This window comes from Puccinia triticina, chromosome 4A (assembly GCF_026914185.1).
Source record: "Puccinia triticina chromosome 4A, complete sequence".
Classification (NCBI taxonomy): Eukaryota; Fungi; Basidiomycota; class Pucciniomycetes; order Pucciniales; family Pucciniaceae; genus Puccinia; species Puccinia triticina.
This window is the reverse complement of record NC_070561.1, coordinates 658,181-710,444: the sequence shown is the minus strand read 5'-3', so window position 1 is coordinate 710,444 and position 52,264 is coordinate 658,181. Positions and strand designations below refer to the sequence as shown.

Here is a 52,264-nt window from a genome sequence, read left to right as displayed (position 1 = left end):
AGATTACAGGCTTTTCAACCAAGCTCTTTCAGTAGTCCCATCAATTCTCTAAACACTCATTTCCCTGGTGGACCCGTCCCACATCCAGATCTCACAACTGGGCCGAGCACTAGAGCTGGCTCGCGGGCTGATCGGACCGTTAGGCCCCCTGGGCAGTGCTAGCAGTGGCCGCCTCCCTCAAACCTCAGCGAGGCTGCTGTCTCGGACAGCTCCAAACAGTATCCTGACATAGGATCGGGTCCAAACGCAATAGACATATTTGCCTCGGATCGCAGGGACAAAGTCTCCAGGCGTGGCACACAGACTTCCATCGGTTCATTTGGCAGAAGGAAGGAAAATACAGCTCGTCAGCCAGTCATGACCTTTGCCAATCGTGATGTTCAATTGTCGGGGAGGGGCGCGCGGCGTGCTGTGATCGGTGCGGAGAATTGAAAGCCATGAGGAGAAGTGAGCTGGTGCTAGGAACGTATATACTGCATATCTGCTAGTCGTACCATCGCGAGGCTCGCGTCTATCGGCGACAACAGGTGTTGGTGGACGGTTGGGCTATTCCCAGGAGACGACTCCGAGTGCTTTGGAGGTCGCGACGTAGTGTCCGTCGACTTTGACGAGCCACTCGTCTGCGTGGACGCCGTCGATCGCGCAGGTCATCAGGGACTTGTCGCGCAGTCTGATAACGTAGCACGTTTCTCCACAGAAGCTGCTTTCCTCGTCGATGTCCTCGACGACGCCGACGATCCGGCCGTCGAGCGGCTTCGGAGGCTTCTTGCCGGACACGTCGGGCCTGCGAATCTCGCTCCCAACCCGCAGCCGGCCGGGCCCGAGATGGTCGCCGTCCTGATGCTTCTTGGCGGCCTGCGACAAGTGGGCCTCGGCCGTCGCTAGCTGGTTCACGTATGTGAAGTCCATGCAGCAATGATGACAGGTCTGCTGGTGGTGGGCCTTGCAGACCGTAAGTTCTAAGCCGCTCCTGGTCTTGATTTGTTCTACTTGGGGCAGCATTTCGTCTGTACCAGTTGGCGAACAAGAACTCGAAATAGTTAGCAGATCTTGCTCCGCCGCGGCGGAATCAATCAGGAATCCGATCGAAGCGGTAGTGGCCAGGCAGAAGCAACCGAACAATTGGCACATACCTACGTTGGCTCGGGGGCGTGAGGAGGGGATGAGGATCGATGTGACTTTGTTTGGCGGGGTGGCACCGAATGAGTTTGGGATTGGTTGCTCGTGGAAAGCTCCGAGTGGATCTAGTAAATATTTGTGTGCATATTTAAATACATATTTTTAGAGCGTGCTGACTACGACAGCACCCAGTCCGCCGGACGCAGAACTTGTTGACAAGATAAAGCTGTCCTTATGGCCGCGCTACCGTGGCACTCTGCAGCGAAGTGGTGCTTTCCTCCATATGCTCTCACCTTATTCCCGAATTATTCACTCACGCCAACACCATCGAAAAACGCAAACGGCCAAGGAATATGATGATTAGAGCCGGCCTAATACAACACAACTTCTATGGATACATGGGGGTGTCTTCGAATAGCACAAGCAGTGAAAGGCTGAGACAAAATCCGGAGTTTTGGAGAGACGCAGCCTCGGGGAAATATTCTATGTATATTTTGTGGGTGTGGTTTACAAGCCAGTTGCAGCCCTCTAGGGTACGAAAAACGGGCATGGATAAGAAAGGAGAATGTTTGAATGAGCGGAATGTCGATTTACTCGAACTGCCACGAGATCTGCGGCGTCGTTTCCAGCGCAGACGGCCGGAGTTCCAAAGTGCATGTTGCTGGTCAGCACCGCGAGCCTGTGGGCGAGTTCGCCAGAGAGAGAGAGAGAGTGCGAGAGAAAACGCTTACCGGTAAGACGCCCTGGTCCATGTTGCCGATGGCCTGGAAGGCTGAGGGCGAAAGATCGAGAGAGCCGAAGGCACAGCCAGGACACTGGGGAGCGGAAAGACGGGCGCGCAGTCGGTTGGGTCTTCGGGGGCATCATCATGAGCATGGCTGTGAGGCACGTACCTTGTCGGTCACCTGTGCTTGCACAGTTTTCCCAGTGGCATCGTTCTTGATGGAGACCGTCTTGTGGCACGGCGAGCCGCCCTCGTACTGTTCCGAGAAAGAGAGCGAGAGGAAAGGTCAGTATGCTTGCCAAGCCAGATGCACACACAAGAGGGGCACAAGCGAAGCGGCGACAGACCTGGGCTTGATTCATAGCCACGATGAAGTCGCTCTGCGAGTTCGTGTCGCCGCAGGCGCCGGTGCCGGGCGCGAAGTAGGTAGCCTTGCCGCTGAACCGGCGCTCGAGGTGGGATTTGCGGGTGGAGAGGGGCGTGGCCAGGGAGCTGGCGACGGAGACGAGGAGGACGACGAAGAGGCTGCAGATCATCGGGCTCATCATCTTGGCACACGGGGTTCAAGTTAAATGTATGTATTTATGTGGAGCTTGCAAGTTGGCTTGGTGGAGAGTTCTCGCGTGGTTAGGTGGTGATGGGGGTTGCTGAGGATGAGGGATGGGATGGGGAGTGTGTTCTTTCGCCGGGGAGGCTCGGCCTATTTATGTCTCTTCTCCTGCCACTCTCTTGGGAGGAGGGCCTGCTTGCATGACTTCGCCGGCATGTTTCTGGGGCGCTCGCCTTGATTGTTTTTTTCAAGCGCGAACGAACGGACTGCTACAGCTCGATGCTCTCCAAGACCCCAAGATGATGCAATATGTGTGCGTGTTTTTTCCGGCCATCGACTTTCGCCGTTATTACAAAGTGTGTTGGAGGGGGAGGGATGGACCCGCGATCACTACACGCATTACTGCTCGAGCCATCAATGGCGTGCCTACGCTCGAACGCCCTCCTCCCGAGTCCAATCTTTACCAACTTGGGGGGACCCACGCCAACCGACAGCCGGCATGAGAGGAGGCCATCGATTCGGAGCCAAGCGACCCGTTTCGACTAATGCGCGGTATCCATCACAGTCTCCCGCCCCATACACCGCTAATTAAGGCCTTAATGTGACACCGATTCCCTCGCCGCATTGCACGTCCATGATCTATCGGGCATAACAGTCCAGAGGGCCATCGCCAAGCAGCCATCATGCCGGGCTTCGTGAGTACCCCAGTCGAGCCCCCCTCCTCGGAATCAGCGGCCCATGCGCGCTCAGCAGCGCCCTCTGCACTGCCATGGCGACGATGAACGACGGCATGATCCTCCACGGAGCACGGCTGCGGGACGCGCGAAGGCAGGAAGCCGCCCGGCCCCGGCCGATCCGGGCATGCCCGGCCGGACAGCCGGCCCGCTCGGGATCCCGGCTCGGGGCACATACACATCCGGCACCCGGCCGGGTACAGATGAGCTCATGGGGCCTCCAAGAGCTAGTGCTTGTGCTCTCGGCCTCGACCCGAGTTCCGATCGCAGCCCGGTGCCAGGCAGCGGGCACGCGTGCCTTTTGGCGCTTCCCGAGCCCCGCCCGCCGGGCACGGGTATCCTCGCGTGGACCGAAGGCGGTGCCCGGCTGCACCCGGTATTCCCACCGCCGAGGAGGCTTCCCGTGACCCGTACCCGCCGGGACGGGACCGGGTGTACCCGTTGGGCCCGGGTACGGGGTTCAGTGCTAGTGCCAGGGCCGGATGACCCAGGCAAACTCATCATACGCCCCAGCCCGACGACACATCCCTAGCGCGAAGCGTGTGTCTTGAGCGAGGCGCAAGCGAGCGTGTGCCCGGCGCCCGAAACGGCCGTGGAACTACACCCAGGCCCCGGGGCTACAACACTGCCGAGGACGAGCGGCGCGGCGACGCAGCGCGGGCGTCTGGCCGAGGCCGGGGGGGGGGGGGGGGGGGCACAGCCGCCGGGGAACATGAGACTGTGGGTGCGGAATGGGAGGACGAAGGCTTGCGAATACACACACACATCTAGGTGGGATGGAGAACACGGGGTCGCGAGAGGACGACGACGACGGGGGAAGACGAGGAAGAGAGCGTGGACAACAACAGATACATAAAGAGAGAGCGAGTTGGACGGGGAATCGTACATATGTATATACGAGCTATAGACAAAGGAAGGAGGGGGGCGTTATCTGCAGATGAGGGCGAAGAAGCGCGCGGAGGGTCGTCTATGAGGGAGTGGTGGCTGGCGAGCGCGCCGAGGCTGCTCCTACGGCTTGGCGGGCCTCTTCGCGGGGGCGGGGCCGGCCTTATCCGTCCTGGCCGTCGCCATCCCGCGCTTCTCGTCGGGGGCCCGGGCGCCCCGCTTGCTCTCCCCAGTAGCGGAGGAGTCGGCGGCGGCGGGGTCGGCGGTGGAGCGGGTGCGCTCGTGGCGCGAGAGGGCCTTGAAGCCGACGCCGATCTCCTTGAACGAGCGCACCAGCTCGTCGCTGTTGGCCATGTACTTCTCCAGGATCCCCGTCTTCTTCATCTTCCTCGTGCTTCTCTCTGCAGGAGGGGAAGTGAGAAGATGGTCGGGATGCTTGGCGACCGAGCGGCGCCGTTTGGCGGCCGAGGCGCCGAGCGTGGGCTTCTTGTGGGAGAAGAGGGCGGGGTTGGGGCGGACGTCGGAGTCGGTAGCATTGACGATCGACTCGAGGTCGGACTGGTAGATCCGGGCATGCACGGGGGAGAGGGGCTTGTTGATGAACCGCTTGTTGGGCGAGAGACAGGCCGAGGAGGGGTTGATCTTGCCGGCGACGATCAGGTTGTTGTGGCTCGAACTGGTGGGGGTGATCGGGGTGATCAAGGTCTTGGAGGTCGTCGTCGCCAGCGGGGTGGGTGTGGTGGCGGACAGCATGAGCGGCGTCGGCTGTGGCCTGCGCTGGGGCGTGTGCTCTTTCCCCTCCTCGTCGTCCTGGTCCGGACGGCCGTCGGAGGAGGATGAGCAGGATCTGACGGGCGAGGGGGCCCGGGGATGGTGCTTGGGCTGCCTTGCGGGCGTCTTGGCGGCCGGGCGGGCGGCGCGGGGGGTGTCGCAGGAGAGCCGCTTGCGCTCGGAGGGAGTGTGGAGGCCGAGTTTCGAGCTGGGCCGACGGGGGGTGTCTGAGGGGGGCTCTCTGTGGGCGCGGGGCTCGGGCTCGGAGCCCGACGGGCCCTCGTCCTCGCTCGACTGGCGCGACAGGGCGGTCGACGAGGTGGGCAGTTGGAGCGAGCCGAGGGAGGCGGACTGCTTGTGGCGGATGAGCCGCTGGGGCGTGTTGTTGGTGAAGGGCTTGAGAGCCGTGCGGCGCTGGCGGGGGGCGAAGAGCTTGTGTGGGGAGAGGTCGAGCCGGTCGGAGTCCTCGCTCGACTCGCTCGGTCGTCCTTCTCCTCTTCCTCCGACTGCCTGCTGGGGGGCGTCCTCCGAGTCCGAGCGGTTCTTGAGCAGCGAGACCGGGTGGGACTTGTGGAGCGAGTATGGGGTGGGTTTGCTGGGCGAGGATGGCCGATCGACGGGGGTGGCAGTGGTGGTGGGTCGGATACGGTGGGGGTGGTGGGGGGTGGCGGGGATGAACTGGCCGGCGGTGTTGACGAGCATGCTTCGGAGGCGGGAGGCGGGGTCGGAGGAGGAGGCCTTGATGGGGGTGGGCTTGATGTTTCCCTCGGAGGAGGACTTGAGCATGGGGCTGGAGGTGCTCGTTGGTGGGGGCTGGAGACTGCTGGACTGGGAGCGGGAGATCGGCTTGCTCGTCGAGGAGGGCTGGATGGTCAGCCGGGGGGCAGGCTTGTGCGGCTTGGGAGTCTCGTGGCCGTCGGATAGGTTCCCGGAGGTGTTCGCCAGCTCGTCCTCTTCGGGCAGAGTGGGTGGGGGGAGTGAGATGGGTCGGATTCGAGAGTTTGGGCGGGATCTGCTTGAGGCTGGATATTGTGTGTTAGTGTGTGTGTGTGTGTGTGTATCTGTTTAGGGAGAGATGGATGCTCACGGTGGTGGGTGGTGATGGGGGGCAGGATGGGGTGGTTTTCTGGGCCGGGCTCCTCGTCGTCGATCCACCATGCCCAGAGTGTTTCGAGCACTTTGACGCGCAGCTCGGTCTTGAGTGCCTTCTGCTTCATGGCCTGGACGAGGATCTCGAGGCCGCCGGCGGCTTCGAAGAGCTGTGCATTGGCGGGGGCGTCGACGAAGGTGATGAGGAGCAGGTCGAGCAGTGGTATTCCGAGGGGTGCGTATGGGTGTGCGTGGAGTGCGAGTGGCAGGAAGTTGAGCAGGATCTGTGTGTGTGTGATTGGTTGTGGTTAGTTTTTCTGTTAGTTTTTTTGTGGCGGTGCTGCTTACTCTGAGGTTGTATTCGCTCCTGAACAGTTGCTGGGATGGGGGGTGGAGGTGGAGCAGTCCCTGGAGCAGGATGAATTCGGTGGCTAGTTGGCTGATGAGGTGGGGGGGTGGGGTGGTGGTGGTGGTGGTTGTGTTGCTGGTGATGGCTCGTTCGATGGCTGGGTTTTTGGCGATGAGTGCGATCGAGCTGAGCAGGATGAGCGAGGCTGTTTTTCGTTTGTTTGTTTGTGGTCAGTTCTGTGTTCTGTTGCTTGTGTTCTTCTTCTTCTTCTGCTTACTGTTGAGGTGGCTGTGGTCCTGGAGGCGGATGAACTCTCGGCCGGCCTGCTGCTGGTCTCCGCCGAGGGCTGCGCCGATGAGCAGCTGTCGGAGGCTGGCGAGTGCGGGGGCGGTGTTGGTGGTGAGCAGGAGGGTGTCGTGGGTGGTGAGCAGTTGCTGCTCCATGGTTGCTGCTGAGTTTTCTCTTCTCTTCTCTGGAAATTTAAATATTTAATATTTTATTTATTTTCCACTTGATCAACAATTTTCCATTTTATTTATGTACACAGCATCCCCCGGACCCCCTCCTTGGACAGCGGCAGCCGACTGACGCGCACCCAGATGGTCCCACCCTCACCCCCCGGGTAGATCCCCCCGAGCACCCCCGCCATCGCCTCCAGCTCCGCCTCCCCCGAAACATCAAACAGCTCCCACCAGCCCCCCGGAAGGCACAGGCCATGCTCCCGGGCAGCCACATACACCGCCAGCGTGCCCAGGTGGCTCGGCGGATAGAGCCCCGGAAGAGCCGTCAACAGCCTGCCACCCCACCCAAAACAACAACACCATCAGCCATCCATCCACACACTACAGTAAAAACACACACACACCCGTCATTCAACGCCCCCCACGCCCGCTGCGACACATCCCGGTTCTCCGTCAGATTGAGCACCTGCAGGTAGTTCACCATCGCCGAGTAGGGGTGCTGCACCTGCACATGGAACCCCAGCCTAACAACAGAAAAGAAGTCAGAGGGCGGTGGAAACAACAACAACAGCTACTGCGGAACTCACCGCTTCAGGATCTGCATCTCCGCCACCACGATCTCCGCCTTCCGATCATAGAACTTCTGCGCAAAGTAGTCCATCGGGAGATAACTGAACTGGGCCATGTCCAGAGGAGGAGCAGCCTGGGCGCCAGAAGAGAGCGCTCGCGGCTGGGCCCGTTTCTGCTGGAGGTGTCGGAGCATGCTCTGCTTGATCTCCAGCGGGAGCAACGGGTTCTGCTCCACCTTCAGCTCGGCCTCCCGGTTCGCCTCCTGCTCCGAACAGCCCCCACCACCCCCACCCGTCTGCCGGCCCGTCCACTCGACCATCGAGATCAGATAGTCGTACACATTGATGATGTCCCGGATCCGCGCCGGCTTCTCCTCCAGCTTCGAGGCGAGGAACAGCGCGCCTGCCGACACATCCTGTATAGACAAAAAACATCCTGTCAACGAACTAACAATCATAGCCACTCTCATCCATAAGCTTGCTTACCCGGATCCCGAAATGGACGAACGAGGTGACAAAAAAGAAGCGCTGGAAGAGCGTCGCGGCCGTCGCCATCACGATCTGCGGTCTACATACACAGAGAGATCAGATCAGAGAGAGGCGAGGGAATCGAGCCAGGGGAGGCGAACAGCTTGAGCAGCACCCCGGCCTGCTGGATCAACAGTCCTCCATCTAAGAAAAAAAGAACACTGGTTCAACATCGGCCCGAGAGAAGAGAACAGAGGAAACATACACAGGCGGAGCTCGCGTTCGAGCTCGGCGGGCACCCCATCGAGCGCCGACGGCGTCGGCTCATCCACACTCGCCAACGGGTTCCTGAGCGTCGACGTCATCCGATTCATCGCATCTATATGTAGATGGTTGCTGGCCGGCCGACTCCCGCGCCCGGGCGGTCTGCGGGGGGCCGGCCGGAGGAGCCCCCGCTGGGGGGGGCTCCAGCACCTGCTGCTGCTGCGGCGGCGGCGGCGGCGTACACACAAAACATCACAGCTGGAGCAGGAGCTTGAAGCCACTGAAGATGAGCTGAGCTCGGTGGCCGGACCGGAAGAAATCGGGGTATGTACTGGATTGGCCGAGTCCGCCATGCCCTCACAAAATCACCAGCAGGAGCCCCTGAAATTGCTCGCAAGCCTGTCAGTATTATTTCCGAACTGGCCATTTTACCACTTCAATTCGAAACATGGACAATCTGAGAATCAGATCCCGCGACAACTGTTTCACGTTTATCGTGGTTTTCTGTCGAACCCACTTCCTGTGGGAGCATGTTCGATAGCGGAGGAAATTCGAGGTCCACAGTTGGTACAGATGGGCAACTGGATCCATCCTCGTTCGATTGCTCAACCCCAGCAATCATCACACTTTTTACCACAAGATGCTATTCAACGCATCCAGAAACCGGTGTCTGTCTTTCTTCTTCATTCAACTGGTTGATGCCCTACAAGGAGCAGTTCCCAGCAACATCAAGGATCTAGAGGCGGCGGGCAAGTCCTTGCACTCCGCAACCGCCTCCGCCACAGCCGCCGCAACAGAGGAACATCAATATTGGATGCCACCCGCGGAGCTTCCCTTTTTGGTCCGCCATTTCTCATCAGTCCAGCTTCCTCTTGATACCGGTGCGTAAAATAACTCTAGCATTCCAAAAAATCTGCCCCAGCTCCTCCTTCCAAACAGGAACTGACACATGATGTATATGTTTTTTTTTATATCTCCAGGACATCTTATTCCAGGTAGGCCTCGAAATTGTTCACCATTCCAACATCATGGAGTACCAAGAACTTGTCTGGCTGATTTTCATGGTTTCCCGCGACGTCTCTCTGTCCAGCATTAAGCTTCCCACAAGACGCAGATACAAAAACTCGTCAGTATATCTTCGACTGTGCATATGCCGGAATACTTCACAATACCTGATCTTTTTGTTGGCCTCTTTCCGCTACTACTTTTCTCTCTTCGGCTCCCGTTTGGCTAATGTTCCCCAACAGTTGCTAATTTTTATGCCACATGTAAGCGAACTCTTTCCAGTGTACAACTCAGAGCTAGTGAATGTGATACTAGCCCCCCATTTAACTGCTTTGAGCTAATCCTTTTACAGTCGAGGTCCACTATAACAGCTTGACAGAAGACAACCCATACTACGAGATCATCAGATATACCCATCAGAGCAACATTCCAGTCCAACATCAAAATTTATTCATAGATTTTTGCTTCAAAAACATTATGGAGAGGCACAGTCACGAAATTGTGGATATGCACTTCCAGAAATGGCTTGCAGTTCTCTCGAGTGCTCTGAACGTAGCTGAAAAGAAGAAAGATTCCAAAGCACCACGCATGGCCACATCTATGTTGTGGGGCCTCTATAGCCTCAAGTTGAGGTGTAGGTTTCCAATCAGAAATGGGGCACTTCTTAGGCATGTTGATGCAGTGATTTCAAATGTGGAAAATATTAGCAAGAGCAGAAAAATTGATTCAAAATCCTATGTTCTTGAGGAAATAACGATTTCCTCCCCGAGAAGTGGGGGTGATAGGGCCGCACAGATCCATATGGATACAGTCCAGAGGGGCGGAAAAGGTGGGGAACGTGCCCCCAAACGGTTGTCAATGCATTTTGGCTCGGTCGCAAACGTTGCAATCCAGGGCCTTGAGATGAAGGTTTGGGTACGCTTTATTTAAATACGCCAAACTTGGATGTCCGAGCGATCGATGGAGATCGAGCGGGGTTGGCGATGAGATAGATAATGCTTTCAAGGGATTCATGTCGATTAATAGGACATTCTCCCCGGTGGAGCCCGTAAAAATAACCTCAGAACCCTTACGACACTTGAATCGAGTGCCCCGAGAAACCGGAACCAGGGAGTATCCGAGTCGAACATAGTGGGTGAGTGAGATGAGGGAGTTGGAGAGTTTGGGCGCGAAATACGCCAGAGGAAGATTGAGAGGACCGAGCGCAGTTTGGATGATTGCTGGCCCGAACCCAACGATAGGAATTGCTGCACCGTTGGCCCCAAAAACGGAGGTAGCGGTGCTGGAGAGGTTTGAGAAGTAGGAGCGGTCTTTGAGATAGTGTCCGGATGCCCCGCTGTCGAGTACAAGGGCGTCCTGGAAACCAGACTTTGTCCCTAGATTGGCCTTTGGGAGTAGCTTGGTCATCCGGTCAATTGCCGCTTGGTGATAGGCAATGGCCTTGTCCTTGTGCAGATGGAAACACTCGGACTCGGGATGGGCGGCGTCGGGATTGTGCTTTCCCCCAGTGCACTGGACTTTCTTCTTCTTCTTGGAGGCCTCACTCGATTGCTGTTGTTGAGTGACAGCCAGAGCGGTAGCTGCCGAGATGAGTTCAAGTTCTGAGTCCTTATTTCGGCGAACCTCCATTTCCAGAGCGCTAAGGAAAGGTTCCATCTCAATGACCTCGTCTTCCTTAAACTCCTTAAACTGGAGCGTTCGAAAGGTGCTGAAGGACGGCGGAAGCTTTCGTAACACAAAAACTACGGCCATTGCGGTGAGACCATCCTTTCCAAACTTCTTGGCCCCGATTTCACAGAGATGTCGATAAGCGTGTCTGATCTCGGATATTGACTTGTCCATGTCCGATTCATCGAAGTGTATATCGAAATACTTGTCCATGGCGCTGGCGGCGTTTTCCATAGTCTTGGCCATGAAATGAGCTTCAATGGCGTCCCACAGCTTCTTAGCATCATAGTCAGTGAAGCTGGTGACGAAACGTTCCAGGTTGGCAGTCGTCATATGCATCCAAATGAAGTTAGTTGTCATTTTGTTGTGGAGCTGATAGTCGGTCTTCTTCTTCATCTCATCGGTTTGTTCGAGCAGAATATAGTCATCTAGACCCTTATAACCGAGAGTGGTGATGATCGCCCAACGCCAACTTGTGAAGTTGTCTTTATCAAGCTTGTCAGTGACAAGCTTGATGTTCGAGGTGTCAATAGAGCTCATGATTGGGAGAGATGGCTGAGAGAGTGGTTTGAGGGAGGATGACGAAGACGGGATTAGGAGATTGCTGATTTTGGATTCGGATTCAGAATCGGCGGATTTAAACGATTGGCGACTGGATGCAAGAGGAGTTTTCTCTTCCGACTCAGAGGAAGAGTCCGCCAGACGGGTGTTGAACGGATCCTGAACAACGGGATTGAAGTCTTTGTTGTCGGAGTCCGCCACGGTGCAAAGTGAGATAGTTCTCTATTCGTTATCGTTTGGATTTCCTACGGACCTAAGAGCTCTTTATGCTGGGCTCATAACCTGTGAAACTCCATAAAATATTATGTGTCCTATGGGAGTTGAACCCATGTCTCTTATATCCATGTTAAGTGTACTAACCACTGTACTAAGGACGCTTGGATATGAATAGCTGCAGGTGGGTCAATGAACATCCACTGGTGTCACATGAAGATCCCTAATTGAGGGGAAGACCCGTAAATGACAGGTCATGAATGAGTGACACCAGCAGGTATGATAAAGCTAAGAGTAGCAGAACCACAACCTGACAATATCAGCACACTCACGGCACTTTTTTTTTTCACAAACCCACTCTTTCGCACATTAGCAATCCTTGATCCAAAAAACGGATTCGGAGACGAGATAGGTTTGTAGAATGAGTTCTCGTTGATACCAATCCTCACCCGAACACATTGATATTGAATTCTGGCCATCATTGGACCATTACTCCCCAGGCACCTTGGACACCTTCAAGAAAATTTTCGAAAACGATTCCCAAATTATCAGAGCAATTGCCCCAATCCTGAAAGATACTCTCGACCCCCTGTCCCCGATCATGCAAGATAGTATTGAAGCCCTCACAGCCCTTTTGGACAATTTCTGCTTTTCATCGGCTCACAAGCGGGTGACAAGTCTGGCTGTCTTTTGGTACATTTCAGACCAAATTAAGGAGAACGAATTTCTCGCAAAAAAGCTGAATGCTATCTGTAATCGCATTTTTCTCCTACCTCATGAGATAAGTCTATTTTTTTACATGCATGGAACACCATTTGTGCCTGCCAAGAATAAAGCGGTAGCTGCACAACACGCCAAACGGCGCCGAGGACAAACAGACTATGTTGCACAGCAGCGTAAGTTGCACCCCTCCAAACACTCCAAGCCACAGAAGCAGTCGCTAAATCCGACGTGTCTCATCTCCCTAGCAGCAGGTAATGCGAGCAGCAAGATCTCGAGGGCACAATCCCCAAGAATATCCAGCAGCCCTGACAGCCTATCATCTCGTATTGGTCCCAAGACCGACGAGTAAGCTTTCAGTCAAACTCACTCATCAAGTGTTCAGGCAACAGTTTGCTGACTCAAGCGTTGCTCATCCCCAGTTCCCACGTCACCGTGGACAAATCTCCAATCCAATAGACCCAACACCGTGAGCACGAGTGTGCTGAACCCAAGAGGTAATCTACCTCCACTAGTCGTACAGTGGATCAATCTTCAGTATGCTGACGCAGGCCACCAATCTCTTATCAGAAGAAACAGCCTTATCTGTTCTCTCATTCATAGCCGATCCCTTTTTGTTCTTTTTTCTCACGTTTAGGCTTCCCCCGACTTTCAATCCCTGTATAAAGCTCAGAAGCGTAGCAAATTTGCCTGCTCTTGGGTAATTGCCATTTCATTTTAAACAGAATCAAGATCATCACAGATTATAGTTTTCAGTTTCACATCTAACATGAAATATATTTATCAGTTGTCTAAAATTTTACACCACCGCACTCCTGTCGTAGAGAAAATTAGACTTTCAGCCAGTCTATCTCTCTCCCCACAACCAATTTAGCTCAATTTCTTTATCCAGCAACTTATGGGTTGCACTTTTTCACTTTTGGAGCAACTGCTGTTGAATCCAAATGTCAGATCTCAGCCAAAAATAAAGGTACATGGTTGCCGTACAAAAAAACTAATGGTTTATTTTGTATTGAAATTGGTTGCATTTATGTTTATGCTGGGATCACAAGCCAGCAACCAATCTATTTCTGAAGCTGGGAATGATGTGAACAATTAGACCTGGCCAGCAATACCCATTGGAGTGAGCGGCGGGCGCAGGTGTCCAGATTGAGGGGAAATTCAGACATGCTACCCAAAGGCATCATGCAGTTTTTGACAGATGTGTTGGTTTTATTGATGGTACAATCTTTCTGTTCCTGGCAGCACCCTCAAAACAAACAAATAATAGGGTGATTCAAATTTGACCATGCATGACTTGCATGCAATTTTGCAAGTTGGTGCTCAAGGTTTTCTTGAAAACCAAAATTCAAAAATCATTCAAGCAGGTTTGGGGGGTGTGGTAAAATGTGACTTGCATGCACTTTTGAAACTCAGTGTTCAAGAATGAACTTGAACACCAACTTGAAAAAGTGAATGCAAGTTACCTCTGGCCAACTTTGAAACCCCCTAATCTTCATGGTCCATGGCTGGTGTGGAATTTCACATGATCAACATGTATACAAAAACTCAAAGGTGAAAAATAGGGAATTCACTAATACCAACTCATCAGGAAGCAGTGGATGTAATTCTATGTGTTCTTGGTCAGCTGTATACTCATCCAGTGAGTGTCAACATCATCTGTCCAGCATTCATGGCTGCTTTGCCATCTGATTGTCAGGCCTGCCTCCCAAGTGGCGTTGATGTGGCAAGGCAGGTAGAGCCCCCTCTGGAACAATTTGGTGAGGTCTCCAGCACTTGCGCTGCTGCTGTGGCGGCGAATTCCCGCATCCCGCTTCTCTGGCTGAAAAGCACAACATCATGGCCACCGGTACAGTCAGCTCTGTGTTAACTGTTGAGTTTCAGGAAGCACCAATGAGATACAAAAGAGGAGCAATGATTGAGCTCAAGGAAGGGGCAGCAAGGGTGGCAATCTCACCAGATGTGGCTCAGGTGGGCGCGGAGAAAAAAGGAGATTGATTTCTTGTACAGGGCTAACTATAAGTAGAATGTACAAGCATCAATATGTGGTTGAGAATAATAATGAATAAAATGATAATGAATTGGAAACCTCTTGAACTCATTGTGACATGTCAAAATTTACATTGACATCCCCATCAGAGAAGCGCACAATCTAGAGGATAAGCAGTAAACTGAAAAGCTCATACTCTATTCTAATCAGGGATCAATGACTACAACATAGTAAGAGAGAGAGGAGCATGACCATGAATAAAATACAGGCCACATAGAGAGGTGGCAGCATAAGTGTTGGATAACTTTGATCTGAAAACAAACCCATAGAGGAGGATAAAAAGGGTGGAATGGTGGGAGGAGAAAATGTAACAGAAATTCAACATTAACCCATAGCTCCTGGTGGACATGAATTTCTACGGGTTATTGGAGAGCATGGGTTAAGTTAGAGGCTCTCTAATAACCCATGAATCACAGGTTAAGGAAATTCACTCTGTTAACCCATGTTTTCATTGGTTTAAAGAGGGGCTGGTGCTGTGGAAAAAACTCTTTTCTAAACCATAATTCCACGGGCTGTATTAAGAGATGAATCAAACTGTAGGCTGTTTCTATTGCCATTAATCAAATGAATGAACAAATAAAAAGTGGTAAATCAAGAAAATTCTTAAAGAAAGCTGTTATTTTGGTTTGATGTGATTTGTGTAACACATGATCTAGAAATCTGCTGGAATAAGATTTAAGGCATCAATAGAGGTTGGGATCAAAAACATTGGTATCTTCAGATTCAAAGTGAGTAGAGATGAGAGAGATCACATGGAACACTTGTGACAAGGTCAGCTTTGGTGCTCCAGTTTCTGGTGGTTATTCATTGACATTGGATGATTGGTCTGCTTCTTTGACTGATTTTTGATGGTAGATCAAGTTGAATGTTTTCAATTGAGCTGGAGCATGTAAGATCATCTGGTCTAGAGTAGATTTGTTGAAAGACACCATATTGTGATTCCAGAAATGCTTGGACAGATTTTTGAGCTGTGAACTCAAAATCATGGAATCCTGACATTTGAGTTCAGGCTTTCAGCCTTCCTGCTGGGCAACAATACGGGTCTGACATGCCAAGTTTGCAGCTGTGTTGGTCAGAAAACCAAAAATTTACCGGTGCTGTGGCTAAAAGGCCATAACTTTAGCCCCCTGAAAATCTTGAATCGTTCAAGCTTAAGCAGAATCACAATATTGCCCTGCCAGAAAAGGTGTTTTGGGCTGGTTGGCTCTTCCATTATGGAAAGGTCGGGAGGAACAGTGTTTGTAAGGAAGACCAAATGCCCACCACCCTTCAGTGAGGTTACAGAAAAACCCATGATTTCCCAGGTTTTCCCACCAAAATGGTATGGGCTAAGGTGCAATGGAGAGTTATGGGTTTTGGCACTTTTTTTGTCCACCGACTCGGTCTTTTGCCATGGGTTACGAGAGTATGGGTTAATAGAGGTATGGTAGTCAGATCCCAAGATTTTCGAAACCACTACAGGAAGTAACCCTTCGACTGTCTCCACTGGAGAACATACCAAAAAGCCGTCTAAACCCACCCAAGATTCCTGCGCCGACCGGTTCCACGAATCCGTCGAGGCTTCAAGGACCAGACAGATTGCGCGGAGAGATGGCGGTGAAGCAGAAGCATTATGCGGTCCGGGTCGGCAGAGAAGGCGCCAAGATCTACGACAACTGGAAAGACACCGAGCGCGCCGTCAGGAACTTCCCCTATGCCCAACACAAGAGCTTCCCCTCGCGCGAGCAGGCGCAGAAATATCTCGACGACCATGTCCCGCTGAAGCTCTCGGAAACGCAGATCCTCAAGCGGGTCTATGACCGTGGTTGAGTAACACACCTTTTGTTCTTGGCACCCGTCTGCAGAGAAAAATTAACTTTTTTTGGGGGGGTATTTTTGTTGGAATAATGCACGGGGCAGCGATGGATGGCGACACGAGTGACGCCCTGCCGCCGAAGAAGAAGATCATGCTATCGCCCTCAGAGCCGCCGTCTGTCGGCTCCGAGCCGCCGCCGTCCTTCGACGACCCGCGCTTCACGCCCGGCGGCAACTTCTTCTCGCCCTCGCCGGCCCCCGAGCCGTCGTCGGTTGTCGACAACAAACCACGCATCTCCACTCGACCCGCCCGGCCCCACCAGCATCCCGTCGACCCGGACTTCTCGGGATTGTCTGTTGACCAGGCCCGGGTCTTCCGGACGGTGATCGCTGGCGGATCCGTCTTCTTCACCGGCTCTGCGGGTCAGTTCTCCCCCCCACAACCCCATATTTTTTTGGTGATGCTGAAGGGGGGATAATGAGTCAGGAACGGGAAAGTCCCATCTCCTAAAACAGATGATCCGCCACATCCGGAACAACACGATGAGAGACGTCCATGTGACCGCCTCGACCGGCATCGCGGCCTCGTTGATCAAAGGCACCACCCTGCATTCTTTCGCCGGCCTCGGCCTCGCTAACGAGAAGGTGGAAAACTTGTACTATAAGATCATGAAGAATGAGTACGCTCGCAAACGGTGGAACGCGGTGGATGTGTTGATTATCGATGAAGGTCTGTCTCTCATCAAAACCTAGCTTACCAGGCTGCTCATTCTTTTTCCTGCCAGTTTCGATGATCGACGGGGACTATTTCGACGTGAGTAGTGCTACCCGCGGGGCTGATCATTCCAAGCACAAAAGAAACTGACGAGCAGAAATGGATTTTTTTACTCAGAAACTGAACCAGCTCGCCAAGCGGGTGCGCGACACGACGGAGCCGTTCGGCGGCATCCAGCTCATCCTCACCGGCGACTTCTTCCAACTGCCCCCAATCACCAGGCCGGGTCGAGATGCAAAGCGGGTGCCGTACCTCTTCGAATCCGAGTCCTGGGACGAATGTGTGACCCAGACCATCGTCCTCAAACACGTCTTTCGTCAATCCGACCAAGGTCTGCCTCCTCCTCCTCCTCCTTTCCCTCTTCATATCATCTCGCAAAATACTCACGACCATTAATTGTGCACAGTTTTCGTCGACCTTCTGAATGAGATCCGGATGGGCACCGTGTCGCCCCGGACGAGCGAGATCATGGCCTCGCTGACTAAACCAGTGAAATACGAGGACGACATCCTTCCTACCGAACTGTCAGTCCCACTCTCCGTCCCATTTCTTTGCCTCCACTTTACAGACATGGGGTCGATGGGACTTGACATTAGAATGCCCTGTGTCGATCGACATCTTTCAGCTATCCGAGAAAGCATGACGTCACTCTGGCCAATCAGGAACATTTGAAGAGCCTCAGGTCGCCCGAAGTTCTCTTCACGGCTGAGGACGTTCGGACGTCTAAATGCCAGATCAGCGACTCCGAACTCTCGCGACATCTGGACAAAGTTCAGTGCATCCGACAACCAACCTGCCTTCTCTCCTACCCAAGATTCTTACTTTGTTGGATGTGTGTATTTTCTTATGGTAAAGAATACCCTAGCTCCCTATCAATCAGTCTTGAAGGTGGGCGCACAGGTCATGTTGATCAAAAATCTCAGAGACTATAAGCTGGTGAATGGGTCCGTCGGTGTCGTCACTGGCTTCTACGCGGATGGGGGAGCAGAAGACGCCGCACATGGCGAGAAAGCAGGGCCGAACAGACTGACAAATACGCGCCCATTCAAGTGTGTATCTCCCACCACTCTCTATTTTTGTTTCTCTTTGGGCTTTGGGGTATCTTAATTGATCGCCTCTGGCTTCTTTAGTAACAATCAAAGCAAGGAGAAGCTGTGGCCCAAAGTCCGATTCACCACCGGCCAGACCGTCCTTCTGAGACCGTCCGAGTTCGAGTACGAGAACTCTCAGGGAGAAGTCATCGGTTCGCGGTTACAGGTCCCCTTGATTTTGGCTTGGGCGTTCGTCTCCCGTCCATTTCTTCCTGAATAATTTCTTGACAACTTGAGGTTCAACGCTTTTGCATCGTTCCGACTCTATTGCGCGGTGTGTTTTTTCCAGATTGAGTATCCATAAATCTCAGGGCCAATCGCTGGATCGCGTAAAGATCGACCTCCAACGTGCTTTCGGTGCGTTTGCCTTCCCTCTGCGGGCCCCTCTATTTCTTCACCCCAATACACCTCTCAACATGTGGATCCATTTGAAAATTGACCTGTCTTTTGATTCCTTGGATCTGAATCCTCATCTTTAACAGAGGCAGTAAGTTACTATTGATGTTTGCTGTTATGAGACGGTCCAGACTTCCCTTCGGCCTTATATATTGTTCATCTGTCGGGTCAACTGATCACGATCATGGTTTTTTTTGTTCTTCCAACTATCATAGGGACAGGTCTATGTAGCGTTATCACGGGCGACAAGTTTGAATCGGATCCAAGTTCTCGGCTTCACCGCTTCAAAGTCTGTCTATTATTTTTTATAGACACTTTAGGTGGAATGTTGATTTCCATTTATTACCGTTTTTCTTCCCGATATTTTTATCAACAAAAAAAAGAGTGATGGCTAATAAGGTTGTCGTCGAATGGGCGAAGAAATCCCTCTTGAATTAATCAGTTCTTTCACATAGATTTCCATCCAATGCCTATCTCTGATCTTCGTCCATTTTCTCAGACACTTCCTATCTCGTCATTCGGTTCGATTTCTTGTATATGTCCGTCTAGTAAAAATTTAATAACCCACACATACCCATCATGTTGTATTGCTTTTCTAAACCTGTCGTCTTGTTTGATCGTTCTTCTTCGTGCCTCGGTTTGTACTTTTTTTTGTTAGATGCTTCAAGTTAAACATGTCCAAAAAATGCCCCTCTTACAAACAACTCATTTCCGACTGGGCCCTAGGAAGCATTGGTGGAGGTACATATTTACAAAGCACTGAAAGACTGCTCAAATCAATAATCTCCATCCCAAATCTCAATGAGTTGTCTTTTCACAGACCCAACTTCAGAGAAAAAGGACCATCGTTGTACAATTCTCAATTCTCTGGCGCGGGCCGGCATAGTTTCATCGTTTTGCCTTCTGACCTGTGGTCAATAACAGGCAGTTGTCGCTGAACCCGGCCTATGTCAAATGTGAGGCTATCCTACATATAGCCAAAATCTGCCCTCAGATCACCTCGACGGATCTCAGGCTATCTCAGGTCAAGGCTCTAGCGCTGGAACCCATACCCGAAGCTCCGGGGCGTTCCCGCGGGGCGTGCCCCGCGGGGAGCGGCTCCGGGACACCTCCTCGGTTGAACCTTATCCCTCCTCACATCACCAAAGAACAATCACTTCAAGTTTTCTTTTTTTCGCTTGGTGAGTCATGTTTCTTAGATTACTGACTCTATCGTTTCCACATGGCCAATACTTCCAAATGTATATGATCAATGCAATTGGTCGTGCCATTTGGAGGTGATAGCTTCAAATGTATTGTTTTTTGTAGAATGCTTGGAGAATTTCACAAATATTTTCGTTTCGTTCGTCCCATAATTTTAACGTTTGAGTTCGAGCTGCGCAAAGCTAAAATATTACACTGTGACACCCCACGCCTGTTAAGTGTGATCACATTTAAGCTCCATCACACCCACCTACTGCGAATGAGTCTCCACTGACCCAACCAACCCAACCCTGCTCGATTGGAACCTTGGGGCGCTGTAGGCCAGACTAATCGGTGAGCTCGCCAATTTTCGTACGGTTCCCTTTGTCCCATCCCATTTCCGTGACCCCTCTCCCAATCATTCTTCAATTTCCACCGACTCAATAATCAACAATACTAAAAATGTCTTCTAATTACAATCCAGAATCCGGCTTGCGCAACCCTTACATGAGCTCCAACTTTAACACGAACCCTTACGCTGGCCCCCCTCATGCTTCACGAAATCATGACCTCCCATCAATTCGTAGCCAGCCGCGCGACAATTCAGGTAGTAAATTGAACAAAAACTTCGACCGTGATGCTGCTCGCTACCAACCGCTCCCCCGCATTTCCGATTCTTTCAGTTTTACTGCACCCCACCCACAATTCCTGCCGGCTCCCAACGAATCTTTCGATTCAGTCAGGTGGTCCCCAACACCCCACCAATCAATATTGACTGGTCCCAACAGCTCATCTGAAACACCTGCCGCTCCCTACCGACCGTTCTCCCGCGCTTCCCATTCTTCCAGTTATATTGCGTCCCCCCACCCACGATACCTGCCCGCTCCCAACATGACAATTGATTCATTCAGGCAGGCCCCGGAACCCTACCAAGCGTCCTTGCCTTCCTTTCCGGGCCCCAACGACTCGCCTGACTCCTTCTCAAACCCGTTGTGCACCCAAATTCGGTTCCATGCTTCACCACCACCCTGTGAATGGTCCAATCAAATCAGAAGCACTCCGGCCCCCTCCCAAGCGTTCTCGCCCGCGGCAACATTATTCACGGATTCTACGGATTCCATCGGGTCAGCTAAATATCCAAGACACTTCTACAATAAATACTGAACTGACTGATCCTCCTGCCCCTGTCAGCCGTACTCCGGCACCAGTTCAACAAATATCACATGTCTCATCGCCCCTTCCTGACCCAACCAAATTAATCAGGTAAGCCTACCTTGCTCAACGACTTCAAGGCCAAAAAATTACTGAATTAATGAACCAGGATCACTCGTACATCCGCCCAACGGGACTTGGCCTCGCGCGAATCATCACCCGCGGCTGCGCCTCCCGTGAAACGCCCACGTCGGAAACCGGCCGGTCCTTCGAGTTTCAAGTGCGCGATAACTTTTGCGATATACTGCCCTGAGAAGAAACCCAAGAAGAAAGAACCTGTTTGGGTTTGTTTCAGACAGCCAAGATCCGGATGCTTGGTGCACTTCAACCCCGCGGAAATATCTTGGTCGACCTTCCAAACAATAGTCAAAGACGCGGCATCCGTCAAATATAAACACATGGGTCACAAGATTGAAGAAGGCACCAACTCAACCCCGTGGACTATCAATTGGAGCGCCTACATCCTCCGCGACGACGAGTGGCCCAAATCCTCCCCAACCGACATGCACGAAGAGGCGGCGTTCAGCGCTTGGATGGAGTACATTGTGGCATCGGGCCGCAATCAAGGAGGTATCCAAATCATGATGGAGAACCCACAAGAAGAGGCCACCCGAGCCCGTAAAGAAGACCTGTTGACAAAGAATGTCCTGAAGGCGCAATCTCGGCTATCTACTACCTCCCAATCTCAAAGACGTGGGCACAGGCTTGACTCCGATGTGGATGAAGTATGTCGTTGTCTTTAGCCTTCTTGCTTCCACAACACGACCATCTGATGTGATCGCAAATTGCAGGAAAATTCCTCATCTGACGAATACGAAGACTTGGAAATTTATGCCAATCAGATCTATGAAAAGTATGCAATTATCCAACACTATGATCCATTGCTCCCCTCGTATCCCCACCCTGCGGACCCGGAGAGATACATAATCCTGAGTAGTGCAAATGTCGATGTTTGGGCAAAAGCGTTGGTGTGTTCAATTGTTCAATTTCTCATGATCCTTATATCCTTTCAGTCTTGCCTGTATTGGGTTGTTGTCTAATGTATGCAATCTTTCTTTAGGCTAAGCGGACACCTGGTGTCACACTGGAATCTCCTCCATCTTCCATCAAGTACGAAACACACAGCTTGGCTTCGCCCCGCAAACAGTTTTCCGGGTTGACGTTGTGAGAACTCCTTTGGGATGGGTTGGCAGTCCTTTGAGGGGGAAATAACAATATGATATTCCAGCTAAGTAATACTACTGTTACGGGTGGTTTGAAAGACCTGCCCCTCTATTATACTACAGAATTCTGACAACAAATTTATTTATTGTTGTGGCGTGACTTTATGATGGAGAAAACTTGTATGTAGTAGTCTCTATCAGACCTAGATCAGTTTTAACAAGTACAAGGTGCGTATACAACCTCTATATGGCAAGATGGGCAAGGAATATAATCAAGTGAGAATATGTTTTGTTGGGTTTTTAATGGTTTCAGCAGAGGGAAATGATGATGGAGTGTGGTACGAGATTTCTATGTTAATGTATGATGACTGTGTCTTCCGTGATGATGGCAAAATGATGACTGGTGACCACTGAGCTGGGGTGCCTGGGTGATCCTGGAAAAATGGTGGGAGGAGGGCCTCCTTATATATTCTTTTCTGAGTTATTTTTGCTGGTGAGGGCTGCACTCGAGGCATTTCTGCTGGTGGTGACCCTGTGGATTGCACTGCCTTCTGCAAGGGGTGCATAACTTAAACTGATGTTCCGCATGACCATGTGTGATTTGTACTTTTTAAGGCAAAGTCCACCTAGGTTGGTTGCACTGACAAAGTGGAGGCTTTCTGACCGCATGCATCAATGTAAGGTCCGCGCAAATCTGTTGAGTTGTTGAGTGGAGGCCTATTCAATGCAGTTTCCAACACGCAGGTTGCGCGAGGTGATCTGTAGCTAATAGTGGAGGCCTGCCTAACTAGTAAATCTAACTATACTCTTCTACATATGCATGCCTTTTATGATTTATCTGAATTTCCACCTGGGTATGGCCTGTACTAAACCTATAATTGTAACTAACTTCTAAACTAAAAGAGCTAGCTGGGTAGTTGAAGTGAGTGACTAGGGTTAAGTTTGTATTTAGGATCTATTTCTCTAATAATATTCTATCATATGCTAGTATTGTAGGCTGTGAGTTGAGGTTTTGGCAGTTTTGTTGCGCGCAACAGATCTGGATCACCACAACGTCAATTGATCCATCTCAACTGGTTGCAATTGCAACGGCTGTTTCCCAAGCTCATGTGGCAGCGCAATCTGAACTTCGCTCAAATCTCCCGCCTGTTCGGCAAGCCTCACCAGCTTCTTCAGGTCTAAACAAGCCTATCGGAACAGTTACACATGCATTCAAAGAATATCTCACTTTTGCCGGGGTTGTTGACGACAAGGCAGCCATATTAAAACAATTACGCGCTAACGGCATTGATCACTACAAGCTTTTCAAGCCAAAGTATTTGAACCAGGATCAGCTCAAGTCAACGGGCATCAATATGGGAACCATAGCTAAGCTACGCGGCAATGTGGTTAGCTATAAGCAGCACCTCCAGCGCCTCTCCTTGGTGTAATTAATTGTCCAGTTTCTCTAATTTGTCCCCCCCCCCAACGAAAAAATACATAAAAAAAAACTCCCACCAAAAATGTCTGCTGTGTGTGCTACGTATTAATCCTTATTCCCCTATCTCCGTGGTGTCATCTTATATCTCGGTTTATTATTTGTACGCGCAATGGGCGCGCTCACCTTCATACTTTCACATGCTAGCAGATAAATTAATCCCAGCCCAGAGGGCGTTTTTGAGAGCGGTTTTGAATCACGGCCTGCACCGATGTATCCTGCACTGATTGATAGATGTAAGATACATCTTTGATAGCCATGACACCAAGATATGATCTTGTGGTCGGTAAGATATTCAGATATACACATTAGGCAGAGCTCAGCGGCATTTGTTTTTCATGCATGGAAGCAGCACTTATTCTCACTGCTGTCAGTCATGATCAATCTTAATGACTGCATATATTGTGAAAAATCACCGCCGACCGCACGGTGACTTGAAACATATTTGTCTCATGATATGGATATTCTTCCCTCATCTTTGCCGCTTGGGTGTGATGAGGTACAGCTACCTAACCTACAAGGTCTGGCTCGGGAATATAAATAGACCACACTACACCATGCCTGTTGCCCTTCCTTCATTTGCTGAACCTCGCCTCCTGCCGCCCCTTATTATATTAATCAGGCCTTCTCATTGACATCTTACGAGTGAGTCTGCAAGTCAAACATAAAATATTGGCATGATATCCAACTGAGAAATCACTCCTCTTTAATTGTAGATAGATACGATGGACGACAATGTGGATTGCTCCCCCGGGCCAGTTCTATGTCCCGAGACTGTGCCTGAAGAGGTCTTGGTGCGACCTCCTCGAGTAGCACCGGTTCACATTGACTACCGTCTGTTTGTCCAGGTGCACCACCCGCCTGTCGCCTTTTTGAGTATCCCCGCTTCACATTGACTCCCGTCTGTTTGTCCAGGTGCGCGGCCCGCCTGTTGCCCTTGGACAATGGCAGGGCAATCACCAATGGAGGAAAATTACGCCCGACTCCGATGAAGATCCCACCTGGATGATCGACATGCAAGTCGTGACTTGGAAATATTTCCAATCCAAAGTCATCAAGCAAATTGTGGACGGGAGGGCGTTCTTGGACGATTACTTTCGAGCGGCTAATGAGACCAGCAAGCTATCTTGGTATGGCAAGATTGCAAACCACACGAAATATGGGTCACAAACGGGCCTGAAGATTGAAGGTAACCTGGCATTCCTTGACTTTTCGACCCAAGCATATGATGCGCACCCCAGCCAGGTTGAAATATGCGTAATGATGGCGGAGCCTCTCCATGTAAGCTGTATGAATTATTTCATTGATCCTAATGCAATCACTGAAATTACTTGATCTCATTGTACCGCCAGGCGTTACACGTCGAGAGGATTTTGATCAAGGAATTGGCACCTGTTCCCCCGGAGGGCACCGTAGTAAGTACAATTCTTCATGTGCATATCTGTAGACCGGTTTGTAGCGCAAGCAGCCAATATTTGAATTGCATTCTTCCCAGGCCAAACCATCAAAGCGCAAGACAAAATACAGCTTGCCCAGCATCCCAAGCAAGAGGTCTTTTCATCGAGACGGATGCCACGATGGAAAGACTGCCAAGGATGACGAGATCCAAGTCTGGGACCCTCTCACCGGCCTCTATGGCCCCGTAAAGTTATTGGCAGACGGCATCCCATCAAGCCTTGTTGACATGGAATTATACCTGAAATTGGAGCATTTGCCTAATTCCAATGAGGTAACCCGCGCGCGATTAAAACTCAACGGTATTGAACATTGGAGCTTCTTTCAAACGTCGACCGAAGGCAAACTCTTGAAGATGGGCTTTCCCCTGGGGACCAGTCGACTCCTTTGTGATGGTGTGGCCAATGTGCACAAACACCTCATGGACACTCCAGCAGCAACCAGCGAACATTGGGAAGATATCACTAAAGCACCCGCTTCGACCTCAAAGAAGGGTTTGTCTGAATCTTTGGACCGCCTTGATGATATAGACACTTACCTCCGCCTCGCGCGCCTCCAAAACAATGATTTGACACGTGCCCGATTGACGATGCACGGAATAGTACACTGGTCTTTCTTCTGCAAAACCACCGAAACCGAGCTCACCAACCTAGGCTTCCCATTAGGCACCAGCCGTCAGCTGGTGGATGCACGTGAGCATATGCAGCTCACCATGGCCATCCGTGCTTCTCCTAACAAAGTCAGCAAATAAGATCTGGTTTTCTCACTCTTTGCCTGTGTGGATTTTGTGTCTTGTGTGTCTTGAGTGCATTGTCTCTGTGATATGTCATCCATCTGTGTTATGTTGGGCTGTTTCTCTCTCTCCCCGTGCGTGTGGCGCTGCTTTGCGTGTTTGATGTCCTGCTGGAGTTTCTGTCTGGTATCTTTTATCTGTCTGTTACTCTGTCTGTTGTCTCATCGTCCGCATCTGCGCGCTATGCCTGTGCGGCTGTATAGATGTCATACATAGCAATTCGACTATTTCCTGAATTGTCTCAATAAATCAGCCCTGTTTTACTTTGCCGATTTGGATTTCACAATCCTAGATTTTGAGTGATACTTAATGGAATATGTTTCTGTTGTTGGATTGCAGATGAAAAACTGAAGCTAAAATCATGTAACTACGGTATCAATAGTACATCAGTGGGTAACACTATCAATAGTACATCAGTCGGTGTCAGGGACTGGTCCAATAATCGGCCAGTCAGCTTCCGGACATAAATAATTACAATGGCTATACAAACTGCGGCATAAGGCCGGAGTTACAATGCGGTGAAGGGTGCAATGGATAGCCCACATTGGGTCGGTGGAATGGACTAAACCCTGAGATCGGCGAAGTTGAGATTTGATTTAAGAGAACACCAGCTCTATTGGATTGAGCTCTGGGCAATAAGTTGGAAGGTATACCAATTGAACCCCTGCGTCACGGCACAATTGGGCCACTTTCCGAGTGCAATGGATTTTGGCATTATCCATCACAAGGACTGAGTTGATTCCGGGATAGGAATTCATACGTGGTAGCTAAGCACACAGTACAGTCAGTTTTGAGATCAGTCAAACCCAGCTAAGAAGGACCTACCAATCGGTGCTTCAGAAAGTGTTCAAAGTGCTTTCCTTTTACGGTATCTTCCATCACGCTGGTGGCAAGGACACCGTAATAACTGATCCCGGGTATGAGGCTGTATCTACTCGCATTTTGCTCCATGATAAATCGATCCGCTTCCGTACCTTGTTTGGATCGGGAGAACACTCTCAGAAGATCTCGCGAGCATACACCTGATTCATCTGGAAGAATTTGAGTGTCATTCAATGTTCTAACCAACAGACAAGAACAGCTTAGGGGATGGGGACTTACCAGTGAATACAAGGTATTCAGCAGGAACCAATGCCATCTTTTCGACCCACGCGAACTTGGCTGCAAGAGATTTCTTGTGGTTCACTGTATTCGCTTTCTTCAACGTTATCTCCAACTTGTTGATGAGATTTCGGTGGATTGCGCTAACGCTTAGGAGGTTGCCGGACTCGTTGTACAGGCGCTCTTGTATCTCGTCTAGAAACAGTCCTGGCTCCGAGCGGACTAGTTCGATGATGAAGGCGCGGTCTTCGGCGGTAAGGAGCAATGGAGCTCCGCGTTGGGTGTATTCTTGCAAGTCTCAAACAACACGGCGAGACGAATTGTACAAAGAGATCCATCGCGAAAAAGATTGATCCAAAAATGTTTCACCAAGTGCTTTTTGGATTTTGTCTTTTGGGTAGCCTTGCATGACCATGCGGACGGCTGCGACTTTGATTGCCGGGGCGTAGGGTCGGAAAACCATGGCTGTCGAAGTTTTTTGGCGAAAGAAATGGGATGGGGGCTGGAAACGGAGTCTGGGTGAACCTGGCTGAGGATGTGGCGCGGGGCTGGGCAAAACTGGCTACGTGGGAGGCGAGGAGACGAACTGAAGGTGATGGGAGAGCTCAAGAAAGGGGGAAAGCGGTGAGAACCACTGGCATTTCTGGATTGACCGACATTGTTGCACCTGCTGACCGCAGCGATTGACAAGCACATGCCAGCTGCATGTGCTTGAAAATGATAATCCAAGTTTTGATTAGTGTTAGGTGAGGATGCTGCTGCGAGCGCCACCTCCCTGTGGCCAGGAAACCTTGAATGCAAGGTTTGCCTAAATTTTGGTGCAAACTGTAATTTTAGGTTAAATGCATAACAAAACAAAAAATTTTGGAAAAAATCCAAGCATTCTACAAAAAACAATATATGATCAACGCAATTGGTCGTGCCATTTGAAGCTATTGGCCATGTGGAAGCGATCTAAAAGCTGAAAGTCATCCACTCATCCTTCTGATCAACCTGCCCTCAATCTCATCAAGATCGATCAATCAGCTTTTCTGGCCTCAATCGATCTATCGATCTCCTCTCAGTAAACCAATACTTCTCATTGATTTATCTCGATCTCTCCAAGATCTATCAATCGTTCAATAGCCTCTCAGCAAACTGATCCTTCTCATCAATCTGCCTCAATCTCTTCAAGATCGATCGATCAAGCTCCTCTCATTGACCTCATACTTGTCATCGATATAGCCTCATTCTTTTGAGTGAGTTCTTCCTGATTTTTGATCATCATTTCTGGTAGCCTCAACTCCCAACAAGCTTACAGGATATATATGTTTTGTTTCCCTCACCCATGCATACAGATAGATATTCGATTGTTCAATCTTATCTCAGTGAATTGATATTTCACATCAATCTGCCTCGATCCCATCAAGATCGATCGATCAAGCTGCTCTCATTGACCTCATCCTTGTCATCGATCTAGCCTCAACTTTAGTATCAATCTCGCCGAGTCCTTCTCATTCTTTGGAGTGAGTTCTTCAGGATTTTTATCATCAATGCTGGTAGCCTCAAATCCCAATAAGCTTACCAGATATGTATGTTTTGTTTCCCTCACCCATGCATACAGATAGATATGTTTAGTAGTGTATTTGAATACATGAAGCAACGCAAACGGGATAATCGTAATAAGAGAAGAAAAACCGAGCGGCACTCCACATACGAATCTGCGGGCCATGCTGCAGATCCCTTGTTGCCGCCTGAAAAGCTTACCTGGTCAATTAAACGATTCAAAAAAACCGAGCTCTTCCCACACCGACTCATAGAGGGTGATCGAAAGCCCACCGATGCCGAACTTGCACAGGCTCTGAAGATCGCTGAAGGATTCCACTATTTCGGACACGGGAAAGTAGTAGTTATTGATGAAGACAATCCAGATCAGATTATTGCAATAATCGAATTCACCAAAGTAGAAGATCTAACCCTGTCCGAACTGAACGAGTTGAACATTATCGCCAGGTTCATTCATAAATTTAAACAATTTGTCAATGCGGTCAACGAAGCCTCTCGTTCTTGGGGTGGATACATGTGGATGGTGGGGTGGCGGAAAGGTTTTGAGGCTTATCAACTTGCGGGAGTGTATCTTAACTCCAAGAAGATTGAAGCAGCAAAAGATGACTACAATTCTCTCATGCGTTCTTCCTCAACCCCTTCAAACATACTCGGAAAACTGTTTAAAGGTGTTGCAAACATCGCCTTCGAAAAAAACCGTGAACTCATGAAAATGAATTCTATCCCGGCTTTTGGATCGCTCCACTACAAGGATCCCTTGAATAAATTTGAATGCTCACCAAATCTATCGTTCACGACTGGCGGATACTTCAACCCGCCTCACAAGGATACTAAGGATGCCCAAGATTTTGCATTCGCGCTATTCCTTCCCACTAACAAGTCGGACGGCTCAATTATAGCATCAACTGATGTTTACCATGTCAAAGGTGGTTCATTTGTTTTTCCCAATTATAGGATTGGTATTAATTTAGACGAACAAAAAGGGATTGTCAAACTCGTTTGGGCTTCAAGAACAGTTCGACACTGCACTTTACCTGCTAGAGAATCTCCTACTCAAGCTCGAACAGCTATGTCTCTTCAAATCAACCAAACAACTCTTACCACCTTCAGAGATATCAACAATGGTTCGATTTATAATAGACCTGCTATTAAAAAAAAGGCAAAAGAAAATTTGTTTGTAGCTGGTCATGATTATGCCATAAACCCTTCCAATTATCCTCATCCTTAATCTAATTTTTATGTAGATACTTTTGAAGTTTTTGTCACTCAATAAAATAAAATAAAAATCGTTAACGCATTATCTACAAATTTGCTGCAATCAGTGTTTTGACATATCCCATACTATTCGATAGTCTAACGGACGTTGACATGGGTGGTATCTCGGGCAAGTTCAACTACGCATGGATTCTCGGGCTTCGCGGAAAAAGCGCCTTGGAATGACCACAACTTCATGGAGGCGCCTCGGGCTCGTTGCCCCGGCCGTGGAAAGTTCTGATTGGTCGATGGCCGCCCAAGCAGGCAACGCAGCACTGCAGACGAACCGGGCTGGCGCCAAAATACATCCAGTCCCCATGGGAACGGAATCGCCACACGTGGCTCATCGATAATCCGGTGCGGACAGCTCGGTATACACCTACATACATGGTCGCAAGGGCCTCGAAAGCACAACGTCAGAACCGAACGCTGCTTGGCCTGAGAGGCGGAATGGAGACATATGATGTACAACTATTTTACATTCAGTTATCCGGTACATCGGTGTTCTTAAAAGCAGTCTGGGACGCCATTAGCACGTGTCTTGATGGGGCGCCAGGTGAGGTGGCGCTAAAATTGCAGCCTCTCATGATGAACAAGGTCCTGAGTGATTGTTCCGGAGGCCCAGCGATACATACCCATTGAGAGCGGGCAAAATCAGATACACCTCTCCGTCAGGTTATGTAAAAGGAGTTCATTGTAGGGTGGCTCTTCCTTATCCCACTCACCAGCTTACATTTGCACAACAACTCCTTCTTACAAATCTACATGATGTTCTCTGCAAAGCTCATCACCGCCTTGACTCTAGTTTTCGTCGCTAGCAATGCTGTCAGCAGCGAAATAAAGCCCGATAAAATGCGCTCCCAATGCTCTCAATGGAGAGCTAAGTTCGGGAAGATAGGGTCGGAGAACGCACCTATGATGGTCGCCAAAGTGGTGAGTTATAGTCTTACTATCATGTCGAGATGTGAATCCTTAAAATTTAATATTCAATCCTTGTTCTGTATATGCAGATGAAATCCAAACCACCGAAAACGCAAGCTCACAACCGTCTCCAACGCTGAATCGATCCCCCTAAGACCAGAGTAAATTTGATCTTTATTGATACATATGTCTTGGCTCAACAAAATCTTCTGAAAACTGACACCCCAGTGGCTCCTTGACGTATGTCATCTACCATAGTTTAATGATCTGGACTCTCAGAAAGAGGCTGTGAGTATTTTCATGTTCATATGGTCCAGCCCAGCAAGATTGACTCGACTCGTTTCTTCCCGTTCCAGGTCTGTTTCGACAACGGTTATAATACCAAGAAGAAGGAGGGCGCGTGTCTCTGGACAGGACAACACCAAAAGTACGACAGTAAAAAATTCTATCCTGGTTGGGTCAACGGGTAAGTAGATCCTTGCAGCTCATCTCGAAGTATACAACTGACACATCTTTTGTTATATTTAGTGAACACCCTACAAACTGCAATCAAACTCTGTAAGTCATCTCCAGAGCGGTCATTCAAATACTCGAGGCTCATGTCACATTTCTTTGCGCCTCCAGTTATTTAATAAATTCCAAAAAGAAAACTTTTTACGTCCCCGTAATCGATGGATGCGCTTTTGCTGAAGAGGGTCAAACGATTGATGAGCACTTCGGCTGCTCAAGCACATACGTGACCAGAAAGGTAAGTGACCTTGAGAGGATTTTGGGACGCGTCGTCCCAATCGATGTGATCTTGAGTCTGATCAATCCTTGTGCTTTTTCCTCAGACATTTGCCACGCTCGGCGGGAAAGCTGATCAGCACGAGGTCAAGATCGAAAGCTGGAACTTGTGAGTTCCGGCTCTTTCCCCTTTGATACCTGCCGATTCGACACTGACAATTCTCCAATCCTCCAGCGTTGATCCAGGCGGCAACTGAAAAAGCCACCATTCCGCCTTATCGCATCTTGCGGTCGCTTCGCAAGATCTTCCATCCCTTCCATGATTGGCTAGTCTAAATGGAGAAAGTTTATCGGCTTCCTCCATATTTTTATCTATCTATACTCTTTTCAATTTCCCCTTTTTTTGTAAGTGAAATGTTGAGCCGATCACAACAGACAATATAACTAAACCTTTAGTGAGTGATACCTGTCCGAGAAAAGACTGGCTGTTTGATCCGAGTCCAGATATCTTAAGAGAATTGAATCCATTGAGCAAGCCGGGATGAACTTGAAGGCCCAGACACAGTTGTTCGGATCAACGTGTTAGACTCTTTACTCCCCAGCGATCATACCCGGATTTCTCTATCGTCATTCTCTAGTTGTGGCACAAGTCTTGGAATCTGATCAGCACGACTTGTGCTGATCGTATTCTGAGCTGGGCCTCAGACAGGCAGAAAACTAAGCTCGGAACCAGGTCCCCTGTTATGTAGTAAAAATTGAAAGGCTCCAGAGCTGAGGATTTTTTCAACATTTGACATTGGGGGGTTACAAGCAAAATGGACAAATGTAGAGGGGACCAAGCAGTCAGCCTCTGTTGGACCTTGAAGCCCGTTGTGAAGCTTGTTTTGGGTTGACTGGCCCTGGTCTCCCTAGCTCGTCGTCGGGGATGATTGGCTGTTTGACTGAGATATAGGAGTGACCGGTGGATATGATGATCTGTTCAAGGCGTTTGAGCAACGGCTTCATGACAGCCACATCTGCTTTGAGGCCAGCGATGTCGGTCTTCATGGCGGCGATGTCAGTCTTCACGGTGGCCACATCGGTTTTGAGGCCAGCGATGTCGGTCTTCATGGCGGCAATGTCAGTCTTCACGGTGGCCACATCGGTTTTGAGGCCAGCGATGTCGGTCTTCATGGCGGCAATGTCAGTCTTCACGGTGGCCACATCGGTTTTGAGGCCAGCGATGTCGGTCTTCATGACGGCCACATCTGCTTTGAGGCCAGCGATGTCGGTCTTTGTGGCGGCGATGTCAGTCTTCACGGTGGCCACGTCGGTTTTGAGGCCAGCGATGTTGGCCTTCATGGTGGAGCTGAGGGATGCAACACTGCTTAAAATCCTGCCCTCAAATGCTTTTTCTCGTTTGATGGCCCGGGCCTCGTATTCCTTCAAGGCAGATGGGAGCAGATCCGTAGGTTCTGCCAATGGGTACATACATACATAAAAAGAAGGAATTAGCAGGAGAAAACAAAGGCATTTTCAAGATCAGATGGACTGACCGTCCGCTTGAATACCTTGAATTGAAGACTTAATCATTTGTTGTGTTGCTGTCTTCCACCTTTGCGGATCAACCGCACCCGGAGCAATAACTTCAAAGAAACAAATACATAATAAAATGAGTCAGCTGTAATTAGTACACAAAACAAGTCGTAGGTCATTACCATTCCTAAGACTAGTTTCAAAAAAGTATGAAACCTGAGCAACTTCCTCAGGCGTTGTTGGTGGGCTGGAAGGGGTTTGGGGAGGTTCACCTGGATCTCAATAGCTGAAAGCGGTGATGGAGGTGGCTTGAAGCGGGCAGGGAGAAGCCATTGGAAAGGATGATGCACCCATCCCACCCCCCCCCCCCCATGCCTACTTTATACATGTTCGGGCAAGACCACACGGTGTCCTGGCACTGCAGGACACAATTATGTACCCAGCGGGGCACATCAGTAAAAGCCAATGAGCTCTGAAAGCGTCCAAGCAGTACAGGCGGACCCAGAGTCATGGCAGGTGCCACCCGGTCAAGCATGGTGGGGCCTGCATGACTCTGGGTCACTTTTGAGCTTCATTTTTTGCCTGTTGCCAATTGGCTTCGGGCTTGCTGTAAACACCGATACAGGCAGCGACCGCATGCGCAGATACCTATGTAGCAGCAAAAAAAACGGAGTGGCCTTCAGGGTTTTCAGCAGACTTTAGCCGTGCAATTGGTCGACAAAGTCAACTTGACCGCCATCTCGACCCCTGTTATCCAGGTGTCTAACGGCCAAGGAGGATGACGAGATTTTCACAAAGACTGGGCGGCGGAGGCCCAGATGGGCAAGCTTCACAGGATCCCTCCTCACGAGCACACACATCAATGCAAAGAATCTTCCGACTTGCGAAAAAATCCCGGACGACCCGGAGAAGGGCGTCAAGACCCAGTCCTTGCCGCATCCACTACTTGTGGGAGTTGATTAATCAAGCCCCAAGCCATCTGCAGCGCCTGCCTGAATGTAGAACCAATAAGTCCCTCCCAAAAGCGTAATGAAATGCAAATCCTTATGTATCAGCTACCGATAATGAATTGTGATGTTGCCTTAGAAGCAAGTAAGCAAGAGCAATCAATAATTGTTACCCCAGCAACAAAGATGGGAGATGCGCCATTGATACTTACACATTGATGCCACGGAAATGAGAACAAGAAAAATTCCAAAGCACAACTCCCTGCTCGCCCTGGAGGCATCTTCAGTTTAAAAGCCAGGCAGCTGTGCTGTCGACACCCATTCTTGCCCGCCCCCATCACACCACAATTGAGACCGCTCCTTACTTCACCCGCTTGCCTCAGCCCATCGGCTTTCCTCCTATTTTTCCCCGGGTGCTCATAGTTATCACAAGAAAATCCAAATGCTTCGTGTATTTCAATCTACAGTATAAATAATTGAAAACAACCAAACCCCCGACGGCAGAACTACAAGCGCTTCTCAACAAAACATCGGACCAATTCACCTGATTTGCTTCCTTAAGTCCTTCTGCGGCAACATGTTCTCGACACTCCCAAGGATTTCCCAGCCATCCGTTCTGAGCTGCTCGAGATCCTCCACCGTACAGTTGGCCAAGCAGTCGTCCTTGTGATCCTTGTGAGCGAGAAGGCCCTCCGCCGTCTTAAGCCACTTGACTCCCGCTTCTTGCAACTGGCTAGTAAGTTTGTCGACTTCGTCACGCGGTAAACACTGCACCACAGAAATCCCGGGGAAGCTCACATATCTCGGTTTCGACGCCTTGGGGCACTTGTAGGTGATATGTGTGAGGATCCGTTCACACGAATCCTTGAAACCCCACATCCAATCCGGCGAAACTCGGGAAAGAACGAGACGTCAATTCTTGGCAACCTTGAGGATGTTGTTCGTTAGTTTCAGCGCGTTGAACAGCGAGGCAAGCAGGTTCGAAAGATGGCGTTTAATTTCATCTTCAGTGAGGTAGAGGTTGTTTGCTGGCAGCGGAGGCGGCATTGACGGACAGCCGTGTTGGTTAGTTAAGCCTCCAGCATCAAACCCCAAGAGACCCTCGTCGACCTCCGCTGGCTCATCGGCGTGGGTGGGATCTTCTCTCGGCTCGGCATGCGGAGGAAGCTGGGAAGCCAAAGCGCGGGTCGTTGGCTTCCTTGGCTTCTTAACAGGCCTACCAACCGTAGTATCCTGCGCCTCCGATGCGATGAGCGACCTTGCGGAGGGTTCCTGTCTAGTTGACCGGTCGAGTATCCAGTCTTTGGAGTGGATGGTCAAGTCAGTCACCGCCGGCTCTATCGTCGGCTCGTCAACAAATTGAACGGCATTCTCGACTATCAGCATCTTGTATTCCTTTGAAAGGTAAAACATGTGCTTGCATCCGCTCCCGTAGCGGCGGAAGTAATCGCACGTGCAGCTGTGAAGTTCCGCGAGGTTGTTGCTGGTGGCTGACTGGAAGCGAACCATGTATATCGCTCTAAGGGGGTCCCTAAACGAAGAAATCCAAAACTTCGAAGGAAGCATTGTTGTTATCGATGTGTTTGAATCTGAGCAGAAGCGAGAGAAAGTGAGCTTACATGAGTTGGAAACTCCATGATGAATATGCCAAGCAGCTCCAAAACAGCTGGTGTGTATCCATCTGCGCGAGCCTTCGCCAAGGCCTGGAACTTGTTCACCCGCTGGTATTTGATACCTTCAGCAACTTGCAGGTGCGTCATGAGGTAGGCAGGGTGCACCTGGTCGGTCAGGATCTGTACCACCTCATCGATTCGGGGTCGCAAGTCGTTAAGGTAGTGTGACTTTAAAACTTGGTGCCACGCTTCTACATAGTTGTTAGTGTGGATGCCCTGGTGAGGGGTCTGAAATACAGTGCGATGGGGGTAGAATGAGTGTATTAGTTAATTGTCAAATGGCTGTTAGTCGGCGGCATATATTCATCGTATACAACTGACCATGCGATATACCGTTGCCCAGTGAATGATGTTGTTGTACCACTGGGTACGAACATAATGGACGAAGGTAGGATTGACTTCTGACCATTTGGCGAAAAATCTGTTCAACTTGATCACCGGATCGTTCTCCTCATATACCATGTCGCGAAATTCCTTCAGAGCTTCTTCTGCTCGTGCACCAACATAGAGTATCGCCCGTTTTTTGAACGCCCGGAAAACATGAAAGATGCACCAGTAGAATTTGGGTGCTAGCGAGCCAAGGTCTGAGTAGGCTGCTCTGACACCGTTCCGGATTGCAGGCGCACAATCGCTCATTACCGCGCATGGTATGATGCCGGTTGACTTGCGAAGCCATTTCATGATTGCTTCGATGGGTTCCCTGCAAAACAGTACAAAACGGTGTTTAAAGCAAGACGGGTTAATTGATGGCTTTGATACTACGATGGGGTTATCATGGGAGGGTACTTACGTGGCCTCTGACGCTGTGAAAGCCCAGCATATTGGTAGGCCCTTGCCGACGACGGGATCACGAATCATAATCGTGTATAGACTGAACTTTCGGCCATCTGAAAGGCAGCTGTTGTCGGCCGTGTTGTGTGTGCTGTCGACTATTATCATACCTTGTCCATACTTAAGGAGCTGCTCTCTTTGCCACGGAGATTGGAATGCAAAAATGAAGTCGCTTTTGTCTTCCGAGGTTGAAAATAAGGTGTTCCAACCTTGATCCTTCAGATTTTTGTTCCACAGGTCTATTGACTTGAAAGGATCAAGATCACGCCAAGCCAACACAGCCACACGGGTGCGGATGAGATGGCGCACCCGATCATACTTAACATACTTGGCCTCAGGCTGGTTGTCGGTTCCAATGCACATCTAGATGGGGGTGAAGGAACAAACTGATTAGAACGAGTTCAGATACTGTAGATGTTATGCAGAAGGAGATCACTGACTCGGAATATATCTGGATTGTGCAGAAGAGCCTGAATTGCCGGCCAGCTCAGCCCTGATATCACCCGTTCCGTAAGCCAGTCATCAAGCATCTTTGGAATCCGGTTGGCCTTGATTTCTTTGGCGGAAAAGGGGTCGTGGTTGTGCTGCCATTTCCATTTGACGCGAAGTGAGTTGGTTGGAATATGATGGAAAATGGTGAAACCAGCCTTGCATCGACATTTGCGGGAAACAGCCCTCTGCTTTCGCGAATTCGGAGTTGCTGTGTGTGCTCCGCTGCGTGGACATTTGAACGCCAGGCGGAAAAAGGCTTCGGCAGGGCGGCCTGTTCGGCCGGAAGATGGTTTGAGTGCCGGGTCATTGTCTTCGTACTGTTTTTTGTTCCAATAGAGGGTGGTTTGCATAGCAGTGACAAAATCTTCTGCTTCAGCTCGAGTGTTACCTGGGATTGTAAACTTGTGGATGGGCTTGGGGAACGAAGGAGCAGCGGTGCCACCCCGGCGAATCATGCGTAGAGAATTGGGAGCTGACGGTTGACAAGACTGGACCGGTACCATCTGAGTGAAGGGGAGAGGGACTACTTCGTATATATCCTCAACAAGGGGGTATGGGTCCGGTGCTGGATTGGAGTGGGAATGAACCTGGCTGATTTTTCGCTTCGTCATGATTGCTCGGTAAGTGGAAGAGTGAATTGCCGCAGGGGAAAAAAGATAAAGGTTGAAAGAGAGAGTGAATAGCAAATCCCAACGGAGGAGGTGGGCAGATGGGTGGTACTGGCAGTGAAGGCTAATTAATAAGGTTGCGGTGATAATGACTAAGAGAGCGAGCTGAGATAACAAATAAAGATAACCAAGTTGACAACAAAGATACGCAAATTGAAGAGTAATGGTGCCTAAGATGTGGCAAAGATAAATTCAGCAGATGAAAGGTTGAAATCGAATAGCCAAGATTGACCACAAAAAGTAAGTAAAAATGTATGCAGGCCTGCCTGTGGTGAAACTATACGGTGAACGCAGAGATACACCACCGCATACATTGCTGGGGCCTTATATATGTTTTCTGGTCCAACAGCGCGGTACAAGGGAATCGACAACCTTGTCGTTTCAGACCGCATGGCCTAGGGGCAACCGGTGTTCCGAGGCAACTGCCTTGAGTATAGATGTGGGAGAAGATGTGCGAAAGCGTTGCTGATGGGCGGCCGATACAATAATCTGCGTTGGGGTACGGGCGTCCCACCGTAGCAAGTAGGTAATATTTCTGATTTTTTTCAGGGACTTATTGCTTCTACATTCGCCCACCGTCTGCAGCTGCGTCTGTTACTTCAAATCACAAGTGAGGCTCGTGCCGAAAGGAGGCCTTCGCACTCCGTTGTTACATGTGATTTGCGTTTCCCCTGGGATTTCACCCGAGCCGATGAGGGCCTCTGATCCGCAGCCAGCCTGGGGTTGGCTCCGGAAAGCAGTATGTAGGGTCTGGATTTGAGCATTCTGCGGAGCACTTACAGTTCTGTGGGTGGAAATGTTGGTGTGGTGATGAGGACTCTGCAGGGTTGACTGCTCCGCTGGCTGATCCTCATGGTGCTCGTGATGAGGAATATGGGGAAGGGTCTGCTTGATATGTTAATTAGTCGGAGTCCAGACCAGGCGGATGTACTGCTGGCGAGGATGGGTCGATGGGATCCTCATGGTCGGAGGCTGAGTACAGCCTGGCTTCGTCTGGACTGAGCTTGGGAGAGTCTGAAGTTTTCTTCGGCCTACTTCTACCTCGCCCCCCCTCAGCGGACCCCACCCACCCCCACACCGAAAATCATCGGAACAACACGGAAATCAAACGAGGCCCTTCATTAATTAAATTAACTCCAGCCATCCCCACCATGCCTGCCGTCTCCTTTGCCGCCCCGCCCCTCGAAGCCATCAAGAAGCAGTCCCACACCTCGTCCGATCTGCGGAGCCCGCTGCCCACCCTGCGCTCCAAGTCTGCCTACTACCACCCCAGCTACCACCCCGCAGACTCGCCCAACGTCGACCTCGTCCTCGCCTCCTCCGACAAGATCTCCTGCTGGTTCGCCATCAGCCGCGCCCAGCTCTTCTGCCACGACGACGCCTTCCGCTCCGTCGGCCTCGAACTCATCACCCCCGATACCAACCTGCCCCTCGTCAAGCTCGGCGAATCCCGCGCCGTCATCGAGGTCATCCTCTCGTGTCTGCAGGCAGACACCATACCCGACTTTGGTCATCTCGACTTCCGTGTACTCAGTTGAGTCCCCCCCTTACCATCCCCCCCGGAAAACCCCAAACTGACTCTACTCTATTTATCCAGTGTCCGCACTCGAGGCTGCCGCTGACAAGTACCGACTGGTCCACATGGAAAAAATCTGTCTGCTTGCAATGGGGTGCGTATCTGCAGCCCCCTACATACACACAAGCAGAATACACTGACTACCTATCTGCGTGCCTCCAGAGCTTACTGTCAGACCCATCCGGTCGAAGTCTATACCCTCGCCTCCCACTACTCTTGCCGTTGGCTGACCGAAGCCGCATCGGAACACACCCTCTCGCTCGACATCAACCAGCCCAAGTACCGGGACATCCTGAGCAGTGAGAACCACTCGGCCCTTGTAAGAAGCCCTCTCTCTCTCTCTCCCTCTCTCCACTACCCACCGTAGACTGACGGTGACGTTCTGTCTTAGCTCGAGCTGCATCGGTACCGGACAGAGGCAGCCAAGACGATCCTGCGCTCGCTCCAGATATCAGCCCAGAGCGGCCACGAGCACCGGGCGGAGCTCGAGAGCTTCTGGGCCCGCTCGGCGGCGACCATCGAGACCAAGATCCTCCGCCCCGACACCGACTTCAAGGCCCTCTTCACCCCCGAGCTCCACAACGCCCTCATCCAGTTCCCCTCCTGCGCCCGCTGCTATGCCGCCATCGTCAGGCTCCAGAACCGCGCCGAGAAAGACTGGCTGGCCGTCCGGAGAGCCGTCCTCGATCTCTCCGCCAAAGCCGACTCCCATCGGATCCAATGTCCCGCCAGTCCTTACCATTCTGACGAAGAAGACTCCTAATCAATAAAAGAAACATACTTCTGTCGATTCCTCTGTCAGTTGCATCTCATACATATATAGACCCAACTCATATATAGACCCAACTCATATATATATCTATATATACATATAGACCCTAATCAGCCAAATGTATTCCAGAGCCACCCATCCAGAAAACAAAAAGAAAGAAACCAAAACATATATACCCTCTCCTTGTCCTTCTTTCCCATCCCCACATTTTTTTAGAAAGAGACAGAGCTCTGTGTGTCGGATAAACTTGTGATGACTTGTCCCTATCTCTTTCTCTCTCTCTCTCTCTCTCTCTCTCTCTCTCTCTCTCTCTCTCTCTCTCTCTCTCTCTCTCTCTCTCTCTCTCTCTCTCTCTCTCTCTCTCTCTCTCTCTCTCTCTCTCTCTCTTCGACTCTTAATGGATCTCTTCTTCTTATCTTAGCCACCACCAGTGTTGTTGTTGTTCTTGCTGTTCGTCATCTCCGAGGCCGCTCTATGTCCCAGTCCGCGTGTCTCCTTCTTCTTCTCGTTTGTTTCGTCGTTTATATCCGTTGCGCTCTCATACATACATACATACACACCTACATATATGTCTTTTTTTTGGTTTGTTGGTTATATGTGTGGTTACGAAGTTTGATTTTTTGTTTTGTTTTTCTTTTGTGTCATGGGTTCAATAATCTTGTGCAATCAACTTTTAGATACCTGCCTACCCAGACACGTGTGTGCCACTGTTTATTGGAGGCAGAGGAGGACAAACGTGTATCTTTTGGCTGGTGATTCCTGTCCACTTGGACCATATAAAGCACACATCGTCTAATCTTTCTTTCTTTGTCGCCTAATTTGTTCCATCCAGATTGCACTCCATCTGCATCTGCATGTCCTCGTATTCCTCCTCACTTTCATCCCTTCCCCTTTTTATTGGGTGCCGACCTTGAGCCAAATCTGCAATAAAGGGCCATCTGCTCATCTATCACTTCGCCAAGTAGTTGTGCAAGGGTTTTGGCGCTGAAATGTTGCTCATAAATAAAAAAAAAAGCCTCATTCAAGACGGCTGAAAGGTTGCATGTTTCTTGGACCCCCCCCCCCCCCCCCTGATAGTAATCTTAATTCCTCATTTGGGTGATAGTTCAGGCTTTATATTTATGAACAACCTTGCCTAAATGTTTGATGGCTTTCAGTGTTACAGATCCTAGTCATGATGATTTTCCAGCTACTAGACACTTAGGGGACGTCACGTGAGATGATACTGGTAGGTAGATAAAACTGCTTTACAATGGGGTTTATTATGGAGTGCTTGTTTGACGACTTGCAGATTATAAATATAAGAAAAAAAGAGAAACGATGATGAACGATAGAGATATGGCTAATTATTAAAAGCCGACAAAGACCAGCCCGCGGCATATATAAGTAAAAGAGTTTCCCATGCATGGGTAAAGTAAGGATAGGGGGGAAGTTTCAGATTCCTTTGAGTAGGTCGGACAGATAAACGGCGATTCTCCATCTTTCGATCGCAGTGAGTTTGCTCTCGGAGAGGTAAGCGGTTGGGGCTTTGTGAGAGGAGGTCGAGATATGTCTTGTTAACCAATCCAAGTCGGTTGGAGAGGTGGCAGCAGCAAACTGGAAGTCTTGGAGCCGATCGAGTGATTGCTTTGATCGTTGTGAGTTCGACCTGTGCAAGAGTTTATCTTTGACTCTGTTGAGCAGGGTGGGGTTGGTGATCTTGTTGAGACGGTTCAAGTTTTTGGAGGTAAAAGTGGATGAAGGAGGATGGGTAGACTGGCGACTGGTGATCCGATAGGCATCCGATTCGGGTTTCAGGATCTCAGGGATAGCGAGGCTCATCAGCTCGTCTTGCATCATCGGCGAAGGTCGGATGAAAGGCTCCATCCGGCGATGGCTTGGAGAGGTGGACATCATCGTCGAGCTTTTGGGACTCGCTGCCCGGTGGGACATGTTGGAGTGGTCGACTGAACTCGTATGGCATGTGGCCAGGTCTACTAACGATGGTTCTGGAGAGTCGCGCCCGTCGGCCTCGCTGGGGCCTGCCGATGGCATGTCGTCTCGTTCGGGGTGACTGGTGTGTCCGGAAAAGGCTTTTTTTGGAAGAAAAAAAGCACGCCCAGGAAGCGTTTTGTGCTCAATGCAAGCAGGCGGGGTTGTTTGTTGAAAGGTTCGACTGGCTCTAAGTTTTGTTGGGCCTCCGAGATTTCCGGATTCGCAGGGGAAGTGGTGATTAGGAGGACTTTCGGCGACGAGCTGGGATTGTGTGGCTTCTTATATATCCCAGTCGATGTGAATGGCCCACGAGGAATGCAGCGGGTGTTGATGGAAAGCGAGCGCAGAGGGGGAATGCCCCCACGGCTCTTGGTCCAGCAAAAGCACCGGAAAGCTTTTAATGCTTGTCTCGATGGCCGTCCATCAACCGATGGCTCAACTCTGGGATTTGGCTGCATTTGCTGGGTCAACTCTCCTTGGATATCTGAGTCTGAGCTGACCTCGGTGCCGGCCACCGCCGTACCGACATACTGTGATCACGGCGGAAATAGAGCAAGGCTGTCTGCAGAGAGTGCCAGAAGATACAACTTCGTGTGGCAAGAGGGTTCAACCCAGTCGGCCGACAAACCACCGGGCAAGTCATGACATCATCTTCACCATATGGCCCACAAATTAATCAAGTGGTTTGGATCAGAAAGATAAGAAAGAACTGGCCGAAAGACGCTTGCTTGATCAGAATATAGATATCTCGAAAGATTTCGGCCGGCTATACAGCCTGCAAGTGCCTCGACGACTCTCGCTATCTTTAAGCTCCAAATCATCTCGCCCTACCGTGACGTGTTGACGGCTCCTTTGTCCATGCACCGGTGTCCTGACTTGAAGTCCTGTTTGGACGGTGCGTATGCCTTTCAGCATCAAGTTTGAACACAAATATCTCCTCCTATTTCCTTTCAACTATGTATAATAGGCTCATCGCAGCAGGTCTCGGGCGGCGACAAAAAGGAGAGTTGTTCCCAGGAACCATCTTTCCTCCTGGAACGATATTGTAAGCGAGTTCTATGGAGTGTTTCTCGTCCGGGTGACATCTTTGTGCTCTCATCAAACGGCGACCAAGCGTATATTCGAGCCTTTGTATTCCAACACTTTTGGATGTCACGTATCCTGCTCACCAAAAAACAAAGGCTAATAATACTTGCCTTTCTTCGGGGGGGTTAGCATTTCAGAAGAGCCCGATTTACTTGTCTTAATCTTGTGATTGGCCTACCGACTGGAGTCAATTTTTTTTTGCTTCCTGCTTTGAATCCGTCCATCTCATGCTCTGCCGTGCGGCTGCCCTCACGCTTAAGCCAAAGTCCGCTTCTGATAGATAACCCCATCGGCAACTTCATTCAACTTACTTAGTTTTGGGTTCAAGGACCATGGTGTAAGTCTCCGCACCACAATAGTTTCCTTCACCAGGCCCCCCGAGTGACATGCAGTACGAGTATACTACACTAGAGTAGAGGGGGGATTATATGTCAGTTGCAGAAGATCAGAACAATTTTTTTCTGGTAGTTATTCCTGTTTATGCTCCCTTCATTGTTATCCTCCTTCACCGCTGGCGACTTGTTTACATTCTACAGAGTTATGTGTGTATAAAGAAAAGCTACCTGCCCGGTGAATCCGATCCACGAACCCTATAAATGCTGTGTTGAAAGAAGGACAATCAACACGTGTGGATCCACTTGCCGCGTGACGCGGGATGGCATAATGATACCAACAGTGTCTCGGACATCGCAGAGAGCACACATCGACTGAAAATCGTTTCAAGGGCACAAGAACGAAAAACAGAACAGAGAGTTTAAAAGATATTAAACACATTAAATATGATTATGATTCCCGTTTGGATTGACTTGAATCCCGGATTCTTACCGTTGCACACTTCAAGGCCCAGAATTTTGGGGAATGAGATGCACCAGTACCATCATTCGCCCAGTTCCATCTGCACTCCGAGCACCTGCATGCCTTATCGCAGGCGCGGCGCGAGTCATCCTTAGTGTTTTTTCATTCCTTTGATTGGCAATTCCGTAGGTCTTGCTTGATGGTCTGAGGTGCACTTACTGTGCCGGCGCCTTCCGGGAAAATGAGTACCTCGAGATTGCCGCGACCATGCTCGCAGTCTACAATCGGGTTGCAGCCATGGGAACTAAATGTGCAGCATCTCCGGTTCCGGTGGCCGAAGGTCCCGCTGCGGCCGACCCTCCTCCTGGCTGGTGGGTCAGTCATGTACCTGCCGAATAAGACTTTGGGTGCTTTGGAAGCCGGGGAGGTAGACCGCTATTACATGTTTGCGGATGGCTAATACAGAGAAAGACAAGGTCCGCTTCATAAGTACGTGCTTTAACTTCTGGGTGATTTTTCGAGCTGGGAAGAAGAGAGCACTATCGGGGCAAAACCATCGGTGAGATGGGGCGTTTTCAACTGTTCTATTACACATGCTCCAGGGGATCATTTCTAGAGCCTCATCGCGCACACTGTGGATATCACACAATAGGACTACGGAACTTGACAGGCATCAGCAGCACTTCCTGGACTGAAAGGTAGGCTTTTCGGATGAGCGCGAGTAAACAAGCCATCCTCCGTGAAGCCCAGGCTGTTTCTTTTCGTATTCGGAAGAGTTTCGAATGACCCATTGGGCTAACTTAACTAAGACCCTCTCTTTGTGGAGGGGGGACGCCGTCCCGCAGGGACCCTCGGCTCGCTTCGCGAGGGGCGCTCCGCGCCAGCCAGGCTGCACCAGGCCCTCCAAAGAGGGTCTTGTGTTAAGTTAGCCCGTTGGGCCGCCTTAATGTAGAGCTCAGCCCCAAGGATTTGGCGTCCTGGAGTCTGAGTGAGTAACTTTCGGGCTGTCGCAATTTTCGGGCCGGGGTCCTATGTACTTTCGGAAACCTATGATGGATGGGCTGGGCGAATGGCGGAAAGCGACTGGAGGAGAAGAGGCCTCGCCAACGCAATCGGTAGGAGAGACGTCATCAGCACGAGATGCTGTTTGGCCCTGCGCGGGATCTGCATGGCAAAGGTCGAGAATCTGGCCAGATCTCTATTTGCAAGGTTATAAATGAACTTTTCTTTTTATGTCGGTACAACCTTCTTGGTAAAGATAACATTTATTTATCTTTGACGTAGAAAATACACCGTCCTCAGACACTGCAATACCGCCTGGCCCTGAATCATGAGGATGTCATCCGTCCGGACCTTAAACCTTGACCACATTAGAATCACCCTTGCAATCTTTCCTCCCCATCATGATGTGTAGTCCATCTTCGACAACACCAGCTTGATCTCTTTGGAATTAATGTGGCTCGTACGAAGAAACTTTCCATGATTAGATTGGGAATTTTTCATTTTTTAAATCAGAAAGAAAGAAAAAACTCAGCGATCCAGCTAGCTCTCTGCTACGGGAAAGAAATCCTTGCTGTTATCAACCTGAAGGAGCCACGATCAGATCCTTAGAACACAACGACATGGCCGACGTCAAAAAGCCGATCCATTCCGTCACTTATTCTCCCAACGAAATTTCGCTCACAGCCACGAGTGCAAGCGAATTCAATCATGTTTCCTCTCGCGAGGTGCTGGTCGAAATTCTTGCAGTGGCCTTGGATGAATGGGACTTGCATTTGATCTGTTCAATGGGCGCCTCTTCACGAACCATCATCAATCCTCACCTCAATCCAACTCGACTCCAACATCCACAGAATTCGCGAAATTCGATCGTTCCTGGGAGAAGCTTTTTTGGAAAGGTTCTCGAGATCGGAAAGGCGGTCAAGAAACTCAAGAGGGGAGAATTGGTTTACGGATTGCAGGAGCTATCGAAGGTATCTTTATTCTTGTCCTCCGTGTCTCATCCTATAGCCAAAGAGTCGGAATCACTCTTCTTGCACCAACCTCATCATTTGTTCAAATCACTCTGCCTGGCTTGCCTCAGTCCATCAAGCACTGTTATCCTATTTAAAAAGCTCAGAAGATGAACAATTATGCAGAGAACTGATAGACTTTCCCCTCCTGCAAGAAAAAAAAAAGAAAAACTTTATACTAATTGGTTTGAACTTTCCTGAACAGTCGGGGGCACTATCCGGACGGATGAAGATTTCATCTGATTTTGTAGCTAGGGCTCCCGCGATTCTGGGAAAATATCGGAAAGGGTGCTCCAACGGATCTAATAGCGGAAGCTCTTCAGCTACGATGGACAACCAACATCCCAGATCGGACCACTGGGCTCCTGCCCCACTGAGCTCGATCGAAATCGCCAGTTTACCACTCTTGGCCGTTCCTGCTGCATTGATTGCAAGCACAGTCTGTGTAGGGATGCCTAAGGGCTCAAAGGTATCGATATTCTCATCATGATAACTTTGCGTGTTAGGAAAAGCTGATTGATTGAACGATTTGATTCATCAAGATGTTGATCCTGAATGGACATAAAGGGATCGGACGGATGATTGTTCAACTGATGCGATACTTTCGGCCGAGTAGAGACCTTTGGATTAGTGTACACGTGCCATGTACAGCTACGGGCAATCTGGTTGAATTAGAAGAGCTCGTAGAACAACTAGAAGAAGAAGGTGCCACAGAAGTGATCACCTCCGAGAGTGTGCTTGGACTTCTACACGCTCAACATGAATCATCTTTCGATGTTGTGCTTGACACGATTGGAGGCCAAAGAATCTACGATGGTTCGAGACGTCTTCTCCATCATTCTGGAATGTTTGTCACGACGATCGGCCCAGCCTCGACGACCTCATTGAGCAAGAGCCGATTTTTCAGGCTTCGATCCCTCAAGAGACACTTCTTCAAAAAAGATTCCAAGAGGATAAGATACTGGCAAGTTACACCCGCCGATGGTTTTGACGGTGCTCATCCGGAAGAAATACGAACGGTTCTCGAAACTATATCCGAATGGCTGTCCGAAACCGAGGAACCACAGCAGCCTCTCTGGGATGATTTTAATTGCCCTGGCGGTGTTTGTTGGCCGGTGATAGGCAATGTGGTCGAGCGGCTTGATCAATCTCTGGAAATTTTTCAAGAGTCTTTGGCGGTGACCAGGCCTGGCTCAAATGCAATACCAGGTACATTAGCACTTTCCCATTCTAATTCACGGGTAGCTTACGGCGATGGACTGCTTTGAAGAAGAAGAGAAAAACTGACTCGCTTCTTCCTTTAAAAAAACAATCTCCTTCGATATCCACCATTGCGTTGCTGCCAAAAGAACCTGTAGACTTTTACGAAGACTCGAGGCTTCTGATATTTGGCAGTGTGGCGGTCGTTTCAATGATCAATTATGATAAATAGGCTTATAACTGTAGCCATTATTAGATGTAAAACTAAACAGATATGCTACGCTATGTTCCATTGTCGTATTGACAAAGCATCATTCCTTATCCAGGGCTTCCATTGGGGGAAACCTCTTAGCGCATCGGGCCCATTTGTACTTTATCTCCAGACCGTGATCTTTTTCTCGCGGGGAGAGCTGCTGCTGAAAAACTGGGTCTTGGTGGCTGAACATGACCTTGCGAAGCCGGAGGGGGGAGGGTCGTAGCACATAGGTTGGAGCCGAACTTAACACAAGTCCCTCCTCGGGGCTGGGCGAGCGTACATAGGCTTTTTTCGGAGACGCTTGGCGCCTTCTCGGAGAGAGTTAAGCTCTGACTTATCACAAGTCCCTCGCTTCAGAGGGCCCTGGTACAGCCTGGGCTGGCGCAAAGCGCCCTCGCGCGAAGCGCGACCTCCGTTGGGAATGGGAGATGCTTCGCATCGGGGTGCTCCGCACCCCCAGTCCCGGGAGGCTTATTTAAGTCAGGTTAAGCTCGGGTTGGAGCCTGTTGGAGCCGGCATGACAACTCGTGGGATGATGCAGATTGTCTCGTGAATAGTTTTGGTGGTTGAATTTAATGCACTTTTACTGGCTTGTCAAGAACCTAGCAACAGCACCGGGTTCTGCGTTTTTGTCTTTGGTTGTTTCGCGCGCAATCTCCTCCATATTGGTACGAAGATGCAGCATGGTCGGGATGATAAAAATTGATAACTGAATATGTAATATACGGCCACAAAACTCATCTCGAGCTAAGCGGGCGTCTCCCGACTGAAGTCATTTTCCTAACAATGTAGTACTAGAAGTGACAGTACTAGAAGTGTCGATATGCCTAGCACAGAACAACCAAACTCTTGCTCATGGGTTGGATGGAGACTTTGATGACTTGAGGCCGGCAAAGTCGACAATTCCTTAAGTGAAGAAATGATCCGCCTGACATCTGAGCATATTCACCTTTGGTCATCTCAGGACTCATGAATCAGGACACCATTGGGCGACTTCCCAGAAGTGATCTGGAGCCCCAAAAGCCAAATTTCCCCGCGAAAATTTAGACTTTTTGGGTCTATATCCAGAATTGCGAGGGTCCCAGATGCGACGGGAAGTCATCGATTGATAGTCATATCGACGATCGATCGGTCGGGCGTGACATTCAGTGGGTAGTTCTACGTATCTGAGGCAAGGTGAGGTGGGCAAACCTGGTAAGAGAGAAAGAAAACAGGTTAGTATGTACATGGACAAGGGTGAATGGCATATTTTGAGGATAAGGCCGAGGAAGGCTGTGATCAGTCGCGACTTTTCTAGGGTCGGTTCCACTTCTTCAGTGGATAAGCTTTGTGCATCAACGAAACCAAGTCGAACACAACTTTAGCTGCGCCGGTTGGGGGTTCAGTGCCCAGTGCGGAGTCATCATTCGAGGGTAGGGACATGTGAGAGGTGAAAAAGGGACAAGGAACTTGTCTGTTACTCACATGTTTCTCGAATCAATCGATGAGGGAGAAGCGTTCCAGGTGAACGATACGGCACTGATGGTGAAGTAGGTCCGGTTGAAAGTGGGCAGGGAAAAAGGAGAGCACGCATGGGTGAGCAGACCGCGAACTGTGGGTGTGGGTGCTGCGCGGAGCGCAGCGCGAGTCCTCGGATGGTGCGAGCCCCCCGGGGGCTATGTTCGGATATTGGCCGGTGCACACTGTCACAGGTGCACGCTCAGTCAGATCATGAAGGGAGTTGAAAATTTGTTCAAGATGCCACTCCTGGATCAACTAAATGCTAAGTAGCTAGCTATAGATGGCAATGTGAATCCCGCTACTTTAGCCGAGCCTCACTCAGTAGGTGAACACGAGTCTGTCTGACTCACAAATCTCTTACAGGCCTTGTTTGGACGCCCTGTCACAAGAAAAACTCGCCCAACTGCTAGCAGTTGATATGTGATTGTGGGTTCCTGCTGTGGAACTGCTGTTCTAGCTCCACCCAAACACCCATAAGCTTTTTCTGCACAGTCACTGTGCATGATTCACGGTGACTGTGCATGAAAGCTTGGTCAGCAGTCAAGCTTGACAATAACCACAAGCTTGCTTGAAGTTCTTGAATGTCAACTGCTTCCAGCTGCTTGACTTTTTCTTGCAGTGTGTTATGTATATCAACGGTGCAACAATTATGATACACATATTGTATAGGCTATACATTGTATTGCATTTTCATGCAGATACACACAAATACAACAAATGTATTTTGTATTGGTCTCACCAAACAATTCCAATGATACATGTGTACACTTTTTGGAAAAAAATACGATACAGATACATGTATTTTTAAATTTTTCCAATACAATACAGTCCAATACAATTCCATGTATCATACTTGTTGCACTGTTGGTTATATGTGATGATGAATTTGCCCATTTATCACGTATAAAAATGTGTCCAAATGGGGCCTTACTCATGAGCCAAAACACCAGAGAAACAGGCCCCAGCAACACTGGGTACTTAGGGCCTGTACCATGGGCCCCAATTTTGAAAAATTTCCACTTTTTTTGCCCTGAACACAAAAATTGAAAACTAGCGGAGGGTTCAAATGTTGAAATTCTTCACATTTGGGCTCAAGCCTACATTTTGGCCAGGCTCAGTTTTTGTCCCAAGAAATTTTGAGGCAAATAAATTTGGAAAATTTCAATTTTCATGCCCTATGGTACAGGCCCTTACATTACTAGTAATGGGAGGCTGACAGGAACATAATGTTTTTTGTTGTATGCTTATCAGTAATTCTACTCTTTGACATTATCATGATCAGACCTGTTTGGTTTGATATTTGCATCAGATGATCTCATGCCTTGGGGACTTCTTTTTTTTATATCTTCCCTATTAGATTGCTGAAGGAATGAATAAATTGTCATCAATAGTAAAGAGATGGATGATGTAATGAGATATTGGTTGGGTCAGCTGATTGCAAGGAAACAACATCTGATGATTGTTCTGTTGGCCATTTTTGAGTTATGTGGTGTGACTATGCCTTCGATTTATCCAATTAGAAATATAAATCTTATTTATGTATTTGGATTCTTTCACTCCAGTCTCCACTGATCACGCTCCATGCATGCTCTTTTCTTTTCTTCTGCTCATGGTATGGTTGTTGGCGTAACTTTTGAAAAAGTGCTCACCAGCCGGCACCTCAGAACTGCCATGAGAAGCTTGCACCTTTGGATGGGGGCACCAAGGTGCGCCAGGACACCTTTTTTTTGTTTTTTGAAATAGCATAACTTGAATTTACATTTAGAAACCAAGCAGACAAGACAGCAAACGAGATGTAAGGGAGATTTCAAGCAGATCAACACAGTTCATTGGGGTCCCAGTTCGAATGCTTGGCGGGGTTGCTATTAAGCAAGCCATCAAGGCAACAGGAACTTGGAAGTGCTTGATTTCCAGCCTGATCTTATTCTTGTGGAATGATGATGAGAGTAAAGGAGAAGTGTTGTATTCCAAGACTGAGGATTGAAACAGAACAAAGCACTCAAGGAAATCGTAAACAGATATATGAAAAATTGAGAATTTATGGGACATGAATGTGGGTGATAAATGGTGGATGGATGAATACAAACTAGATGTTATGCTACCCTAACTAAATAGAAAGAGAGAGGGGAAAATACCTATTCTGGGACTATTCGGAGGTCTAAGAGGAGGAGGGAGGGAGGTTTGAGTTCTGGTTTGATTATAATCTCTTGAGGATGGCTTCGGTGTATTGCTGTATAAGAGAAGACGGAGTGATGGAGACCTCAGTTTGATTTCATCATCCGCGTTTCCGGCTGTGCCCAAGAATAAAGTCGAGAAAGGGGGGGATGCTTACCTGAGTTGAAGCTTTGCCGCCCAAATCGCCGGTGATGTGTTTACCTTCGGCGATCGTCTGTAGAAAGAGAGATAAGATAAGATGAGAAGAGGATCGACAGAGAGGGGATGGATCGAAGACGGACCTCGAGGGTTGCTTTTTCGATCCGATCGGCGTACTGGGCGAGGTTCATGTGACGCAACATCATCAAGGAGCTGAGCAGCAAGGCAGTCGGGTTGGCCTTGCCTTGTCCGGCGATATCCGGTGCCGAGCCATGGACGGCCTCGAAGATCGACGCATCCCGTCCGATGTTTCCTGACGGTGTCAGTCCTAATCCTCCGATCAGACCGGCACACATATCACTCAGGATGTCACCGTACAACTAGCCACACGAAACAGGAGGGTCTAGGTTAATGATACCCTGTGCGGAAGACTTTTCTGATAGTATGGACGCACGTTTGGCATGACCATCACTCGGTCCGAATACGGTGCAGGGTTCTGGACGATCCTCAGACAGACCCGGTCGAGGATATCCTCGTCGTACTTGATATCGGGGAAGTCTTGCTTGACCCGACGACAAGCCTGGAGGAACATCCCATCGGACATCTTCCTATTTTCACACACATTAATCACAGCCGGTCAATTTCTTCCCCCCCCCAAAAAAAAGGGAGTGCGGGTCTGGATAGGACTCACATGATCGAGGCTTTGTGGACGGCCGTGACATGGGGCCGCTTGTTGAGACGGGCGTATTGGAATGCGTATCGGGCTACTCGCTCGGAGGCGTCCATGGTGATCAGTTTGATGGATTGAACGACGCCATCGACGACCTGTGAAGTATGGGGATCTTTAGTATAGAGAGTGAGGGTGGCTCGGTTGGGAGACGGACCTCATGTTCGATGCCCGAGTATTCGCCCTCGGTGTTCTCACGGATGAGGACGCTGTTGACGTCGTCGTAGGGAGTTTTGAAGCCGACGATCGAGCGACAGGGCCTGACGTTAGCGAAGAGTTTGAAGGTGCGACGGAGGGTGAGGTTGAGGGAGACGTGGCCCTTTCCGATGGGGGTGGCGAGGGGCCCCTTGAGGGCGACGGTGGTTTGGTGGATGGAGTCGATCGCCTCCTGGGGGATTGTCGATCGGCCGTCGACGATGACCGGGGTGACGTCGCGCTCCTCCCAGGTGATGGGCACCTTGGCGGCGGCGTAGATGGCCTTGACGGACTCTGAGATCTCGGGGCCGATGCCGTCGCCGGGTATGAGGGTGACCTTGTAGGTCTGGTCGGGCAGCTTGAAGCCTTTGAACACGCCCGCCTCGGCGGACGCGGGCTTGTTCTCGCTCGCGGCGGCCGAGCTGGCGAAGGTCTTTGGGTGGGCTTGGTAGCGTGCGATCGACTGGGAGGAGGCTCTGAGGCCGCGGGCGAGGGTGATCATGCTGGCTGGGGGTTGTGTCCTGTAGTGTTGTTGGTTGTGGGGTGGTTGCTGGCTGGGCTCGGGAGTATTGTGTATGGGTTTATGTATGCCACGGGAGCACCCGAAAGGCGCACTTCGGGAAGACCGGGGAAGTGCTCAAGTGCAT

The 52,264-nt window shown here is 50.0% G+C and overlaps 13 protein-coding genes across 13 annotated transcripts; 7 read left to right on the top strand and 6 right to left on the bottom strand.

Moving 5' to 3' along the window:
* Positions 1–546: 546 nt before the first annotated feature.
* On the bottom strand, positions 547–2,391 carry PtA15_4A77 (uncharacterized protein; the record flags this gene model as incomplete). Its single annotated transcript, XM_053168698.1, has 6 exons — positions 547–1,007; positions 1,134–1,244; positions 1,714–1,798; positions 1,851–1,934; positions 2,013–2,099; positions 2,191–2,391. 6 exons carry the CDS (start codon positions 2,389–2,391, stop codon positions 547–549), a joined length of 1,029 nt encoding a protein of 342 aa, XP_053019184.1.
* Positions 2,392–3,162: 771 nt separating this feature from the next.
* PtA15_4A76 (uncharacterized protein) lies at positions 3,163–3,659 on the top strand (the record flags this gene model as incomplete). Its single annotated transcript, XM_053168687.1, has 2 exons — positions 3,163–3,221; positions 3,359–3,659. 2 exons carry the CDS (start codon positions 3,163–3,165, stop codon positions 3,657–3,659), a joined length of 360 nt encoding a protein of 119 aa, XP_053019183.1.
* Positions 3,660–4,135: 476 nt separating this feature from the next.
* PtA15_4A75 (uncharacterized protein) lies at positions 4,136–8,093 on the bottom strand (the record flags this gene model as incomplete). The annotated part of the gene is made up of 11 exons (XM_053168676.1): positions 4,136–5,378; positions 5,562–5,805; positions 5,871–6,156; positions 6,221–6,311; positions 6,534–6,693; positions 6,807–7,015; positions 7,087–7,206; positions 7,270–7,667; positions 7,738–7,819; positions 7,881–7,923; positions 7,985–8,093. 11 exons carry the CDS (start codon positions 8,091–8,093, stop codon positions 4,136–4,138), a joined length of 2,985 nt encoding a protein of 994 aa, XP_053019182.1.
* A 530-nt stretch (positions 8,094–8,623) lies between these two features.
* On the top strand, positions 8,624–18,694 carry PtA15_4A74 (uncharacterized protein; the record flags this gene model as incomplete). The annotated part of the gene is made up of 18 exons (XM_053168665.1): positions 8,624–8,864; positions 8,964–8,978; positions 9,074–9,109; positions 9,231–9,251; positions 9,341–9,614; positions 15,643–16,004; positions 16,100–16,417; positions 16,482–16,724; positions 16,780–16,808; positions 16,887–17,100; positions 17,176–17,293; positions 17,395–17,539; positions 17,625–17,818; positions 17,900–18,049; positions 18,150–18,217; positions 18,388–18,410; positions 18,472–18,545; positions 18,640–18,694. 18 exons carry the CDS (start codon positions 8,624–8,626, stop codon positions 18,692–18,694), a joined length of 2,580 nt encoding a protein of 859 aa, XP_053019181.1.
* A 509-nt stretch (positions 18,695–19,203) lies between these two features.
* On the top strand, positions 19,204–25,496 carry PtA15_4A73 (uncharacterized protein; the record flags this gene model as incomplete). The annotated part of the gene is made up of 12 exons (XM_053168654.1): positions 19,204–19,212; positions 19,780–19,792; positions 19,923–20,562; positions 20,630–20,701; positions 20,760–21,375; positions 21,442–21,618; positions 21,711–21,726; positions 23,913–23,935; positions 24,007–24,138; positions 24,206–24,571; positions 24,643–24,705; positions 24,786–25,496. The coding sequence occupies 12 exons, from the start codon at positions 19,204–19,206 to the stop codon at positions 25,494–25,496; spliced, it is 2,838 nt and encodes a 945-aa protein (XP_053019180.1).
* Positions 25,497–28,248: 2,752 nt separating this feature from the next.
* On the top strand, positions 28,249–29,412 carry PtA15_4A72 (uncharacterized protein; the record flags this gene model as incomplete). The annotated part of the gene is made up of 1 exon (XM_053168643.1): positions 28,249–29,412. One exon carries the CDS (start codon positions 28,249–28,251, stop codon positions 29,410–29,412), a length of 1,164 nt encoding a protein of 387 aa, XP_053019179.1.
* Positions 29,413–30,203: 791 nt separating this feature from the next.
* Positions 30,204–31,342, top strand: PtA15_4A71 (uncharacterized protein; the record flags this gene model as incomplete). The annotated part of the gene is made up of 7 exons (XM_053168632.1): positions 30,204–30,371; positions 30,618–30,647; positions 30,716–30,825; positions 30,888–30,917; positions 30,984–31,107; positions 31,193–31,254; positions 31,321–31,342. The coding sequence occupies 7 exons, from the start codon at positions 30,204–30,206 to the stop codon at positions 31,340–31,342; spliced, it is 546 nt and encodes a 181-aa protein (XP_053019178.1).
* A 586-nt stretch (positions 31,343–31,928) lies between these two features.
* Positions 31,929–32,657, bottom strand: PtA15_4A70 (uncharacterized protein; the record flags this gene model as incomplete). The annotated part of the gene is made up of 2 exons (XM_053168621.1): positions 31,929–32,539; positions 32,621–32,657. The coding sequence occupies 2 exons, from the start codon at positions 32,655–32,657 to the stop codon at positions 31,929–31,931; spliced, it is 648 nt and encodes a 215-aa protein (XP_053019177.1).
* Positions 32,658–34,087: 1,430 nt separating this feature from the next.
* Positions 34,088–35,307, bottom strand: PtA15_4A69 (uncharacterized protein; the record flags this gene model as incomplete). The annotated part of the gene is made up of 3 exons (XM_053168609.1): positions 34,088–34,411; positions 34,475–34,894; positions 35,167–35,307. 3 exons carry the CDS (start codon positions 35,305–35,307, stop codon positions 34,088–34,090), a joined length of 885 nt encoding a protein of 294 aa, XP_053019176.1.
* A 2,341-nt stretch (positions 35,308–37,648) lies between these two features.
* On the top strand, positions 37,649–39,550 carry PtA15_4A68 (uncharacterized protein; the record flags this gene model as incomplete). The annotated part of the gene is made up of 6 exons (XM_053168598.1): positions 37,649–37,662; positions 37,761–37,950; positions 38,117–38,744; positions 38,809–38,881; positions 38,950–39,106; positions 39,179–39,550. 6 exons carry the CDS (start codon positions 37,649–37,651, stop codon positions 39,548–39,550), a joined length of 1,434 nt encoding a protein of 477 aa, XP_053019175.1.
* Positions 39,551–40,993: 1,443 nt separating this feature from the next.
* On the bottom strand, positions 40,994–41,593 carry PtA15_4A67 (uncharacterized protein; the record flags this gene model as incomplete). The annotated part of the gene is made up of 1 exon (XM_053168588.1): positions 40,994–41,593. One exon carries the CDS (start codon positions 41,591–41,593, stop codon positions 40,994–40,996), a length of 600 nt encoding a protein of 199 aa, XP_053019174.1.
* A 3,443-nt stretch (positions 41,594–45,036) lies between these two features.
* PtA15_4A66 (uncharacterized protein) lies at positions 45,037–46,858 on the top strand (the record flags this gene model as incomplete). Its single annotated transcript, XM_053168577.1, has 4 exons — positions 45,037–45,387; positions 45,632–45,895; positions 45,969–46,635; positions 46,776–46,858. The coding sequence occupies 4 exons, from the start codon at positions 45,037–45,039 to the stop codon at positions 46,856–46,858; spliced, it is 1,365 nt and encodes a 454-aa protein (XP_053019173.1).
* Positions 46,859–50,579: 3,721 nt separating this feature from the next.
* Positions 50,580–52,119, bottom strand: PtA15_4A65 (uncharacterized protein; the record flags this gene model as incomplete). Its single annotated transcript, XM_053168566.1, has 6 exons — positions 50,580–50,612; positions 50,715–50,771; positions 50,839–51,075; positions 51,150–51,303; positions 51,387–51,520; positions 51,580–52,119. The coding sequence occupies 6 exons, from the start codon at positions 52,117–52,119 to the stop codon at positions 50,580–50,582; spliced, it is 1,155 nt and encodes a 384-aa protein (XP_053019172.1).
* Between the last annotated feature and the right edge of the window lie 145 nt (positions 52,120–52,264).